General features: G+C 41.4%; 7 protein-coding genes and 4 pseudogenes across 9 annotated transcripts in view; all 11 read right to left on the reverse strand.

Moving 5' to 3' along the window:
- The window catches only part of LOC110512845 (heat shock 70 kDa protein), a 3,165-nt gene extending 1,061 nt beyond the window's left edge, over positions 1-2,104 (reverse strand). The window contains exons 1-2 of the mRNA XM_036940944.1: positions 1,908-2,104; positions 1-1,058 (exon numbers count right to left, since the gene is read on the reverse strand). The exon at positions 1-1,058 is cut by the window's left edge and continues 1,061 nt beyond it. Of these exons, the coding sequence (XP_036796839.1) occupies positions 1-1,035 (1,035 nt within the window). The 5' untranslated portion in view covers positions 1,036-1,058; positions 1,908-2,104. The remainder of the gene's footprint in view (positions 1,059-1,907) is intronic.
- A 3,766-nt stretch (positions 2,105-5,870) lies between these two features.
- LOC118938280 (heat shock 70 kDa protein) lies at positions 5,871-8,983 on the reverse strand. The gene is made up of 2 exons (XM_036940947.1): positions 8,790-8,983; positions 5,871-7,990 (listed from the first exon to the last, which is right to left on the reverse strand). Exon 2 carries the CDS (start codon positions 7,965-7,967, stop codon positions 6,033-6,035), a length of 1,935 nt encoding a protein of 644 aa, XP_036796842.1. The 5' UTR covers positions 7,968-7,990; positions 8,790-8,983; the 3' UTR covers positions 5,871-6,032.
- Positions 8,984-12,753: 3,770 nt separating this feature from the next.
- On the reverse strand, positions 12,754-15,765 carry LOC118938281 (heat shock 70 kDa protein). The gene is made up of 2 exons (XM_036940948.1): positions 15,663-15,765; positions 12,754-14,873 (listed from the first exon to the last, which is right to left on the reverse strand). The coding sequence occupies exon 2, from the start codon at positions 14,848-14,850 to the stop codon at positions 12,916-12,918; it is 1,935 nt and encodes a 644-aa protein (XP_036796843.1). The 5' UTR covers positions 14,851-14,873; positions 15,663-15,765; the 3' UTR covers positions 12,754-12,915.
- A 3,861-nt stretch (positions 15,766-19,626) lies between these two features.
- LOC118938277 lies at positions 19,627-22,955 on the reverse strand (annotated as a pseudogene). Its single transcript, XR_005035532.1, has 2 exons — positions 22,705-22,955; positions 19,627-21,745 (listed from the first exon to the last, which is right to left on the reverse strand). The product of XR_005035532.1 is annotated as a heat shock 70 kDa protein-like (transcript).
- Positions 22,956-26,520: 3,565 nt separating this feature from the next.
- LOC118938282 (heat shock 70 kDa protein-like) lies at positions 26,521-29,824 on the reverse strand. The gene is made up of 2 exons (XM_036940949.1): positions 29,623-29,824; positions 26,521-28,639 (listed from the first exon to the last, which is right to left on the reverse strand). Exon 2 carries the CDS (start codon positions 28,614-28,616, stop codon positions 26,682-26,684), a length of 1,935 nt encoding a protein of 644 aa, XP_036796844.1. The 5' UTR covers positions 28,617-28,639; positions 29,623-29,824; the 3' UTR covers positions 26,521-26,681.
- A 3,755-nt stretch (positions 29,825-33,579) lies between these two features.
- On the reverse strand, positions 33,580-43,696 carry LOC118938279 (heat shock 70 kDa protein). Of its 2 annotated transcripts, none has more exons than XM_036940945.1 (2): positions 36,497-36,701; positions 33,580-35,699 (listed from the first exon to the last, which is right to left on the reverse strand). In XM_036940945.1, the coding sequence occupies exon 2, from the start codon at positions 35,674-35,676 to the stop codon at positions 33,742-33,744; it is 1,935 nt and encodes a 644-aa protein (XP_036796840.1). In that variant the 5' UTR covers positions 35,677-35,699; positions 36,497-36,701; the 3' UTR covers positions 33,580-33,741. The 2 variants fall into 2 exon arrangements, with proteins under 2 accessions (XP_036796840.1, XP_036796841.1); XM_036940946.1 differs by lacking the exon at positions 36,497-36,701 and adding an exon at positions 43,604-43,696 and having other exon boundaries at positions 33,581-35,699.
- hsp70b (heat shock protein 70b) lies at positions 40,460-43,675 on the reverse strand. The gene is given in 2 exon segments (NM_001124745.1): positions 40,460-42,580; positions 43,604-43,675. A coding segment is annotated over 1 exon segment (1,935 nt). The 5' UTR covers positions 42,558-42,580; positions 43,604-43,675; the 3' UTR covers positions 40,460-40,622.
- Positions 43,697-47,555: 3,859 nt separating the features above from the next.
- On the reverse strand, positions 47,556-50,884 carry LOC110486257 (annotated as a pseudogene).
- A 3,565-nt stretch (positions 50,885-54,449) lies between these two features.
- On the reverse strand, positions 54,450-57,650 carry LOC118938283 (heat shock 70 kDa protein-like). Its single transcript, XM_036940950.1, has 2 exons — positions 57,552-57,650; positions 54,450-56,568 (listed from the first exon to the last, which is right to left on the reverse strand). The coding sequence occupies exon 2, from the start codon at positions 56,543-56,545 to the stop codon at positions 54,611-54,613; it is 1,935 nt and encodes a 644-aa protein (XP_036796845.1). The 5' UTR covers positions 56,546-56,568; positions 57,552-57,650; the 3' UTR covers positions 54,450-54,610.
- A 3,848-nt stretch (positions 57,651-61,498) lies between these two features.
- On the reverse strand, positions 61,499-64,809 carry LOC118938284 (annotated as a pseudogene).
- A 2,331-nt stretch (positions 64,810-67,140) lies between these two features.
- LOC118938278 lies at positions 67,141-70,251 on the reverse strand (annotated as a pseudogene).
- Positions 70,252-71,470: the final 1,219 nt, after the last annotated feature.

Consider the following 71,470-nt stretch of genomic DNA (forward strand, 5'->3'; position numbering starts at 1 on the left):
GATCCGGGTGGAGCCTCCGACCAGGACGACGTCGTGAATTTGGGCCTTGTCCATCTTGGCATCCCCGAGGGCTTTCTCCACAGGCTCCAGGGTTCCCCTGAAGAGGTCGGAACACATTTCCTCAAAACGAGCCCTGGTGATGGAGGTGTAGAAGTCGATGCCCTCAAAAAGAGAGTCAATCTCAATGCTGGCCTGGGAGCTGGAGGACAGTGTTCTCTTGGCCCTCTCGCAGGCTGTCCTCAGCCTCCTCAGAGCCCGCTTGTTCTGGCTGATGTCCTTCTTGTGTTTCCTCTTGAACTCCTCCACAAAGTGACTGACCAGGCGGTTGTCAAAGTCCTCCCCGCCCAGGTGAGTGTCTCCAGCTGTGGCCTTCACCTCAAAGATCCCATCCTCGATGGTCAGGATGGACACGTCAAAGGTGCCCCCACCCAGGTCAAAAATCAGGACGTTGCGTTCCCTGGACATGCCTTTGTCCATGCCGTAGGCGATGGCTGCCGCCGTGGGCTCGTTGATGATCCTCAGCACATTCAGCCCAGCGATCACTCCAGCGTCCTTAGTGGCCTGTCTCTGTGAATCGTTGAAGTAGGCAGGGACTGTGATGACTGCATTGGACACCTTCTGGCCCAGGTAAGCCTCAGCGATCTCCCTCATCTTCACCAGGACCATGGAAGAGATCTCCTCTGGGTTGAAGCATTTGTTCTCACCTTTGTAATCGACCTGAACTTTAGGCTTTCCTCCGTCGCTGACCACCTTGAAGGGCCAGTGCTTCATGTCGGCTTGCACGACCTGATCGTTGAACTTTCGGCCAATCAGGCGTTTGGCGTCGAAAACGGTGTTGTTGGGGTTCATGGCCACCTGGTTCTTTGCTGCGTCTCCGATAAGTCTCTCAGTGTCTGTGAAGGCCACATAGCTGGGTGTGGTCCTGTTGCCCTGGTCGTTGGCGATGATCTCCACTTTACCATGCTGGAACACCCCCACACAGGAGTAGGTGGTGCCCAGGTCAATGCCGATAGACGGGCCTTTAGCTGATGACATCTTGATGGTTTGGAGTTAGTTGCCTTCAAATGAATGAAATAATATTTTAGAAATTGATATTCTTCTACGAAAACCTAGGTGCAAGTAATGACAATCTCCACCAACAGAGATGTTAGCCTAAATATACTTGAATAACAACCAGACCTGGGTTCAAATACATGCGTATTTAAGTATTTCTAATTCTTATTTTCTGTGTATTTGAGGATTTTCAAATACATGGTAATACTTTCCAAATGTATTTCCAAACACATTCCAATATTCAACTACTTATATTTCAAAATGTACTGGTATTTTAAAGTCCTTGAAAAACAATAATTAGCATTTGAACCCAGGTCTGAAAACAACACTGTTGTCAATGTTTGTGTTTCTTATTGGTGTTATATACATACATACATATATATATATATATATATATATATATATATATATATATATATATATATATATATATATATATATATATATATATATATATAAATATATATATTAGTGTTAGACACAATCATTTCTGCTAATCTATTACAGAGAAACTCTTTTCACAACAGGCCTCAATTTTTTCTATGAACACTCCTGAACAATATTGTGTTATCTTCACAGAATTAGAGCAGATTTTCTTAAAATGAACAAATAACTAATTATAATAAAATAATAATATGCTACAAAAAAAAAGAATGTAGGCATAGTCTGTCCAATGAATATTATATCATTATAATATTATTTCTTTATTAGTTAACCAAATATTCTGGCATAATGTTATAGCTAAATCAGCTATGTCCACACAACCAACATAGCATCATTGTTTATTCTATCAAGTTTATAACTGTCACAGCCATTATGAAAATAGGGTCCTGAATGAATTCCCCTTTACTTACAGTTTATGAATGTAGAGGTCTGTTGAACGTGTCTCTTCTCTTTTCTTGCTTTCTTTTCCCTTTAGTATTCTCGTTGAGTCGATGTTTGAATCTGAATGTACTTCACCAGAATATATACCACCCCCATTGCCTAAAAAATAGCACTCATGATTTCTAGCCATTTCTCGAACTCTCCGAATACATTGCTCAAGAGAGCGCAGCTTCCTGTGCAATGACGTAGGCTGCGAGGCATATGCACATGTCAGTTCTCTTATTACAGAGCGTTCGAGAGGCAAGGAGACCTGTCCAGAACGCACACACACAGCACACTAATAGTGAAACCATTATTCGTATTGATTAAAATGATCAAAAACCGTTAATGATTCAAATTTCAACACAAATGAAACAGCATCCGGGTTCAACCTTACTTAGTCGACATTTCAGTCTATCGGCCACACTGCAGTTCCTCAACAGTTCACGATATGTCAGTCTATACATTTTTTTCTCTCACTAATGAATAATAGACATGTATTGTAAGATAATTGAGTGCCTACTGCACAAGTGGTATGTGCAACTCACCACAAGTTAATGTGCCTCCAGGGAAGATCATTTTTGTTGTATTTAAGCCAGACTATTTAAGATATCCAGTATTAATTGTTAAATGAAAGACAAATGATGAACACACTGGCTAATCCACCTCTATTCTATTCTAGTCAATGTTATTCTGTTCTAAACCATTCTAGTCTACCCTATTCCGTACTGATGGCCTATCAGTTCACATTTGCTTACCAAAAACAAGATATCTCCATGATATCCCCATCATGAGGATATCTTGTTAATGCTAAGCAAATGTGAACTCCTTGTGACATTCTCCTGTGAATTTTAATTACAAAAAACACAAATGGTAGCTAAAGTATTTGCTAATATGCATTGCATTCAGAAAGTATTCAGACCCCTTGACTTTTTCCACAATTTGTTACGTTACAGCCTTATTCTAAAAATGTATGAAATTATTTTTTTCATCACCAGTCAACAGTCAATACCTCATAATGACAAAGAAAACACTTTTTTTTAAAAAATTGTCTCATATTTATTAAAAATAAAAACAGAAATACCTTATTTCGCCAGCAGCTTACCACCCTGCATACCACTGCTGGCTTGCTTCTGAAGCTAAGCAGGGTTGGTCCTGGTCAGTCCCTAGATGGGAGACCAGATGCTGCTGGAAGTGGTGTTGGAGGGCCAGTAGGAGGCACTCTTTCCTCTGGTCTAATTTTTTAAAATCTTAATGCCCCAGGGCAGTGATTGGGGACATTGCCATGTGTAGGGTGCCATCTTTCAGATGGGACGTTAAACGGGTGTCCTGACTCTCTGAGGTCATTAAAGATCCCATGGCACTTATTGTAAGAGTAGGGGTGTTAACCCCGGTGTCCTGGTTAAATTCCCAATTTGACCTTCAAACCATCACGGTCACCTAATAATCCGCAGTTGACAATTGGCTCATTAATCTCCCTCCTCTCCTGGTCTGATTGAGCATTAATGGCAACAATGGCTGACAGTAAAATACTATGATTTCACGCACTTTAAGTTGCCTTACCATATCAGAATGCAACTACTAGATGAGGACACCCTTCACACTATATACACAGCAGTGCCGTTCAAGATTATGGAGGATTTTGTTTTATTACCATGGCCTTATTTCGATTATAGCATATTGGATGACTGTCATTCATATTCCCATTCACCCAGCTCAATGTCACATCAATAGGTTTAGGCTACTACATGACACTCAAATTTTCCTATACCAATCAAGAGATTGCTACAACCTATAGCCTAGAAATGAAAGTTTATACCGTAGGTGCACAGGTCGAGAGACAAATTGGAGTGATCAAGGTGACAGGCAGAGACACATTCAATCCCATCTTGCACACTCTTGCCTGCATCTAGCTGATCTGGGGTGTAATCTTTAGTCCAAATAGTTGCAAAACGTTTCGAAAGTTTCTATTGGACAAATAAATTCAGGTAGGTCCCGCCCCATTTCGTTCTGTTTAAGAAACAATCGGCAGAATGAATACACCCCTGATCACCCACACACAGTTAAATTTCATAGCAGCCACATAGAGCATTATCACTTTACTTGTTGTAAAATTCATTCTCGCATCTACAGGCTTTCCTCCTCTCACCTTTTCCCTTCACTTGTGGACTTCAGTACACAACACAACAGCTATCTGTGACTAGGCACAAAAACCTATCCTTGCCAAACCGTCACACCATAACCACTAACCGCTACACAACCTACATCGTCACCATATCAAGGTTATATTAAAACAAACCAAAATAGAACAAACACATTAGTAAACCCACAATCCAATCCCAAGTGTACAATCACGCATTACAGTTTACAGCAAGTAGTTTAGCAGTTAAACCGGCGGGCCCCGGTGCCCATACATTTATAAAACCAAAAGCTTACATTGACTTGGAAGAGTTTCAGTGTTGGATAGCCTTAGCCAGCTAGCTAACATAAATAGCAGTTATCTCTGTTTGAGTCAGGTTCTTTGGGTAGAATAAATTAGCTGCAATAGCTAAGTGAAAGGTAGACTAAGAAGAAGAAAACATCTAATGAAATATAGCTATCTCTCTCTCTCTATGCTGCTTCAACTATTGCCTTTCTCTCTTTGAGTCAACTACTCACTGCAGTGCTAGCTAGCTGTAGCTTATGCTTTCAGTACTAAATTAATGATCAGATCCTTTGGATGGAAAACTTGTTAGTTCATACTGCAAGAGATCTGATAGGTTGGAGGATGTCCTCCAGCTGTAGTCATAATTATTGTGTAATTCTATGGAATGTGGTGAGAACCACGAGGCTCCTAGGTTTTGAATTATTGAAGTCAATGTACCCAAAGAATTCGCCAGACATAGGCTATTTCTTTTACAAAACAACGTGCAACTGCAACTCAAACTGGCCATTGTTTTATTCTAAAGAATATGGCCCTTTATAATGTCCACTTATGTTCATATGCTGTATATAGCATCTTAACGTTTTAAAACAAAATAGATAAATCATTTGTCCAGCCTTTGCTGCTACGCTTGCAGAAGTCCATAATATGCTGCGACCCTAATCAAAAAGTATTTATCACCAAATAACAACAACTTAGCGATAGGTTGTTGTAACATTTGAACTTAAAACATGTTTTTCATTGAATTAAATAATAATTGTATGAGTGAGCACCTTATAGTTTCATTGTATTGACATTCCCAGCCTTATTTACAGTCGTCCGTTTTTGTTCAAAATATGAAGTCATTGAAACTGAAACACTGCATCCTGAATGGGTGGCGGCAGCAAACAATGTACTAGGCCAGCCATAATTTACAACCTGATAGAAATATGTTTTGGACTACCAAGAAATGTATTGGTGAATTATATTAATCATGCATTGAGCTGCATCCATCTATTCTGCCAACAATACCGTACTGTACAACATGGAATTTTGAGTCAAATAGAACCTATTTTAAAAAAACCTCTTACAAAGTTGGTTTTGAAGCATAAACTGTGAATTTGATATGTTTTACTGATATTATGATTGTCCATTTGCAGATATGAAACAAAGTAGTTCAAATGCTGTCAGTTCCACTTTAAATACTTCAAAATCAGTCAAATATACAGTATTTGGTTCTTTGAGCTTGACACCAATAAGCACAAAGTAAGGAAAAATGTGACCTGTAATTGTTTTTTTTATATGTGCCAGAAGTGTATTTGTGCTGCTTTTTCCAAGAAGGACCATAGTGATTGTATCAGATGTTATCGCAGAATAAAGAGTTGATAAGCTAAACATTGTGGCCATTAAGGTGTCTTCACTTGTTCTCTCTGGTGGTTTAGCCGTCTATCAAAGTTTTGTTTACAATATTTCATGGTATTGTGTAAAAAATGTGAATAATCAATGTGTTATGATGAGAAGGAATTCAAGAAAACAGCCAACAGACCTAGAAACATATTTAAATACATTTTATTTGCAATGTCCAGCAATGCAATATGGTATGAAGCAACAGATGTACAGTGTGTTTTTACAAGTACAAAGTATTTCCTGGATAGTAAATTGTATGCAGTGATACTAATGCATTTTGAAAAGTCCTTTATAAAAATCCCTCACATTAGTCAATCTCTTCAATGGTTGGGCCTTGGGAGCTGTCACCAGAGCTGGTCCGTGCCTGGTCTCCACAGCAACCTGTGGGCATCCCTCCCTGCTGGTACAGCTTGGTAATGATAGGCTGGCATACTTTCTCCAGCTCCTTTAGCTGATGCTCATACTCCTCTTTGTCGCCCAGCTGGTTGTTCTCCAACCAGGAAATGGTCTGGTCGCACCTGTCCACCACTTTCTTTTTGTCCTCCTGGCTGATCTTGCCTTTCATGTTGTCGTCCTCCACGCTGCTCTTCATATTGAAGGCGTACGACTCCAGGGAGTTCTTGGCAGCTATCTTCTCCCTCTGTGCGTCATCCTCAGCTTTGTATTTGTCAGCGTCCTGCACCATCCTCTCAATATCCTCTTTGCTGAGCCGGCCCTTGTCGTTGGTGATGGTGATCTTGTTCTCTTTGCCCGTGCTCTTGTCCACCGCTGATACGTTCAGAATGCCATTGGCGTCGATGTCAAAGGTCACCTCGATCTGAGGGACTCCTCGTGGGGCAGGGGGGATCCCAGAGAGCTCAAACTTCCCCAGGAGGTTGTTGTCCTTGGTCATGGCTCTCTCTCCCTCGTAGACCTGGATCATGACCCCGGGCTGGTTGTCGGAGTAAGTGGTGAAGGTCTGGGTCTGTTTGGATGGGATGGTGGTGTTGCGTTTGATCAGGGCGGTCATGACCCCTCCGGCGGTTTCGATGCCCAGGGACAGGGGAGCCACATCCAGCAGCAGCAGGTCCTGGACGTTCTCAGACTTGTCGCCAGACAAGATGGCCGCCTGGATGGCAGCGCCGTAGGCCACCGCCTCGTCTGGGTTGATGCTCTTGTTTAGCTCTCGGCCGTTGAAAAAGTCCTGCAGGAGCTTCTGGACCTTGGGGATCCGGGTGGAGCCTCCGACCAGGACGACGTCGTGAATTTGGGCCTTGTCCATCTTGGCATCCCCGAGGGCTTTCTCCACAGGCTCCAGGGTTCCCCTGAAGAGGTCGGAACACATTTCCTCAAAACGAGCCCTGGTGATGGAGGTGTAGAAGTCGATGCCCTCAAAAAGAGAGTCAATCTCAATGCTGGCCTGGGAGCTGGAGGACAGTGTTCTCTTGGCCCTCTCGCAGGCTGTCCTCAGCCTCCTCAGAGCCCGCTTGTTCTGGCTGATGTCCTTCTTGTGTTTCCTCTTGAACTCCTCCACAAAGTGACTGACCAGGCGGTTGTCAAAGTCCTCCCCGCCCAGGTGAGTGTCTCCAGCTGTGGCCTTCACCTCAAAGATCCCATCCTCGATGGTCAGGATGGACACGTCAAAAGTGCCCCCACCCAGGTCAAAAATCAGGACGTTGCGTTCCCTGGACATGCCTTTGTCCATGCCGTAGGCGATGGCTGCCGCCGTGGGCTCGTTGATGATCCTCAGCACATTCAGCCCAGCGATCACTCCAGCGTCCTTAGTGGCCTGTCTCTGTGAATCGTTGAAGTAGGCAGGGACTGTGATGACTGCATTGGACACCTTCTGGCCCAGGTAAGCCTCAGCGATCTCCCTCATCTTCACCAGGACCATGGAGGAGATCTCCTCTGGGTTGAAGCATTTGTTCTCACCTTTGTAATCGACCTGAACTTTAGGCTTTCCTCCGTCGCTGACCACCTTGAAGGGCCAGTGCTTCATGTCGGCTTGCACGACCTGATCGTTGAACTTTCGGCCAATCAGGCGTTTGGCGTCGAAAACGGTGTTGTTGGGGTTCATGGCCACCTGGTTCTTTGCTGCGTCTCCGATAAGTCTCTCAGTGTCTGTGAAGGCCACATAGCTGGGTGTGGTCCTGTTGCCCTGGTCGTTGGCGATGATCTCCACTTTACCATGCTGGAACACCCCCACACAGGAGTAGGTGGTGCCCAGGTCAATGCCGATAGACGGGCCTTTAGCTGATGACATCTTGATGGTTTGGAGTTAGTTGCCTTCAAATGAATGAAATAATATTTTAGAAATTGATATTCTTCTACGAAAACCTAGGTGCAAGTAATGTCAATCTCCACCAACAGAGATGTTAGCCTAAATATACTTGAATAACAACCAGACCTGGGTTCAAATACATGCGTATTTAAGTATTTCTAATTCTTATTTTCTGTGTATTTGAGGATTTTCAAATACATGGTAATACTTTCCAAATGTATTTCCAAACACATTCCAATATTCAACTACTTATATTTCAAAATGTACTGGTATTTTAAAGTCCTTGAAAAACAATAATTAGCATTTGAACCCAGGTCTGAAAACAACACTGTTGTCAATGTTTGTGTTTCTTATTGGTGTTATATACATACATACATATATATATATATATATATATATATATATATAAATATATATATTAGTGTTAGACACAATCATTTCTGCTAATCTATTACAGAGAAACTCTTTTCACAACAGGCCTCAATTTTTTCTATGAACACTCCTGAACAATATTGTGTTATCTTCACAGAATTAGAGCAGATTTTCTTAAAATGAACAAATAACTAATTATAATAAAATAATAATATGCTACAAAAAAAAAGAATGTAGGCATAGTCTGTCCAATGAATATTATATCATTATAATATTATTTCTTTATTAGTTAACCAAATATTCTGGCATAATGTTATAGCTAAATCAGCTATGTCCACACAACCAACATAGCATCATTGTTTATTCTATCAAGTTTATAACTGTCACAGCCATTATGAAAATAGGGTCCTGAATGAATTCCCCTTTACTTACAGTTTATGAATGTAGAGGTCTGTTGAACGTGTCTCTTCTCTTTTCTTGCTTTCTTTTCCCTTTAGTATTCTCGTTGAGTCGATGTTTGAATCTGAATGTACTTCACCAGAATATATACCGCCCCCATTGCCTAAAAAATAGCACTCATGATTTCTAGCCATTTCTCGAACTCTCCGAATACATTGCTCAAGAGAGCGCAGCTTCCTGTGCAATGACGTAGGCTGCGAGGCATATGCACATGTCAGTTCTCTTATTACAGAGCGTTCGAGAGGCAAGGAGACCTGTCCAGAACGCACACACACAGCACACTAATAGTGAAACCATTATTCGTATTGATTAAAATGATCAAAAAACGTTAATGATTCAAATTTCAACACAAATGAAACAGCATCCGGGTTCAACCTTACTTAGTCGACATTTCAGTCTATCGGCCACACTGCAGTTCCTCAACAGTTCACGATATGTCAGTCTATACATTTTTTTCTCTCACTAATGAATAATAGACATGTATTGTAAGATAATTGAGTGCCTACTGCACAAGTGGTATGTGCAACTCACCACAAGTTAATGTGCCTCCAGGGAAGATCCTTTTTGTTGTATTTAAGCCAGACTATTTAAGATATCCAGTATTAATTGTTAAATAAAAGACAAATGATGAACACACTGGCTAATCCACCTCTATTCTATTCTAGTCAATGTTATTCTGTTCTAAACCATTCTAGTCTACCCTATTCCGTACTGATGGCCTATCAGTTCACATTTGCTTACCAAAAACAAGATATCTCCATGATATCCCCATCATGAGGATATCTTGTTAATGCTAAGCAAATGTGAACTCCTTGTGACATTCTCCTGTGAATTTTAATTACAAAAAACACAAATGGTAGCTAAAGTATTTGCTAATATGCATTGCATTCAGAAAGTATTCAGACCCCTTGACTTTTTCCACAATTTGTTACGTTACAGCCTTATTCTAAAAATGTATGAAATTATTTTTTTCATCACCAGTCAACAGTCAATACCTCATAATGACAAAGAAAACACTTTTTTTTTTAAAATTGTCTCATATTTATTAAAAATAAAAACAGAAATACCTTATTTCGCCAGCAGCTTACCACCCTGCATACCACTGCTGGCTTGCTTCTGAAGCTAAGCAGGGTTGGTCCTGGTCAGTCCCTAGATGGGAGACCAGATGCTGCTGGAAGTGGTGTTGGAGGGCCAGTAGGAGGCACTCTTTCCTCTGGTCTAATTTTTTAAAATCTTAATGCCCCAGGGCAGTGATTGGGGACATTGCCATGTGTAGGGTGCCATCTTTCAGATGGGACGTTAAACGGGTGTCCTGACTCTCTGAGGTCATTAAAGATCCCATGGCACTTATTGTAAGAGTAGGGGTGTTAACCCCGGTGTCCTGGTTAAATTCCCAATTTGACCTTCAAACCATCACGGTCACCTAATAATCCGCAGTTGACAATTGGCTCATTAATCTCCCTCCTCTCCTGGTCTGATTGAGCATTAATGGCAACAATGGCTGACAGTAAAATACTATGATTTCACGCACTTTAAGTTGCCTTACCATATCAGAATGCAACTACTAGATGAGGACACCCTTCACACTATATACACAGCAGTGCCGTTCAAGATTATGGAGGATTTCGTTTTATTACCATGGCCTTATTTCGATTATAGCATATTGGATGACTGTCATTCATATTCCCATTCACCCAGCTCAATGTCACATCAATAGGTTTAGGCTACTACATGACACTCAAATTTTCCCTATACCAATCAAGAGATTGCTACAACCTATAGCCTAGAAATGAAAGTTTATACCGTAGGTGCACAGGTCGAGAGACAAATTGGAGTGATCAAGGTGACAGGCAGAGACACATTCAATCCCATCTTGCACACTCTTGCCTGCATCTAGCTGATCTGGGGTGTAATCTTTAGTCCAAATAGTTGCAAAACGTTTCGAAAGTTTCTATTGGACAAATAAATTCAGGTAGGTCCCGCCCCATTTCGTTCTGTTTAAGAAACAATCGGCAGAATGAATACACCCCTGATCACCCACACACAGTTAAATTTCATAGCAGCCACATAGAGCATTATCACTTTACTTGTTGTAAAATTCATTCTCGCATCTACAGGCTTTCCTCCTCTCACCTTTTCCCTTCACTTGTGGACTTCAGTACACAACACAACAGCTATCTGTGACTAGGCACAAAAACCTATCCTTGCCAAACCGTCACACCATAACCACTAACCGCTACACAACCTACATCGTCACCATATCAAGGTTATATTAAAACAAACCAAAATAGAACAAACACATTAGTAAACCCACAATCCAATCCCAAGTGTACAATCACGCATTACAGTTTACAGCAAGTAGTTTAGCAGTTAAACCGGCGGGCCCCGGTGCCCATACATTTATAAAACCAAAAGCTTACATTGACTTGGAAGAGTTTCAGTGTTGGATAGCCTTAGCCAGCTAGCTAACATAAATAGCAGTTATCTCTGTTTGAGTCAGGTTCTTTGGGTAGAATAAATTAGCTGCAATAGCTAAGTGAAAGGTAGACTAAGAAGAAGAAAACATCTAATGAAATATAGCTATCTCTCTCTCTCTATGCTGCTTCAACTATTGCCTTTCTCTCTTTGAGTCAACTACTCACTGCAGTGCTAGCTAGCTGTAGCTTATGCTTTCAGTACTAAATTAATGATCAGATCCTTTGGATGGAAAACTTGTTAGTTCATACTGCAAGAGATCTGATAGGTTGGAGGATGTCCTCCAGCTGTAGTCATAATTATTGTGTAATTCTATGGAATGTGGTGAGAACCACGAGGCTCCTAGGTTTTGAATTATTGAAGTCAATGTACCCAAAGAATTCGCCAGACATAGGCTATTTCTTTTACAAAACAACGTGCAACTGCAACTCAAACTGGCCATTGTTTTATTCTAAAGAATATGGCCCTTTATAATGTCCACTTATGTTCATATGCTGTATATAGCATCTTAACGTTTTAAAACAAAATAGATAAATCATTTGTCCAGCCTTTGCTGCTACGCTTGCAGAAGTCCATAATATGCTGCGACCCTAATCAAAAAGTATTTATCACCAAATAACAACAACTTAGCGATAGGTTGTTGTAACATTTGAACTTAAAACATGTTTTTCATTGAATTAAATAATAATTGTATGAGTGAGCACCTTATAGTTTCATTGTATTGACATTCCCAGCCTTATTTACAGTCGTCCGTTTTTGTTCAAAATATGAAGTCATTGAAACTGAAACACTGCATCCTGAATGGGTGGCGGCAGCAAACAATGTACTAGGCCAGCCATAATTTACAACCTGATAGAAATATGTTTTGGACTACCAAGAAATGTATTGGTGAATTATATTAATCATGCATTGAGCTGCATCCATCTATTCTGCCAACAATACCGTACTGTACAACATGGAATTTTGAGTCAAATAGAACCTATTTTTAAAAAACCTCTTACAAAGTTGGTTTTGAAGCATAAACTGTGAATTTGATATGTTTTACTGATATTATGATTGTCCGTTTGCAGATATGAAACAAAGTAGTTCAAATGCTGTCAGTTCCACTTTAAATACTTCAAAATCAGTCAAATATACAGTATTTGGTTCTTTGAGCTTGACACCAATAAGCACAAAGTAAGGAAAAATGTGACCTGTAATTGTTTTTTTTATATGTGCCAGAAGTGTATTTGTGCTGCTTTTTCCAAGAAGGACCATAGTGATTGTATCAGATGTTATCGCAGAATAAAGAGTTGATAAGCTAAACATTGTGGCCATTAAGGTGTCTTCACTTGTTCTCTCTGGTGGTTTAGCCGTCTATCAAAGTTTTGTTTACAATATTTCATGGTATTGTGTAAAAAATGTGAATAATCAATGTGTTATGATGAGAAGGAATTCAAGAAAACAGCCAACAGACCTAGAAACATATTTAAATACATTTTATTTGCAATGTCCAGCAATGCAATATGGTATGAAGCAACAGATGTACAGTGTGTTTTTACAAGTACAAAGTATTTCCTGGATAGTAAATTGTATGCAGTGATACTAATGCATTTTGAAAAGTCCTTTATAAAAATCCCTCACATTAGTCAATCTCTTCAATGGTTGGGCCTTGGGAGCTGTCACCAGAGCTGGTCCGTGCCTGGTCTCCACAGCAACCTGTGGGCATCCCTCCCTGCTGGTACAGCTTGGTAATGATAGGCTGGCATACTTTCTCCAGCTCCTTTAGCTGATGCTCATACTCCTCTTTGTCGCCCAGCTGGTTGTTCTCCAACCAGGAAATGGTCTGGTCGCACCTGTCCACCACTTTCTTTTTGTCCTCCTGGCTGATCTTGCCTTTCATGTTGTCGTCCTCCACGCTGCTCTTCATATTGAAGGCGTACGACTCCAGGGAGTTCTTGGCAGCTATCTTCTCCCTCTGTGCGTCATCCTCAGCTTTGTATTTGTCAGCGTCCTGCACCATCCTCTCAATATCCTCTTTGCTGAGCCGGCCCTTGTCGTTGGTGATGGTGATCTTGTTCTCTTTGCCCGTGCTCTTGTCCACCGCTGATACGTTCAGAATGCCATTGGCGTCGATGTCAAAGGTCACCTCGATCTGAGGGACTCCTCGTGGGGCAGGGGGGATCCCAGAGAGCTCAAACTTCCCCAGGAGGTTGTTGTCCTTGGTCATGGCTCTCTCTCCCTCGTAGACCTGGATCATGACCCCGGGCTGGTTGTCGGAGTAAGTGGTGAAGGTCTGGGTCTGTTTGGATGGGATGGTGGTGTTGCGTTTGATCAGGGCGGTCATGACCCCTCCGGCGGTTTCGATGCCCAGGGACAGGGGAGCCACATCCAGCAGCAGCAGGTCCTGGACGTTCTCAGACTTGTCGCCAGACAAGATGGCCGCCTGGATGGCAGCGCCGTAGGCCACCGCCTCGTCTGGGTTGATGCTCTTGTTTAGCTCTCGGCCGTTGAAAAAGTCCTGCAGGAGCTTCTGGACCTTGGGGATCCGGGTGGAGCCTCCGACCAGGACGACGTCGTGAATTTGGGCCTTGTCCATCTTGGCATCCCCGAGGGCTTTCTCCACAGGCTCCAGGGTTCCCCTGAAGAGGTCGGAACACATTTCCTCAAAACGAGCCCTGGTGATGGAGGTGTAGAAGTCGATGCCCTCAAAAAGAGAGTCAATCTCAATGCTGGCCTGGGAGCTGGAGGACAGTGTTCTCTTGGCCCTCTCGCAGGCTGTCCTCAGCCTCCTCAGAGCCCGCTTGTTCTGGCTGATGTCCTTCTTGTGTTTCCTCTTGAACTCCTCCACAAAGTGACTGACCAGGCGGTTGTCAAAGTCCTCCCCGCCCAGGTGAGTGTCTCCAGCTGTGGCCTTCACCTCAAAGATCCCATCCTCGATGGTCAGGATGGACACGTCAAAAGTGCCCCCACCCAGGTCAAAAATCAGGACGTTGCGTTCCCTGGACATGCCTTTGTCCATGCCGTAGGCGATGGCTGCCGCCGTGGGCTCGTTGATGATCCTCAGCACATTCAGCCCAGCGATCACTCCAGCGTCCTTAGTGGCCTGTCTCTGTGAATCGTTGAAGTAGGCAGGGACTGTGATGACTGCATTGGACACCTTCTGGCCCAGGTAAGCCTCAGCGATCTCCCTCATCTTCACCAGGACCATGGAGGAGATCTCCTCTGGGTTGAAGCATTTGTTCTCACCTTTGTAATCGACCTGAACTTTAGGCTTTCCTCCGTCGCTGACCACCTTGAAGGGCCAGTGCTTCATGTCGGCTTGCACGACCTGATCGTTGAACTTTCGGCCAATCAGGCGTTTGGCGTCGAAAACGGTGTTGTTGGGGTTCATGGCCACCTGGTTCTTTGCTGCGTCTCCGATAAGTCTCTCAGTGTCTGTGAAGGCCACATAGCTGGGTGTAGTCCTGTTGCCCTGGTCGTTGGCGATGATCTCCACTTTACCATGCTGGAACACCCCCACACAGGAGTAGGTGGTGCCCAGGTCAATGCCGATAGACGGGCCTTTAGCTGATGACATCTTGATGGTTTGGAGTTAGTTGCCTTCAAATGAATGAAATAATATTTTAGAAATTGATATTCTTCTACGAAAACCTAGGTGCAAGTAATGTCAATCTCCACCAACAGAGATGTTAGCCTAAATATACTTGAATAACAACCAGACCTGGGTTCAAATACATGCGTATTTAAGTATTTCTAATTCTTATTTTCTGTGTATTTGAGGATTTTCAAATACATGGTAATACTTTCCAAATGTATTTCCAAACACATTCCAATATTCAACTACTTATATTTCAAAATGTACTGGTATTTTAAAGTCCTTGAAAAACAATAATTAGCATTTGAACCCAGGTCTGAAAACAACACTGTTGTCAATGTTTGTGTTTCTTATTGGTGTTATATACATACATACATATATATATATATATATATATAAATATATATATTAGTGTTAGACACAATCATTTCTGCTAATCTATTACAGAGAAACTCTTTTCACAACAGGCCTCAATTTTTTCTATGAACACTCCTGAACAATATTGTGTTATCTTCACAGAATTAGAGCAGATTTTCTTAAAATGAACAAATAACTAATTATAATAAAATAATAATATGCTACAAAAAAAAAGAATGTAGGCATAGTCTGTCCAATGAATATTATATCATTATAATATTATTTCTTTATTAGTTAACCAAATATTCTGGCATAATGTTATAGCTAAATCAGCTATGTCCACACAACCAACATAGCATCATTGTTTATTCTATCAAGTTTATAACTGTCACAGCCATTATGAAAATAGGGTCCTGAATGAATTCCCCTTTACTTACAGTTTATGAATGTAGAGGTCTGTTGAACGTGTCTCTTCTCTTTTCTTGCTTTCTTTTCCCTTTAGTATTCTCGTTGAGTCGATGTTTGAATCTGAATGTACTTCACCAGAATATATACCGCCCCCATTGCCTAAAAAATAGCACTCATGATTTCTAGCCATTTCTCGAACTCTCCGAATACATTGCTCAAGAGAGCGCAGCTTCCTGTGCAATGACGCATGCTGCGAGGCATATGCACATGTCAGTTCTCTTATTACAGAGCGTTCGAGATGGCAAGGAGACCTGTCCAGAACGCACACACACAGCACACTAATAGTGAAACCATTATTCGTATTGATTAAAATGATCAAAAACCGTTAATGATTCAAATTTCAACACAAACTGAAACAGCATCCGGTTCAACCTTACTCAGTCGACATTTCAGTCTATCGGCCACACTGCAGTTCCTCAACAGTTCACGATATGTCAGTCTATACATTTTTTTTCTCACTAATGAATAATAGACATGTATTGTAAGATAATTGAGTGCCTACTGCACAAGTGGTATGTGCAACTCACCACAAGTTAATGTGCCTCCAGGGAAGATCATTTTTGTTGTATTTAAGCCAGACTATTTAAGATATCCAGTATTAATTGTTAAATGAAAGACAAATGATGAACACACTGGCTAATCCACCTCTATTCTATTCTAGTCAATGTTATTCTGTTCTAAACCATTCTAGTCTACCCTATTCCGTACTGATGGCCTATCAGTTCACATTTGCTTACCAAAAACAAGATATCTCCATGATATCCCCATCATGAGGATATCTTGTTAATGCTAAGCAAATGTGAACTCCTTGTGACATTCTCCTGTGAATTTTAATTACAAAAAACACAAATGGTAGCTAAAGTATTTGCTAATATGCATTGCATTCAGAAAGTATTCAGACCCCTTGACTTTTTCCACAATTTGTTACGTTACAGCCTTATTCTAAAAATGTATGAAATTATTTTTTTCATCATCAGTCAACAGTCAATACCTCATAATGACAAAGCAAACTTTTTTTTTTTTTAATTGTCTCATATTTATTAAAAATAAAAACAGAAATACCTTATTTCGCCAGCAGCTTACCACCCTGCATACCACTGCTGGCTTGCTTCTGAAGCTAAGCAGGGTTGGTCCTGGTCAGTCACTAGATGGGAGACCAGATGCTGCTGGAAGTGGTGTTGGAGGGCCAGTAGGAGGCACTCTTTCCCCTGGTCTAATTTTTTAAAATCTTAATGCCCCAGGGCAGTGATTGGGGACATTGCCCTGTGTAGGGTGCCGTCTTTCGGATGGGACGTTAAACGGGTGTCCTGACTCTCTGAGGTCATTAAAGATCCCGATGGCACTTATTGTAAGAGTAGGGGTGTTAACCCCGGTGTCCTGGTTAAATTCCCAATTTGACCTTCAAACCATCACGGTCACCTAATAATCCGCAGTTGACAATTGGCTCATTAATCTCCCTCCTCTCCTGGTCTGATTGAGCATTAATGGCAACAATGGCTGACAGTAAAATACTATGATTTCACGCACTTTAAGTTGCCTTACCATATCAGAATGCAACTACTAGATGAGGACACCCTTCACACTATATACACAGCAGTGCCGTTCAAGATTATGGAGGATTTCGTTTTATTACCATGGCCTTATTTCGATTATAGCATATTGGATGACTGTCATTCATATTCCCATTCACCCAGCTCAATGTCACATCAATAGGTTTAGGCTACTACATGACACTCAAATTTCCCTATACCAATCAAGAGATTGCTACAACCTATAGCCTAGAAATGAAAGTTTATACCGTAGGTGCACAGGTCGAGAGACAAATTGGAGTGATCAAGGTGACAGGCAGAGACACATTCAATCCCATCTTGCACACTCTTGCCTGCATCTAGCTGATCTGGGGTGTAATCTTTAGTCCAAATAGTTGCAAAACGTTTCGAAAGTTTCTATTGGACAAATAAATTCAGGTAGGTCCCGCCCCATTTCGTTCTGTTTAAGAAACAATCGGCAGAATGAATACACCCCTGATCACCCACACACAGTTCAATTTCATAGCAGCCACATAGAGCATTATCACTTTACTTGTTGTAAAATTCATTCTCACATCTACAGGCTTTCCTCCTGTCACCTTTTCCCTTCACTTGTGGACTTCAGTACACAACACAACAGCTATCTGTGACTAGGCACAAAAACCTCTCCTTGCCAAACCGTCACACCATAACCACTAACCGCTACACAACCTACATCGTCACCACATCAAGGTTATAGTAAAACAAACCAAAATAGAACAAACACATTAGTAAACCCACAATCCAATCCCAAGTGTACAATCACGCATTACAGTGTACAGCAAGTAGTTTAGCAGTTAAACCGGCGGGCCCCGGTGCCCATACATTTATAAAACCAAAAGCTTACATTGACTTGGAAGAGTTGCAGTGTTGGATAGCCTTAGCCAGCTAGCTAACATAAATAGCATTCTCTCTGTTTGAGTCAGGTTCTTTGGGTAGAATAAATTAGCTACAATAGCTAAGTGAAAGGTAGACTAAGAAGAAGAAAACATGTAATGAAATATAGCTATCTCTCTCTCTCTATGCTGCTTCAACTATTGCCTTTCTCTCTTTGAGTCAACTGTTCACTGCAGTGCTAGCTAGCTGTAGCTTATGCTTTCAGTACTAAATTAATGATCAGATCCTTTGGATGGAAAACTTGTTAGTTCATACTGCAAGAGCTCTGATAGGTTGGAGGATGTCCTCCAGCTGTAGTCATAATTATTGTGTAAGTCTATGGAATGTGGTGAGAACCACGAGGCTCCTAGGTTTTGAATTATTGAAGTCAATGTACCCAAAGAATTCGCCAGACATAGGCTATTTCTTTTACAAAACAACGTGCAACTGCGACTCAAACTGGCCATTGTTTTATTCTAAAGAATATGGCCCTTTATAATGTCCACTTATGTTCATATGCTGTATATAGCATCTTAACGTTTTAAAACAAAATAGATAAATCATTTGTCCAGCCTTTGCTGCTACGCTTGCAGATGTCCATAATATGCTGCGACCCTAATCAAAAAGTATTTATCACCAAATAACAACAACTTAGCGATAGGTTGTTGTAACATTTGAACTTAAAACATGTTTTTCATTGAATTAAATAATAATTGTATGGGTGAACACCTTATAGTTTCATTGTATTGACATTCCCAGCCTTATTTACAGTCGTCCGTTTTTGTTCAAAATATGAAGTCATTGAAACTGAAACACTGCATCCTGAATGGGTGGCGGCAGCAAACAATGTACTAGGCCAGCCATAATTTACAACCTGATAGAAATATGTTTTGGACTACCAAGAAATGTATTGGTGAATTATATTAATCATGCATTGAGCTGCATCCATCTATTCTGCCAACAATACCGTACTGTACAACATGGAATTTTGAGTCAAATAGAACCTATTTTTAAAAAACCTCTTACAAAGTTGGTTTTGAAGCATAAACTGTGAATTTGATATGTTTTACTGATATTATGATTGTCCGTTTGCAGATATGAAACAAAGTAGTTCAAATGCTGTCAGTTCCACTTTAAATACTTCAAAATCAGTCAAATATACAGTATTTGGTTCTTTGAGCTTGACACCAATAAGCACAAAGTAAGGAAAAATGTGACCTGTAATTGTTTTTTTTATATGTGCCAGAAGTGTATTTCTGCCTGCTTTTTCCAAGAAGGACCATAGTGATTGTATCAGATGTTATCGCAGAATAAAGAGTTGATAAGCTAAACATTGTGGCCATTAAGGTGTCTTCACTTGTTCTCTCTGGTGGTTTAGCCGTCTATCAAAGTTTTGTTTACAATATTTCATGGTATTGTGTAAAAAATGTGAATAATCAATGTGTTATGATGAGAAGGAATTCAAGAAAACAGCCAACAGACCTAGAAACATATTTAAATACATTTTATTTGCAATGTCCAGCAATGCAATATGGTATGAATCAACAGATGTACAGTGTGTTTTTACAAGTACAAAGTATTTCCTGAATAGTAAATTGTATGCAGTGATACTAATGCATTTTGAAAAGTCCTTTATAAAAATCCCTCACTTTAGTCAATCTCTTCAATGGTTGGGCCTTGGGAGCTGTCACCAGAGCTGGTCCGTGCCTGATCTCCACAGCAACCTGTGGGCATCCCTCCCTGCTGGTACAGCTTGGTAATGATAGGCTGGCATACTTTCTCCAGCTCCTTTAGCTGATGCTCATACTCCTCTTTGTCGCCCAGCTGGTTGTTCTCCAACCAGGAAATGGTCTGGTCGCACCTGTCCACCACTTTCTTTTTGTCCTCCTGGCTGATCTTGCCTTTCATGTTGTCGTCCTCCACGCTGCTCTTCATATTGAAGGCGTACGACTCCAGGGAGTTCTTGGCAGCTATCTTCTCCCTCTGTGCGTCATCCTCAGCTTTGTATTTGTCAGCGTCCTGCACCATCCTCTCAATATCCTCTTTGCTGAGCCGGCCCTTGTCGTTGGTGATGGTGATCTTGTTCTCTTTGCCCGTGCTCTTGTCCACCGCTGATACGTTCAGAATGCCGTTGGCGTCGATGTCAAAGGTCACCTCGATCTGAGGGACTCCTCGTGGGGCAGGGGGGATCCCAGAGAGCTCAAACTTCCCCAGGAGGTTGTTGTCCTTGGTCATGGCTCTCTCTCCCTCGTAGACCTGGATCATGACCCCGGGCTGGTTGTCGGAGTAAGTGGTGAAGGTCTGGGTCTGTTTGGATGGGATGGTGGTGTTGAGTTTGATCAGGGCGGTCATGACCCCTCCGGCGGTTTCGATGCCCAGGGACAGGGGAGCCACATCCAGCAGCAGCAGGTCCTGGACGTTCTCAGACTTGTCGCCAGACAAGATGGCCGCCTGGATGGCAGCGCCGTAGGCCACCGCCTCGTCTGGGTTGATGCTCTTGTTTAGCTCTCGGCCGTTGAAAAAGTCCTGCAGGAGCTTCTGGACCTTGGGGATCCGGGTGGAGCCTCCGACCAGGACGACGTCGTGAATTTGGGCCTTGTCCATCTTGGCATCCCCGAGGGCTTTCTCCACAGGCTCCAGGGTTCCCCTGAAGAGGTCGGAACACATTTCCTCAAAACGAGCCCTGGTGATGGAGGTGTAGAAGTCGATGCCCTCAAAAAGAGAGTCAATCTCAATGCTGGCCTGGGAGCTGGAGGACAGTGTTCTCTTGGCCCTCTCGCAGGCTGTCCTCAGCCTCCTCAGAGCCCGCTTGTTCTGGCTGATGTCCTTCTTGTGTTTCCTCTTGAACTCCTCCACAAAGTGACTGACCAGGCGGTTGTCAAAGTCCTCCCCGCCCAGGTGAGTGTCTCCAGCTGTGGCCTTCACCTCAAAGATCCCATCCTCGATGGTCAGGATGGACACGTCAAAGGTTTCCCCACCCAGGTCAAAAATCAGGACGTTGCGTTCCCTGGACATGCCTTTGTCCATGCCGTAGGCGATGGCTGCCGCCGTGGGCTCGTTGATGATCCTCAGCACATTCAGCCCAGCGATCACTCCAGCGTCCTTAGTGGCCTATCTCTGTGAATCGTTGAAGTAGGCAGGGACTGTGATGACTGCATTGGACACCTTCTGGCCCAGGTAAGCCTCAGCGATCTCCCTCATCTTCACCAGGACCATGGAGGAGATCTCCTCTGGGTTGAAGCATTTGTTCTCACCTTTGTAATCGACCTGAACTTTAGGCTTTCCTCCGTCGCTGACCACCTTGAAGGGCCAGTGCTTCATGTCGGCTTGCACGACCTGATCGTTGAACTTTCGGCCAATCAGGCGTTTGGCGTCGAAAACGGTGTTGTTGGGGTTCATGGCCACCTGGTTCTTTGCTGCGTCTCCGATAAGTCTCTCAGTGTCTGTGAAGGCCACATAGCTGGGTGTGGTCCTGTTGCCCTGGTCGTTGGCGATGATCTCCACTTTACCATGCTGGAACACCCCCACACAGGAGTAGGTGGTGCCCAGGTCAATGCCGATAGACGGGCCTTTAGCTGATGACATCTTGATGGTTTGTAGTTAGTTGCCTACAAATGAATTAAATAATATTTTAGAAATTGATATTATTCTACGAAAACCTAGGTGCAAGTAATGACAATCTCCACCAACAGAGATGTTAGCCTAAATATACTTGAATAACAACCAGACCTGGGTTCAAATACATGCGTATTTAAGTATTTCTAATTCTTATTTTCTGTGTATTTGAGGATTTTTTAAACAATGTGGCCACTTCTATTTAAAGTATTTTCAAATCATTTTATTTAAATACTATTTTAAACTATTTTCAAATACTTATCTCCAAATACATTTCAAATACACCTAGGAACAAACAATCATGGGTTCAAATGCATGGAATATTTACATATTTTAATTTTAAAATACACTTGTCTGTGTATTTGAGTATTTTCAAATACATGGTAATACTTTCCAAATGTATTTCCAAACACATTCCAATATTCAACTACTTATATTTCAAAATGTACTGGTATTTTAAAGTCCTTGAAAAACAGTAATAAGCATTTGAACCCAGGTCTGAAAACAACACTGTTGTCAATGTTTGTGTTATATACATATATATATATAAATATATATATTAGTGTTAGACACAATCATTTCTGCTAATCTATTACAGAGAAACTCTTTTCACAACAGGCCTCAATTTTTTCTATGAACACTCCTGAATAATATTGTGTTATCTTCACAGAATTAGAGCAGATTTTCTTCAAATGAACAAATAACTAATTATAATAAAATAATAATATGCTACAAAAAGAATGTAGGCATAGTCTGTCCAATGAATGTTATTATAATATTATATCATTATAATATTATTTCTTTATTAGTTAACCAAATATTCTGGCATAATGTTATAGCTAAATCAGCTATGTCCACACAACCAACATAGCATCATTGTTTATTCTATCAAGTTTATAACTGTCACAGCCGTTATGAAAATAGGGTCCTGAATTAATTCCCATTTACTTACAGTTTATGAATGTAGAGGTCTGTTGAACGTATCTCTTCTCTTTTCTTGCTTTCTTTTCCCTTTAGTATTCTCGTTGAGTCGATGTTTGAATCTGAATGTACTGGTACTGAATGTACCAGAATATATACCATCCCCATTGCCTAGAAAATAGCACTCATGATTTCTAGCCATTTCTCGAACTCTCCGACTACATTGCTCAAGAGAGCGCAGCATTCCTGTGCAATGACGCATGCTGCGAGGCGTATGCAAATAAACGTTCTCGTTATTCCAGAGCGTTCGAGAGGCGCGGAGACCTGTCCAGAACGCAGACACACAGCACACTAATAGTGAAACCATTATTTGTATTGATTAAAATGATCAAAAACCGTTAATGATTCAAATTTCAACACAAATGAAACAGCATCCGGTTCAACCGTATTCAGTCGACATTTCAGTCTATCGGCCACACTGCAGTTCATCAACAGTTCACGAGATGTCAGTCTATACATTTTTTCTCTCATTAATGAATAATAGACATGTATTGTAAGATAATTGAGTGCCTACTGCACAAGTGGTATGTGCAACTCACCACAGGTTAATGTACCTCCAGGGAAGATCCTTTTTGTTGTATTTAAGCCAGACTATTTAAGATATCCAGTATTAATTGTTAAATGAAAGACAAATGATGAACACACTGGCTAATCCTTCTCTATTCTATTTTAGTCAATGTTATTCTGTTCTAAACCATTCTAGAGTACCCTATTCCGTACTGATGGCCTATCAGTTCACATTTGCTTACCAAAAACAAGGTATCTCCATGATATCCCCATCATGAGGATATCTTGTTAATGCTAAGCAAATGTGAACTCCTTGTGACATTCTCCTGTGAATTTTAATTACAAAAAACACAAATGGTAGCTAAAGTATTTGCTAATATGCATTGCATTGGTAAAGTATTCAGACCCCTTGACTTTTTCCACAATTTGTTACGTTACAGCCTTATTCTAAAAATGTATGAAATTATTTTTTTCATCATCAGTCAACAGTCAATACCTCATAATGACAAAGCAAAAACTTTTTTTTTAATTGTCTCATATTTATTAAAAATAAAAACAGAAATACCTTATTTCGCCAGCAGCTTACCACCCTGCATACCACTGCTGGCTTTCTTCTGAAGCTAAGCAGGGTTGGTCCTGGTCAGTCCCTAGATGGGAGACCAGATGCTGCTGGAACTGGTGTTGGAGGGCCAGTAGGACCCACTCTTTCCCCTGGTCTAATTTTTTTAAATCTTAATGCCCCAGGGCAGTGATTGGGGACATTGCCCTGTGTAGGGTGCCGTCTTTCGGATGGGACGTTAAACGGGTGTCCTGACTCTCTGAGGTCATTAAAGATCCCATGGCACTTATTGTAAGAGTAGGGGTGTTAACCCCGGTGTCCTGGCTAAATTCCCAATTTGACCTTCAAACCATCACGGTCGCCTAATAATCCACAGTTGACAATTGGCTCATTCATCCCCCTCCTCCCCCCTGTAACTATTCCCCAGGTCGTTGCTGCAAATGAGAATGTGTTCTCAGTCAACTTACCTGGTAAAATAACAGATAAATAAAAAATAAATACAAAATGTACATAAGTATTCAGCCCTGGATACTTATGAGTGTAGATGTGCTCAAAGATGGCCTCTGGTGGTCTGATTGAGCATTAATGGTAACAATGGCTTACAGTAAAATACTATGATTTCACGCACTTTAAGTTGCCTTACCATATCAGAATGCAACTACAAGATGAGGACACCCTTCAAACTATATACACAGCAGTGCCGTTCAAGATTATGGAGGATTTCGTTTTATTACCATGGCCTTATTTCGATTATTTCGGTCCCGCCCCATTTCGTTCTGTTTAAGAAACAATCGGCAGAATGAATACACCCCTGATCACCCACACACAGTTCAATTTCATTAGCAGCCACGTAGAGCATTATCACTTTACTTGTTGTAAAATTCATTCTCGCATCTACAGGCTTTCCTCCTCACACCTTTTCCCTTCACTTGTGGACTTCAGTACACAACACAACAGCTATCTGTGACTAGGCACAAAAACCTCTCCTTGCCAAACCGTCACACCATAACCACTAACCGCTACACAACCTACATCGTCACCACATCAAGGTTATAGTAAAACAAACCAAAATAGAACAAACACATTAGTAAACCCACAATCCATTCCCAAGTGTACAATCACGCATTACAGTGTACAGCAAGTAGTTTAGCAGTTAAACCGGCGGGCCCCGGTGCCCATACATTTATAAAACCAAAAGCTTACATTGACTTGGAAGAGTTTCAGTGTTGGATAGCCTTAGCCAGCTAGCTAACATAAATAGCATTCCTCTCTGTTTGAGTCAGGTTCTTTGGGTAGAATAAATTAGCTGCAATAGCTAAGTGAAAGGTAGACTAAGAATAAGGAAAAATCTAATGAAATATAGCTAGCCCTTTCTCTCTATGCTGCTTCAACTATTGCCTTTCTCTCTTTGAGTCAACTACTCACTGCAGTGCTAGCTAGCTGTAGCTTATGCTTTCAGTACTAAATTAATGATCAGATCCTTTGGATGGAAAACTTATTAGTTCATACTGCAAGAGCTCTGATAGGTTGGAGGATGTCCTCCAGCTGTAGTCATAATTATTGTGTAAGTCTATGGAATGTGGTGAGAACCACGAGGCTCCTTGGTTTTGAATGATTGAAGTCAATGTACCCAAAGAAATCGCCAGACATAGGCTATTTCTTTTACAAAACAACGTGCAACTGCGACTCAAACTGGCCATTGTTTTATTCTAAAGAATATGGCCCTTTATAATGTCCACTTATGTTCATATGCTGTATATAGCATCTTAACGTTTTAAAACAAAATAGATAAATCATTTGTCCAGCCTTTGCTGCTACGCTTGCAGATGTCCATAATATGCTGCGACCCTAATCAAAAAGTATTTATCACCAAATAACAACAACTTAGCGATAGGTTGTTGTAACATTTGAACTTAAAACATGTTTTTCATTGAATTAAATAATAATTGTATTTGTGAGCACCTTATAGTTTCATTGTATTGACATTCCCAGCCTTATTTACAGTCGTCCGTTTTTGTTCAAAATATGAAGTCATTGAAACTGAAACACTGCATCCCGAATGGGTGGCGGCAGCAAACAATGTACTAGGCCAGCCATAATTTACAACCTGATAGAAATATGTTTTGGACTACCAAGAAATGTATTGGTGAATTATATTAATCATGCATTGAGCTGCATCCATCTATTCTGCCAACAATACCGTACTGTACAACATGGAATTTTGAGTCAAATAGAACCTATTTTTAAAAAACCTCTTACAAAGTTGGTTTTGAAGCATAAACTGTGAATTTGATATGTTTTACTGATATTATGATTGTCCGTTTGCAGATATGAAACAAAGTAGTTCAAATGCTGTCAGTTCCACTTTAAATACTTCAAAATCAGTCAAATATACAGTATTTGGTTCTTTGAGCTTGACACCAATAAGCACAAAGTAAGGAAAAATGTGACCTGTAATTGTTTTTTTTATATGTGCCAGAAGTGTATTTCTGACGCTTTTTCCAAGAAGGACCATAGTGATTGTATCAGATGTTATCGCAGAATAAAGAGTTGATAAGCTAAACATTGTGGCCATTAAGGTGTCTTCACTTGTTCTCTCTGGTGGTTTAGCCGTCTATCAAAGTTTTGTTTACAATATTTCATGGTATTGTGTAAAAAATGTGAATAATCAATGTGTTATGATGAGAAGGAATTCAAGAAAACAGCCAACAGACCTAGAAACATATTTAAATACATTTTATTTGCAATGTCCAGCAATGCAATATGGTATGAATCAACAGATGTACAGTGTGTTTTTACAAGTACAAAGTATTTCCTGAATAGTAAATTGTATGCAGTGATACTAATGCATTTTGAAAAGTCCTTTATAAAAATCCCTCACTTTAGTCAATCTCTTCAATGGTTGGGCCTTGGGAGCTGTCACCAGAGCTGGTCCGTGCCTGATCTCCACAGCAACCTGTGGGCATCCCTCCCTGCTGGTACAGCTTGGTAATGATAGGCTGGCATACTTTCTCCAGCTCCTTTAGCTGATGCTCATACTCCTCTTTGTCGCCCAGCTGGTTGTTCTCCAACCAGGAAATGGTCTGGTCGCACCTGTCCACCACTTTCTTTTTGTCCTCCTGGCTGATCTTGCCTTTCATGTTGTCGTCCTCCACGCTGCTCTTCATATTGAAGGCGTACGACTCCAGGGAGTTCTTGGCAGCTATCTTCTCCCTCTGTGCGTCATCCTCAGCTTTGTATTTGTCAGCGTCCTGCACCATCCTCTCAATATCCTCTTTGCTGAGCCGGCCCTTGTCGTTGGTGATGGTGATCTTGTTCTCTTTGCCCGTGCTCTTGTCCACCGCTGATACGTTCAGAATGCCGTTGGCGTCGATGTCAAAGGTCACCTCGATCTGAGGGACTCCTCGTGGGGCAGGGGGGATCCCAGAGAGCTCAAACTTCCCCAGGAGGTTGTTGTCCTTGGTCATGGCTCTCTCTCCCTCGTAGACCTGGATCATGACCCCGGGCTGGTTGTCGGAGTAAGTGGTGAAGGTCTGGGTCTGTTTGGATGGGATGGTGGTGTTGAGTTTGATCAGGGCGGTCATGACCCCTCCGGCGGTTTCGATGCCCAGGTACAGGGGAGCCACATCCAGCAGCAGCAGGTCCTGGACGTTCTCAGACTTGTCGCCAGACAAGATGGCCGCCTGGATGGCAGCGCCGTAGGCCACCGCCTCGTCTGGGTTGATGCTCTTGTTTAGCTCTCGGCCGTTGAAAAAGTCCTGCAGGAGCTTCTGGACCTTGGGGATCCGGGTGGAGCCTCCGACCAGGACGACGTCGTGAATTTGGGCCTTGTCCATCTTGGCATCCCCGAGGGCTTTCTCCACAGGCTCCAGGGTTCCCCTGAAGAGGTCGGAACACATTTCCTCAAAACGAGCCCTGGTGATGGAGGTGTAGAAGTCGATGCCCTCAAAAAGAGAGTCAATCTCAATGCTGGCCTGGGAGCTGGAGGACAGTGTTCTCTTGGCCCTCTCGCAGGCTGTCCTCAGCCTCCTCAGAGCCCGCTTGTTCTGGCTGATGTCCTTCTTGTGTTTCCTCTTGAACTCCTCCACAAAGTGAGTGACCAGGCGGTTGTCAAAGTCCTCCCCGCCCAGGTGAGTGTCTCCAGCTGTGGCCTTCACCTCAAAGATCCCATCCTCAATGGTCAGGATGGACACGTCAAAGGTGCCCCCACCCAGGTCAAAAATAAGGACGTTGCGTTCCCTGGACATGCCTTTGTCCATGCCGTAGGCGATGGCTGCCGCCGTGGGCTCATTGATGATCCTCAGCACATTCAGCCCAGCGATCACTCCAGCGTCCTTAGTGGCCTGTCTCTGTGAATCGTTGAAGTAGGCAGGGACTGTGATGACTGCATTGGACACCTTCTGGCCCAGGTAAGCCTCAGCGATCTCCCTCATCTTCACCAGGACCATGGAGGAGATCTCCTCTGGGTTGAAGCATTTGTTCTCACCTTTGTAATCGACCTGAACTTTAGGCTTTCCTCCGTCGCTGACCACCTTGAAGGGCCAGTGCTTCATGTCGGCTTGCACGACCTGATCGTTGAACTTTCGGCCAATCAGGCGTTTGGCGTCGAAAACGGTGTTGTTGGGGTTCATGGCCACCTGGTTCTTTGCTGCGTCTCCGATAAGTCTCTCAGTGTCTGTGAAGGCCACATAAATGGGTGTGGTCCTGTTGCCCTGGTCGTTGGCGATGATCTCCACTTTGCCATGCTGGAACACCCCCACACAGGAGTAGGTGGTGCCCAGGTCAATGCCGATAGACGGGCCTTTAGCTGATGACATCTTGATGGTTTGGAGTTAGTTGCCTTCAAATGAATGAAATAATATTTTAGAAATTGATATTATTCTACAAAAACTTAGGTGCAAGTAATGTCAATCTCCACCAACAGAGATGTTAGCCTAAATATACTTGAATAACAACCAGACCTGGGTTCAAATACCTGCATATTTAAGTATTTCTAATTCTTATTTTCTGTGTATTTGAGGATTTTCAAATAATGTGGCCACTTCTATTTAAAGTATTTTCAAATCATTTTATTTAAATACTATTTTAAACTAATTTCAAATACTTGTCTCCAAATACATTTCAAATGCACCTAGGAACAAACAATCCTGGGTTCAAATGCATGGAATATTTTCATATTTTAATTTTGAAATACACTTGTCTGTGTATTTGAGTATTTTCAAATACATGGTAATACTTTCCAAATGTACTTCCAAACACATTCCAATATTCAACTACTTATATTTCAAAATGTACTGGTATTTTAAAGTCCTTGAAAAACAATAATTAGCATTTGAACCCAGGTCTGAAAACAACACTGTTGTCAATGTTTGTGTTATATATTAGTGTTATATACATATATACATATATATATAAATATATATATATTAGTGTTAGACACAATCATTTCTGCTAATCTATTACAGAGAAACTCTTTTCACAACAGGCCTCAATTTTTTCTATGAACACTCCTGAATAATATTGTGTTATCTTCACAGAATTAGAGCAGATTTTCTTCAAATGAACAAATAACTAATTATAATAAAATAATAATATGCTACAAAAAAAAAGAATGTAGGCATAGTCTGTCCAATGAATATTATTCTAATATTATATCATTATAATATTATTTCTTTATTAGTTAACCAACTATTCTGGCATAATGTTATAGCTAAATCAGCTATGTCCACACAACCAACATAGCATCATTGTTTATTCTATCAAGTTTATAACTGTCACAGCCATTATGAAAATAGGGTCCTGAATTAATTCCCATTTACTTACAGTTTATGAATGTAGAGAATGAACGTGTCTCTTCTCTTATCTTGCTTTCTTTTCCCTTTAGTATTCTCGTTGAGTCGATGTTTGAATCTGAATGTACTTCACCAGAGTATATACCTCCCCATTGCCTAAAAAATAGCACTCATGATTTCTAGCCATTTCTCGAACTCTCCGACTACATTGCTCAAGAGAGCGCAGCATTCCTGTGCAATGACGTAGGCTGCGAGGTGTATGCAAATGTACGTTCTCTTATTCCAGAGCGTTCGAGAGGCGCGGAGACCTGTCCAGAACGCACACACACAGCACACTAATAGTGAAACCATTATCTGTATTGATTAAAATGATAAAAAACCGTTAATGATTCAAATTTCAACACAAATGAAACAGCATCCGGTTCAACCTTATTCAGTCAACATTTCAGTCTATCGGCCACACTGCAGTTCATCAACAGTTCACGAGATGTCAGTCTATACATTTTTTCTCTCATTAATGAATAATAGACATGTATTGTAAGATAATTGAGTGCCTACTGCACAAGTGGTATGTGCAACTCACCACAAGTTAATGTGCCTCCAGGGAAGATCATTTTTGTTGTATTTAAGCCAGACTATTTAAGATATCCAGTATTAATTGTTAAATGAAAGACAAATGATGAACACACTGGCTAATCCACCTCTATTCTATTCTAGTCAATGTTATTCTGTTCTAAACCATTCTAGTCTACCCTATTCCGTACTGATGGCCTATCAGTTCACATTTGCTTACCAAAAACAAGATATCTCCATGATATCCCCATCATGAGGATATCTTGTTAATGCTAAGCAAATGTGAACTCCTTGTGACATTCTCCTGTGAATTTTAATTACAAAAAACACAAATGGTAGCTAAAGTATTTGCTAATATGCATTGCATTCAGAAAGTATTCAGACCCCTTGACTTTTTCCACAATTTGTTACGTTACAGCCTTATTCTAAAAATGTATGAAATTATTTTTTTCATCACCAGTCAACAGTCAATACCTCATAATGACAAAGAAAACACTTTTTTTTAAAAATTGTCTCATATTTATTAAAAATAAAAACAGAAATACCTTATTTCGCCAGCAGCTTACCACCCTGCATACCACTGCTGGCTTGCTTCTGAAGCTAAGCAGGGTTGGTCCTGGTCAGTCCCTAGATGGGAGACCAGATGCTGCTGGAAGTGGTGTTGGAGGGCCAGTAGGAGGCACTCTTTCCTCTGGTCTAATTTTTTAAAATCTTAATGCCCCAGGGCAGTGATTGGGGACATTGCCATGTGTAGGGTGCCATCTTTCAGATGGGACGTTAAACGGGTGTCCTGACTCTCTGAGGTCATTAAAGATCCCATGGCACTTATTGTAAGAGTAGGGGTGTTAACCCCGGTGTCCTGGTTAAATTCCCAATTTGACCTTCAAACCATCACGGTCACCTAATAATCCGCAGTTGACAATTGGCTCATTAATCTCCCTCCTCTCCTGGTCTGATTGAGCATTAATGGCAACAATGGCTGACAGTAAAATACTATGATTTCACGCACTTTAAGTTGCCTTACCATATCAGAATGCAACTACTAGATGAGGACACCCTTCACACTATATACACAGCAGTGCCGTTCAAGATTATGGAGGATTTTGTTTTATTACCATGGCCTTATTTCGATTATAGCATATTGGATGACTGTCATTCATATTCCCATTCACCCAGCTCAATGTCACATCAATAGGTTTAGGCTACTACATGACACTCAAATTTTCCCTATACCAATCAAGAGATTGCTACAACCTATAGCCTAGAAATGAAAGTTTATACCGTAGGTGCACAGGTCGAGAGACAAATTGGAGTGATCAAGGTGACAGGCAGAGACACATTCAATCCCATCTTGCACACTCTTGCCTGCATCTAGCTGATCTGGGGTGTAATCTTTAGTCCAAATAGTTGCAAAACGTTTCGAAAGTTTCTATTGGACAAATAAATTCAGGTAGGTCCCGCCCCATTTCGTTCTGTTTAAGAAACAATCGGCAGAATGAATACACCCCTGATCACCCACACACAGTTAAATTTCATAGCAGCCACATAGAGCATTATCACTTTACTTGTTGTAAAATTCATTCTCGCATCTACAGGCTTTCCTCCTCTCACCTTTTCCCTTCACTTGTGGACTTCAGTACACAACACAACAGCTATCTGTGACTAGGCACAAAAACCTATCCTTGCCAAACCGTCACACCATAACCACTAACCGCTACACAACCTACATCGTCACCATATCAAGGTTATATTAAAACAAACCAAAATAGAACAAACACATTAGTAAACCCACAATCCAATCCCAAGTGTACAATCACGCATTACAGTTTACAGCAAGTAGTTTAGCAGTTAAACCGGCGGGCCCCGGTGCCCATACATTTATAAAACCAAAAGCTTACATTGACTTGGAAGAGTTTCAGTGTTGGATAGCCTTAGCCAGCTAGCTAACATAAATAGCAGTTATCTCTGTTTGAGTCAGGTTCTTTGGGTAGAATAAATTAGCTGCAATAGCTAAGTGAAAGGTAGACTAAGAAGAAGAAAACATCTAATGAAATATAGCTATCTCTCTCTCTCTATGCTGCTTCAACTATTGCCTTTCTCTCTTTGAGTCAACTACTCACTGCAGTGCTAGCTAGCTGTAGCTTATGCTTTCAGTACTAAATTAATGATCAGATCCTTTGGATGGAAAACTTGTTAGTTCATACTGCAAGAGATCTGATAGGTTGGAGGATGTCCTCCAGCTGTAGTCATAATTATTGTGTAATTCTATGGAATGTGGTGAGAACCACGAGGCTCCTAGGTTTTGAATTATTGAAGTCAATGTACCCAAAGAATTCGCCAGACATAGGCTATTTCTTTTACAAAACAACGTGCAACTGCAACTCAAACTGGCCATTGTTTTATTCTAAAGAATATGGCCCTTTATAATGTCCACTTATGTTCATATGCTGTATATAGCATCTTAACGTTTTAAAACAAAATAGATAAATCATTTGTCCAGCCTTTGCTGCTACGCTTGCAGAAGTCCATAATATGCTGCGACCCTAATCAAAAAGTATTTATCACCAAATAACAACAACTTAGCGATAGGTTGTTGTAACATTTGAACTTAAAACATGTTTTTCATTGAATTAAATAATAATTGTATGAGTGAGCACCTTATAGTTTCATTGTATTGACATTCCCAGCCTTATTTACAGTCGTCCGTTTTTGTTCAAAATATGAAGTCATTGAAACTGAAACACTGCATCCTGAATGGGTGGCGGCAGCAAACAATGTACTAGGCCAGCCATAATTTACAACCTGATAGAAATATGTTTTGGACTACCAAGAAATGTATTGGTGAATTATATTAATCATGCATTGAGCTGCATCCATCTATTCTGCCAACAATACCGTACTGTACAACATGGAATTTTGAGTCAAATAGAACCTATTTTAAAAAAACCTCTTACAAAGTTGGTTTTGAAGCATAAACTGTGAATTTGATATGTTTTACTGATATTATGATTGTCCGTTTGCAGATATGAAACAAAGTAGTTCAAATGCTGTCAGTTCCACTTTAAATACTTCAAAATCAGTCAAATATACAGTATTTGGTTCTTTGAGCTTGACACCAATAAGCACAAAGTAAGGAAAAATGTGACCTGTAATTGTTTTTTTTATATGTGCCAGAAGTGTATTTGTGCTGCTTTTTCCAAGAAGGACCATAGTGATTGTATCAGATGTTATCGCAGAATAAAGAGTTGATAAGCTAAACATTGTGGCCATTAAGGTGTCTTCACTTGTTCTCTCTGGTGGTTTAGCCGTCTATCAAAGTTTTGTTTACAATATTTCATGGTATTGTGTAAAAAATGTGAATAATCAATGTGTTATGATGAGAAGGAATTCAAGAAAACAGCCAACAGACCTAGAAACATATTTAAATACATTTTATTTGCAATGTCCAGCAATGCAATATGGTATGAAGCAACAGATGTACAGTGTGTTTTTACAAGTACAAAGTATTTCCTGGATAGTAAATTGTATGCAGTGATACTAATGCATTTTGAAAAGTCCTTTATAAAAATCCCTCACATTAGTCAATCTCTTCAATGGTTGGGCCTTGGGAGCTGTCACCAGAGCTGGTCCGTGCCTGGTCTCCACAGCAACCTGTGGGCATCCCTCCCTGCTGGTACAGCTTGGTAATGATAGGCTGGCATACTTTCTCCAGCTCCTTTAGCTGATGCTCATACTCCTCTTTGTCGCCCAGCTGGTTGTTCTCCAACCAGGAAATGGTCTGGTCGCACCTGTCCACCACTTTCTTTTTGTCCTCCTGGCTGATCTTGCCTTTCATGTTGTCGTCCTCCACGCTGCTCTTCATATTGAAGGCGTACGACTCCAGGGAGTTCTTGGCAGCTATCTTCTCCCTCTGTGCGTCATCCTCAGCTTTGTATTTGTCAGCGTCCTGCACCATCCTCTCAATATCCTCTTTGCTGAGCCGGCCCTTGTCGTTGGTGATGGTGATCTTGTTCTCTTTGCCCGTGCTCTTGTCCACCGCTGATACGTTCAGAATGCCATTGGCGTCGATGTCAAAGGTCACCTCGATCTGAGGGACTCCTCGTGGGGCAGGGGGGATCCCAGAGAGCTCAAACTTCCCCAGGAGGTTGTTGTCCTTGGTCATGGCTCTCTCTCCCTCGTAGACCTGGATCATGACCCCGGGCTGGTTGTCGGAGTAAGTGGTGAAGGTCTGGGTCTGTTTGGATGGGATGGTGGTGTTGCGTTTGATCAGGGCGGTCATGACCCCTCCGGCGGTTTCGATGCCCAGGGACAGGGGAGCCACATCCAGCAGCAGCAGGTCCTGGACGTTCTCAGACTTGTCGCCAGACAAGATGGCCGCCTGGATGGCAGCGCCGTAGGCCACCGCCTCGTCTGGGTTGATGCTCTTGTTTAGCTCTCGGCCGTTGAAAAAGTCCTGCAGGAGCTTCTGGACCTTGGGGATCCGGGTGGAGCCTCCGACCAGGACGACGTCGTGAATTTGGGCCTTGTCCATCTTGGCATCCCCGAGGGCTTTCTCCACAGGCTCCAGGGTTCCCCTGAAGAGGTCGGAACACATTTCCTCAAAACGAGCCCTGGTGATGGAGGTGTAGAAGTCGATGCCCTCAAAAAGAGAGTCAATCTCAATGCTGGCCTGGGAGCTGGAGGACAGTGTTCTCTTGGCCCTCTCGCAGGCTGTCCTCAGCCTCCTCAGAGCCCGCTTGTTCTGGCTGATGTCCTTCTTGTGTTTCCTCTTGAACTCCTCCACAAAGTGACTGACCAGGCGGTTGTCAAAGTCCTCCCCGCCCAGGTGAGTGTCTCCAGCTGTGGCCTTCACCTCAAAGATCCCATCCTCGATGGTCAGGATGGACACGTCAAAAGTGCCCCCACCCAGGTCAAAAATCAGGACGTTGCGTTCCCTGGACATGCCTTTGTCCATGCCGTAGGCGATGGCTGCCGCCGTGGGCTCGTTGATGATCCTCAGCACATTCAGCCCAGCGATCACTCCAGCGTCCTTAGTGGCCTGTCTCTGTGAATCGTTGAAGTAGGCAGGGACTGTGATGACTGCATTGGACACCTTCTGGCCCAGGTAAGCCTCAGCGATCTCCCTCATCTTCACCAGGACCATGGAGGAGATCTCCTCTGGGTTGAAGCATTTGTTCTCACCTTTGTAATCGACCTGAACTTTAGGCTTTCCTCCGTCGCTGACCACCTTGAAGGGCCAGTGCTTCATGTCGGCTTGCACGACCTGATCGTTGAACTTTCGGCCAATCAGGCGTTTGGCGTCGAAAACGGTGTTGTTGGGGTTCATGGCCACCTGGTTCTTTGCTGCGTCTCCGATAAGTCTCTCAGTGTCTGTGAAGGCCACATAGCTGGGTGTGGTCCTGTTGCCCTGGTCGTTGGCGATGATCTCCACTTTACCATGCTGGAACACCCCCACACAGGAGTAGGTGGTGCCCAGGTCAATGCCGATAGACGGGCCTTTAGCTGATGACATCTTGATGGTTTGGAGTTAGTTGCCTTCAAATGAATGAAATAATATTTTAGAAATTGATATTCTTCTACGAAAACCTAGGTGCAAGTAATGTCAATCTCCACCAACAGAGATGTTAGCCTAAATATACTTGAATAACAACCAGACCTGGGTTCAAATACATGCGTATTTAAGTATTTCTAATTCTTATTTTCTGTGTATTTGAGGATTTTCAAATACATGGTAATACTTTCCAAATGTATTTCCAAACACATTCCAATATTCAACTACTTATATTTCAAAATGTACTGGTATTTTAAAGTCCTTGAAAAACAATAATTAGCATTTGAACCCAGGTCTGAAAACAACACTGTTGTCAATGTTTGTGTTTCTTATTGGTGTTATATACATACATACATATATATATATATATATATATATATATATATAATATATATATTAGTGTTAGACACAATCATTTCTGCTAATCTATTACAGAGAAACTCTTTTCACAACAGGCCTCAATTTTTTCTATGAACACTCCTGAACAATATTGTGTTATCTTCACAGAATTAGAGCAGATTTTCTTAAAATGAACAAATAACTAATTATAATAAAATAATAATATGCTACAAAAAAAAGAATGTAGGCATAGTCTGTCCAATGAATATTATATCATTATAATATTATTTCTTTATTAGTTAACCAAATATTCTGGCATAATGTTATAGCTAAATCAGCTATGTCCACACAACCAACATAGCATCATTGTTTATTCTATCAAGTTTATAACTGTCACAGCCATTATGAAAATAGGGTCCTGAATGAATTCCCCTTTACTTACAGTTTATGAATGTAGAGGTCTGTTGAACGTGTCTCTTCTCTTTTCTTGCTTTCTTTTCCCTTTAGTATTCTCGTTGAGTCGATGTTTGAATCTGAATGTACTTCACCAGAATATATACCGCCCCCATTGCCTAAAAAATAGCACTCATGATTTCTAGCCATTTCTCGAACTCTCCGAATACATTGCTCAAGAGAGCGCAGCTTCCTGTGCAATGACGTAGGCTGCGAGGCATATGCACATGTCAGTTCTCTTATTACAGAGCGTTCGAGAGGCAAGGAGACCTGTCCAGAACGCACACACACAGCACACTAATAGTGAAACCATTATTCGTATTGATTAAAATGATCAAAAACCGTTAATGATTCAAATTTCAACACAAATGAAACAGCATCCGGGTTCAACCTTACTTAGTCGACATTTCAGTCTATCGGCCACACTGCAGTTCCTCAACAGTTCACGATATGTCAGTCTATACATTTTTTTCTCTCACTAATGAATAATAGACATGTATTGTAAGATAATTGAGTGCCTACTGCACAAGTGGTATGTGCAACTCACCACAAGTTAATGTGCCTCCAGGGAAGATCCTTTTTGTTGTATTTAAGCCAGACTATTTAAGATATCCAGTATTAATTGTTAAATGAAAGACAAATGATGAACACACTGGCTAATCCACCTCTATTCTATTCTAGTCAATGTTATTCTGTTCTAAACCATTCTAGTCTACCCTATTCCGTACTGATGGCCTATCAGTTCACATTTGCTTACCAAAAACAAGATATCTCCATGATATCCCCATCATGAGGATATCTTGTTAATGCTAAGCAAATGTGAACTCCTTGTGACATTCTCCTGTGAATTTTAATTACAAAAAACACAAATGGTAGCTAAAGTATTTGCTAATATGCATTGCATTCAGAAAGTATTCAGACCCCTTGACTTTTTCCACAATTTGTTACGTTACAGCCTTATTCTAAAAATGTATGAAATTATTTTTTTCATCATCAGTCAACAGTCAATACCTCATAATGACAAAGAAAACACTTTTTTTTTTAAAATTGTCTCATATTTATTAAAAATAAAAACAGAAATACCTTATTTCGCCAGCAGCTTACCACCCTGCATACCACTGCTGGCTTGCTTCTGAAGCTAAGCAGGGTTGGTCCTGGTCAGTCCCTAGATGGGAGACCAGATGCTGCTGGAAGTGGTGTTGGAGGGCCAGTAGGAGGCACTCTTTCCTCTGGTCTAATTTTTTAAAATCTTAATGCCCCAGGGCAGTGATTGGGGACATTGCCATGTGTAGGGTGCCATCTTTCAGATGGGACGTTAAACGGGTGTCCTGACTCTCTGAGGTCATTAAAGATCCCATGGCACTTATTGTAAGAGTAGGGGTGTTAACCCCGGTGTCCTGGTTAAATTCCCAATTTGACCTTCAAACCATCACGGTCACCTAATAATCCGCAGTTGACAATTGGCTCATTAATCTCCCTCCTCTCCTGGTCTGATTGAGCATTAATGGCAACAATGGCTGACAGTAAAATACTATGATTTCACGCACTTTAAGTTGCCTTACCATATCAGAATGCAACTACTAGATGAGGACACCCTTCACACTATATACACAGCAGTGCCGTTCAAGATTATGGAGGATTTCGTTTTATTACCATGGCCTTATTTCGATTATAGCATATTGGATGACTGTCATTCATATTCCCATTCACCCAGCTCAATGTCACATCAATAGGTTTAGGCTACTACATGACACTCAAATTTTCCCTATACCAATCAAGAGATTGCTACAACCTATAGCCTAGAAATGAAAGTTTATACCGTAGGTGCACAGGTCGAGAGACAAATTGGAGTGATCAAGGTGACAGGCAGAGACACATTCAATCCCATCTTGCACACTCTTGCCTGCATCTAGCTGATCTGGGGTGTAATCTTTAGTCCAAATAGTTGCAAAACGTTTCGAAAGTTTCTATTGGACAAATAAATTCAGGTAGGTCCCGCCCCATTTCGTTCTGTTTAAGAAACAATCGGCAGAATGAATACACCCCTGATCACCCACACACAGTTAAATTTCATAGCAGCCACATAGAGCATTATCACTTTACTTGTTGTAAAATTCATTCTCGCATCTACAGGCTTTCCTCCTCTCACCTTTTCCCTTCACTTGTGGACTTCAGTACACAACACAACAGCTATCTGTGACTAGGCACAAAAACCTATCCTTGCCAAACCGTCACACCATAACCACTAACCGCTACACAACCTACATCGTCACCATATCAAGGTTATATTAAAACAAACCAAAATAGAACAAACACATTAGTAAACCCACAATCCAATCCCAAGTGTACAATCACGCATTACAGTTTACAGCAAGTAGTTTAGCAGTTAAACCGGCGGGCCCCGGTGCCCATACATTTATAAAACCAAAAGCTTACATTGACTTGGAAGAGTTTCAGTGTTGGATAGCCTTAGCCAGCTAGCTAACATAAATAGCAGTTATCTCTGTTTGAGTCAGGTTCTTTGGGTAGAATAAATTAGCTGCAATAGCTAAGTGAAAGGTAGACTAAGAAGAAGAAAACATGTAATGAAATATAGCTATCTCTCTCTCTCTATGCTGCTTCAACTATTGCCTTTCTCTCTTTGAGTCAACTACTCACTGCAGTGCTAGCTAGCTGTAGCTTATGCTTTCAGTACTAAATTAATGATCAGATCCTTTGGATGGAAAACTTGTTAGTTCATACTGCAAGAGATCTGATAGGTTGGAGGATGTCCTCCAGCTGTAGTCATAATTATTGTGTAATTCTATGGAATGTGGTGAGAACCACGAGGCTCCTAGGTTTTGAATTATTGAAGTCAATGTACCCAAAGAATTCGCCAGACATAGGCTATTTCTTTTACAAAACAACGTGCAACTGCAACTCAAACTGGCCATTGTTTTATTCTAAAGAATATGGCCCTTTATAATGTCCACTTATGTTCATATGCTGTATATAGCATCTTAACGTTTTAAAACAAAATAGATAAATCATTTGTCCAGCCTTTGCTGCTACGCTTGCAGATGTCCATAATATGCTGCGACCCTAATCAAAAAGTATTTATCACCAAATAACAACAACTTAGCGATAGGTTGTTGTAACATTTGAACTTAAAACATGTTTTTCATTGAATTAAATAATAATTGTATGAGTGAGCACCTTATAGTTTCATTGTATTGACATTCCCAGCCTTATTTACAGTCGTCCGTTTTTGTTCAAAATATGAAGTCATTGAAACTGAAACACTGCATCCCGAATGGGTGGCGGCAGCAAACAATGTACTAGGCCAGCCATAATTTACAACCTGATAGAAATATGTTTTGGACTACCAAGAAATGTATTGGTGAATTATATTAATCATGCATTGAGCTGCATCCATCTATTCTGCCAACAATACCGTACTGTACAACATGGAATTTTGAGTCAAATAGAACCTATTTTTAAAAAACCTCTTACAAAGTTGGTTTTGAAGCATAAACTGTGAATTTGATATGTTTTACTGATATTATGATTGTCCGTTTGCAGATATGAAACAAAGTAGTTCAAATGCTGTCAGTTCCACTTTAAATACTTCAAAATCAGTCAAATATACAGTATTTGGTTCTTTGAGCTTGACACCAATAAGCACAAAGTAAGGAAAAATGTGACCTGTAATTGTTTTTTTTATATGTGCCAGAAGTGTATTTGTGCTGCTTTTTCCAAGAAGGACCATAGTGATTGTATCAGATGTTATCGCAGAATAAAGAGTTGATAAGCTAAACATTGTGGCCATTAAGGTGTCTTCACTTGTTCTCTCTGGTGGTTTAGCCGTCTATCAAAGTTTTGTTTACAATATTTCATGGTATTGTGTAAAAAATGTGAATAATCAATGTGTTATGATGAGAAGGAATTCAAGAAAACAGCCAACAGACCTAGAAACATATTTAAATACATTTTATTTGCAATGTCCAGCAATGCAATATGGTATGAATCAACAGATGTACAGTGTGTTTTTACAAGTACAAAGTATTTCCTGAATAGTAAATTGTATGCAGTGATACTAATGCATTTTGAAAAGTCCTTTATAAAAATCCCTCACTTTAGTCAATCTCTTCAATGGTTGGGCCTTGGGAGCTGTCACCAGAGCTGGTCCGTGCCTGATCTCCACAGCAACCTGTGGGCATCCCTCCCTGCTGGTACAGCTTGGTAATGATAGGCTGGCATACTTTCTCCAGCTCCTTTAGCTGATGCTCATACTCCTCTTTGTCGCCCAGCTGGTTGTTCTCCAACCAGGAAATGGTCTGGTCGCACCTGTCCACCACTTTCTTTTTGTCCTCCTGGCTGATCTTGCCTTTCATGTTGTCGTCCTCCACGCTGCTCTTCATATTGAAGGCGTACGACTCCAGGGAGTTCTTGGCAGCTATCTTCTCCCTCTGTGCGTCATCCTCAGCTTTGTATCTGTCAGCGTCCTGCACCATCCTCTCAATATCCTCTTTGCTGAGCCGGCCCTTGTCGTTGGTGATGGTGATCTTGTTCTCTTTGCCCGTGCTCTTGTCCACCGCTGATACGTTCAGAATGCCGTTGGCGTCGATGTCAAAGGTCACCTCGATCTGAGGGACTCCTCGTGGTGCAGGGGGGATCCCAGAGAGCTCAAACTTCCCCAGGAGGTTGTTGTCCTTGGTCATGGCTCTCTCTCCCTCGTAGACCTGGATCATGACCCCGGGCTGGTTGTCGGAGTAAGTGGTGAAGGTCTGGGTCTGTTTGGATGGGATGGTGGTGTTGCGTTTGATCAGGGCGGTCATGACCCCTCCGGCGGTTTCGATGCCCAGGGACAGGGGAGCCACATCCAGCAGCAGCAGGTCCTGGACGTTCTCAGACTTGTCGCCAGACAAGATGGCCGCCTGGATGGCAGCGCCGTAGGCCACCGCCTCGTCTGGGTTGATGCTCTTGTTTAGCTCTCGGCCGTTGAAAAAGTCCTGCAGGAGCTTCTGGACCTTGGGGATCCGGGTGGAGCCTCCGACCAGGACGACGTCGTGAATTTGGGCCTTGTCCATCTTGGCATCCCCGAGGGATTTCTCCACAGGCTCCAGGGTTCCCCTGAAGAGGTCGGAACACATTTCCTCAAAACGAGCCCTGGTGATGGAGGTGTAGAAGTCGATGCCCTCAAAAAGAGAGTCAATCTCAATGCTGGCCTGGGAGCTGGAGGACAGTGTTCTCTTGGCCCTCTCGCAGGCTGTCCTCAGCCTCCTCAGAGCCCGCTTGTTCTGGCTGATGTCCTTCTTGTGTTTCCTCTTGAACTCCTCCACAAAGTGACTGACCAGGCGGTTGTCAAAGTCCTCCCCGCCCAGGTGAGTGTCTCCAGCTGTGGCCTTCACCTCAAAGATCCCATCCTCGATGGTCAGGATGGACACGTCAAAGGTGCCCCCACCCAGGTCAAAAATCAGGACGTTGCGTTCCCTGGACATGCCTTTGTCCATGCCGTAGGCGATGGCTGCCGCCGTGGGCTCGTTGATGATCCTCAGCACATTCAGCCCAGCGATCACTCCAGCGTCCTTAGTGGCCTGTCTCTGTGAATCGTTGAAGTAGGCAGGGACTGTGATGACTGCATTGGACACCTTCTGGCCCAGGTAAGCCTCAGCGATCTCCCTCATCTTCACCAGGACCATGGAAGAGATCTCCTCTGGGTTGAAGCATTTGTTCTCACCTTTGTAATCGACCTGAACTTTAGGCTTTCCTCCGTCGCTGACCACCTTGAAGGGCCAGTGCTTCATGTCGGCTTGCACGACCTGATCATTGAACTTTCGGCCAATCAGGCGTTTGGCGTCGAAAACGGTGTTGTTGGGGTTCATGGCCACCTGGTTCTTTGCTGCGTCTCCGATAAGTCTCTCAGTGTCTGTGAAGGCCACATAGCTGGGTGTGGTCCTGTTGCCCTGGTCGTTGGCGATGATCTCCACTTTGCCATGCTGGAACACCCCCACACAGGAGTAGGTGGTGCCCAGGTCAATGCCGATAGACGGGCCTTTAACTGATGACATCTTGATGGTTTGGAGTTAGTTGCCTTCAAATGAATGAAATAATATTTTAGAAATTGATATTCTTCTACGAAAACCTAGGTGCAAGTAATGTCAATCTCCACCAACAGAGATGTTAGCCTAAATATACTTGAATAACAACCAGACCTGGGTTCAAATACCTGCATATTTAAGTATTTCTAATTCTTATTTTCTGTGTATTTGAGGATTTTCAAATAATGTGGCCACTTCTATTTAAAGTATTTTCAAATCATTTTATTTAAATACTATTTTAAACTAATTTCAAATACTTGTCTCCAAATACATTTCAAATACACCTAGGAACAAACAATCATGGGTTCAAATGCATGGAATATTTTAATTTTAAAATACACTTGTCTGTGTATTTGAGTATTTTCAAATACATTGTAATACTTTCCAAATGTATTTCCAAACACATTCCAATATTCAACTACTTATATTTCAAAATGTACTGGTATTTTAAAGTCCTTGAAAAACAATAATAAGCATTTGAACCCAGGTCTGAAAACAACACTGTTGTCAATGTTTGTGTTATATATTACTGTTATATACATATATACACACATATATATATATATATATATATATATATATATATATATATATATATATATATATATATATATATATAAATATTAGTGTTAGACACAATCATTTCTGCTAATCTATTACAGAGAAACTCTTTTCACAACAGGCCTCAATTTTTTCTATGAACACTCCTGAATAATATTGTGTTATCTTCACAGAATTAGAGCAGATTTTCTTAAAATGAACAAATAACTAATTATAATAAAATAATAATATGCTACAAAAAGAATGTAGGCATAGTCTGTCCAATGAATGTTATTATAATATTATATCATTATAATATTATTTCTTTATTAGTTAACCAAATATGCTGGCATAATGTTATAGCTAAATCAGCTATGTCCACACAACCAACATAGCAACATTGTTTATCCTATCAAGTTTATAACTGTCACAGCCATTATGAAAATAGGGTCCTGAATGAATTCCCATTTACTTACAGTTTATGAATGTAGAGAATGAACGTATCTCTTCTCTTTTCTTGCTTTCTTTTCCCTTTAGTATTCTCGTTGAGTCGATGTTTGAATCTGAATGTACTTCACCAGAATATATACCGCCCCCATTGCCTAAAAAATAGCACTCATGATTTCTAGCCATTTCTCGAACTCTCCGAATACATTACTCAAGAGAGCGCAGCTTCATGTGCAATGACGTAGGCTGCGAGGCGTCTGCACATGTCAGTTCTCTTATTACAGAGCGTTCGAGAGGCAAGGAGACCTGTCCAGAACGCACACACACAGCACACTAATAGTGAAACCATTATTTGTATTGATTAAAATGATCAAAAACCGTTAATGATTCAAATTTCAACACAAATGAAACAGCATCCGGTTCAACCTTACTCGACATTTCAGTCTATCGGCCACACTGCAGTTCCTCAACAGTTCACGATATGTCAGTCTATACATTTTTTTTCTCACTAATGAATAATAGACATGTATTGTAAGATAATTGAGTGCCTACTGCACAAGTGGTATGTGCAACTCACCACAAGTTAATGTGCCTCCAGGGAAGATCCTTTTTGTTGTATTTAAGCCAGACTATTTAAGATATCCAGTATTAATTGTTAAATGAAAGACAAATGATGAACACACTGGCTAATCCACCTCTATTCTATTCTAGTCAATGTTATTCTGTTCTAAACCATTCTAGTCTACCCTATTCCGTACTGATGGCCTATCAGTTCACATTTGCTTACCAAAAACAAGATATCTCCATGATATCCCCATCATGAGGATATCTTGTTAATGCTAAGCAAATGTGAACTCGTTGTGACATTCTCCTGTGAATTTTAATTACAAAAAACACAAATGGTAGCTAAAGTATTTGCTAATATGCATTGCATTCAGAAAGTATTCAGACCCCTTGACTTTTTCCACAATTTGTTACGTTACAGCCTTATTCTAAAAATGTATGAAATTATTTTTTTCATCATCAGTCAACAGTCAATACCTCATAATGACAAAGCAAACTTTTTTTTTTTAATTGTCTCATATTTATTAAAAATAAAAACAGAAATACCTTATTTCGCCAGCAGCTTACCACCCTGCATACCACTGCTGGCTTGCTTCTGAAGCTAAGCAGGGTTGGTCCTGGTCAGTCTCTAGATGGGAGACCAGATGCTGCTGGAAGTGGTGTTGGAGGGCCAGTAGGACCCACTCTTTCCCCTGGTCTAATTTTTTAAAATCTTAATGCCCCAGGGCAGTGATTGGGGACATTGCCCTGTGTAGGGTGCCGTCTTTCGGATGGGACGTTAAACGGGTGTCCTGACTCTCTGAGGTCATTAAAGATCCCGTTGCACTTATTGTAAGAGTAGGGGTGTTAACCCCGGTGTCCTGGTTAAATTCCCAATTTGACCTTCAAACCATCACGGTCACCTAATAATCCGCAGTTGACAATTGGCTCATTAATCTCCCTCCTCTCCTGGTCTGATTGAGCATTAATGGCAACAATGGCTGACAGTAAAATACTATGATTTCACGCACTTTAAGTTGCCTTACCATATCAGAATGCAACTACTAGATGAGGACACCCTTCACACTATATACACAGCAGTGCCGTTCAAGATTATGGAGGATTTCGTTTTATTACCATGGCCTTATTTCGATTATAGCATATTGGATGACTGTCATTCATATTCCCATTCACCCAGCTCAATGTCACATCAATAGGTTTAGGCTACTACATGACACTCAAATTTTCCCTATACCAATCAAGAGATTGCTACAACCTATAGCCTAGAAATGAAAGTTTATACCGTAGGTGCACAGGTCGAGAGACAAATTGGAGTGATCAAGGTGACAGGCAGAGACACATTCAATCCCATCTTGCACACTCTTGCCTGCATCTAGCTGATCTGGGGTGTAATCTTTAGTCCAAATAGTTGCAAAACGTTTCGAAAGTTTCTATTGGACAAATAAATTCAGGTAGGTCCCGCCCCATTTCGTTCTGTTTAAGAAACAATCGGCAGAATGAATACACCCCTGATCACCCACACACAGTTCAATTTCATAGCAGCCACATAGAGCATCATCACTTTACTTGTTGTAAAATTCATTCTCACATCTACAGGCTTTCCTCCTGTCACCTTTTCCCTTCACTTGTGGACTTCAGTACACAACACAACAGCTATCTGTGACTAGGCACAAAAACCTCTCCTTGCCAAACCGTCACACCATAACCACTAACCGCTACACAACCTACATCGTCACCACATCAAGGTTATAGTAAAACAAACCAAAATAGAACAAACACATTAGTAAACCCACAATCCAATCCCAAGTGTACAATCACGCATTACAGTGTACAGCAAGTAGTTTAGCAGTTAAACCGGCGGGCCCCGGTGCCCATACATTTATAAAACCAAAAGCTTACATTGACTTGGAAGAGTTGCAGTGTTGGATAGCCTTAGCCAGCTAGCTAACATAAATAGCATTCCTCTCTGTTTGAGTCAGGTTCTTTGGGTAGAATAAATTAGCTACAATAGCTAAGTGAAAGGTAGACTAAGAAGAAGAAAACATGTAATGAAATATAGCTATCTCTCTCTCTCTATGCTGCTTCAACTATTGCCTTTCTCTCTTTGAGTCAACTGTTCACTGCAGTGCTAGCTAGCTGTAGCTTATGCTTTCAGTACTAAATTAACGATCAGATCCTTTGGATGGAAAACTTGTTAGTTCATACTGCAAGAGCTCTGATAGGTTGGAGGATGTCCTCCAGCTGTAGTCATAATTATTGTGTAGGTCTATGGAATGTGGTGAGAACCACGAGGCTCCTAGGTTTTGAATTATTGAAGTCAATGTACCCAAAGAATTCGCCAGACATAGGCTATTTCTTTTACAAAACAACGTGCAACTGCGACTCAAACTGGCCATTGTTTTATTCTAAAGAATATGGCCCTTTATAATGTCCACTTATGTTCATATGCTGTATATAGCATCTTAACGTTTTAAAACAAAATAGATAAATCATTTGTCCAGCCTTTGCTGCTACGCTTGCAGATGTCCATAATATGCTGCGACCCTAATCAAAAAGTATTTATCACCAAATAACAACAACTTAGCGATAGGTTGTTGTAACATTTGAACTTAAAACATGTTTTTCATTGAATTAAATAATAATTGTATGGGTGAACACCTTATAGTTTCATTGCATTGACATTCCCAGCCTTATTTACAGTCGTCCGTTTTTGTTCAAAATATGAAGTCATTGAAACTGAAACACTGCATCCTGAATGGGTGGCGGCAGCAAACAATGTACTAGGCCAGCCATAATTTACAACCTGATAGAAATATGTTTTGGACTACCAAGAAATGTATTGGTGAATTATATTAATCATACATTGAGCTGCATCCATCTATTCTGCCAACAATACCGTACTGTACAACATGGAATTTTGAGTCAAATAGAACCTATTTTAAAAAAACCTCTTACAAAGTTGGTTTTGAAGCATAAACTGTGAATTTGATATGTTTTACTGATATTATGATTGTCCGTTTGCAGATATGAAACAAAGTAGTTCAAATGCTGTCAGTTCCACTTTAAATACTTCAAAATCAGTCAAATATACAGTATTTGGTTCTTTGAGCTTGACACCAATAAGCACAAAGTAAGGAAAAATGTGACCTGTAATTGTTTTTTTTATATGTGCCAGAAGTGTATTTCTGCCTCTTTTTCCAAGAAGGACCATAGTGATTGTATCAGATGTTATCGCAGAATAAAGAGTTGATAAGCTAAACATTGTGGCCATTAAGGTGTCTTCACTTGTTCTCTCTGGTGGTTTAGCCGTCTATCAAAGTTTTGTTTACAATATTTCATGGTATTGTGTAAAAAATGTGAATAATCAATGTGTTATGATGAGAAGGAATTCAAGAAAACAGCCAACAGACCTAGAAACATATTTAAATACATTTTATTTGCAATGTCCAGCAATGCAATATGGTATGAATCAACAGATGTACAGTGTGTTTTTACAAGTACAAAGTATTTCCTGAATAGTAAATTGTATGCAGTGATACTAATGCATTTTGAAAAGTCCTTTATAAAAATCCCTCACTTTAGTCAATCTCTTCAATGGTTGGGCCTTGGGAGCTGTCACCAGAGCTGGTCCGTGCCTGATCTCCACAGCAACCTGTGGGCATCCCTCCCTGCTGGTACAGCTTGGTAATGATAGGCTGGCATACTTTCTCCAGCTCCTTTAGCTGATGCTCATACTCCTCTTTGTCGCCCAGCTGGTTGTTCTCCAACCAGGAAATGGTCTGGTCGCACCTGTCCACCACTTTCTTTTTGTCCTCCTGGCTGATCTTGCCTTTCATGTTGTCGTCCTCCACGCTGCTCTTCATATTGAAGGCGTACGACTCCAGGGAGTTCTTGGCAGCTATCTTCTCCCTCTGTGCGTCATCCTCAGCTTTGTATTTGTCAGCGTCCTGCACCATCCTCTCAATATCCTCTTTGCTGAGCCGGCCCTTGTCGTTGGTGATGGTGATCTTGTTCTCTTTGCCCGTGCTCTTGTCCACCGCTGATACGTTCAGAATGCCGTTGGCGTCGATGTCAAAGGTCACCTCGATCTGAGGGACTCCTCGTGGGGCAGGGGGGATCCCAGAGAGCTCAAACTTCCCCAGGAGGTTGTTGTCCTTGGTCATGGCTCTCTCTCCCTCGTAGACCTGGATCATGACCCCGGGCTGGTTGTCGGAGTAAGTGGTGAAGGTCTGGGTCTGTTTGGATGGGATGGTGGTGTTGAGTTTGATCAGGGCGGTCATGACCCCTCCGGCGGTTTCGATGCCCAGGGACAGGGGAGCCACATCCAGCAGCAGCAGGTCCTGGACGTTCTCAGACTTGTCGCCAGACAAGATGGCCGCCTGGATGGCAGCGCCGTAGGCCACCGCCTCGTCTGGGTTGATGCTCTTGTTTAGCTCTCGGCCGTTGAAAAAGTCCTGCAGGAGCTTCTGGACCTTGGGGATCCGGGTGGAGCCTCCGACCAGGACGACGTCGTGAATTTGGGCCTTGTCCATCTTGGCATCCCCGAGGGCTTTCTCCACAGGCTCCAGGGTTCCCCTGAAGAGGTCGGAACACATTTCCTCAAAACGAGCCCTGGTGATGGAGGTGTAGAAGTCGATGCCCTCAAAAAGAGAGTCAATCTCAATGCTGGCCTGGGAGCTGGAGGACAGTGTTCTCTTGGCCCTCTCGCAGGCTGTCCTCAGCCTCCTCAGAGCCCGCTTGTTCTGGCTGATGTCCTTCTTGTGTTTCCTCTTGAACTCCTCCACAAAGTGACTGACCAGGCGGTTGTCAAAGTCCTCCCCGCCCAGGTGAGTGTCTCCAGCTGTGGCCTTCACCTCAAAGATCCCATCCTCGATGGTCAGGATGGACACGTCAAAGGTTTCCCCACCCAGGTCAAAAATCAGGACGTTGCGTTCCCTGGACATGCCTTTGTCCATGCCGTAGGCGATGGCTGCCGCCGTGGGCTCGTTGATGATCCTCAGCACATTCAGCCCAGCGATCACTCCAGCGTCCTTAGTGGCCTATCTCTGTGAATCGTTGAAGTAGGCAGGGACTGTGATGACTGCATTGGACACCTTCTGGCCCAGGTAAGCCTCAGCGATCTCCCTCATCTTCACCAGGACCATGGAGGAGATCTCCTCTGGGTTGAAGCATTTGTTCTCACCTTTGTAATCGACCTGAACTTTAGGCTTTCCTCCGTCGCTGACCACCTTGAAGGGCCAGTGCTTCATGTCGGCTTGCACGACCTGATCGTTGAACTTTCGGCCAATCAGGCGTTTGGCATCGAAAACGGTGTTGTTGGGGTTCATGGCCACCTGGTTCTTTGCTGCGTCTCCGATAAGTCTCTCAGTGTCTGTGAAGGCCACATAGCTGGGTGTGGTCCTGTTGCCCTGGTCGTTGGCGATGATCTCCACTTTACCATGCTGGAACACCCCCACACAGGAGTAGGTGGTGCCCAGGTCAATGCCGATAGACGGGCCTTTAGCTGATGACATCTTGATGGTTTGTAGTTAGTTGCCTACAAATGAATTAAATAATATTTTAGAAATTGATATTATTCTACGAAAACCTAGGTGCAAGTAATGACAATCTCCACCAACAGAGATGTTAGCCTAAATATACTTGAATAACAACCAGACCTGGGTTCAAATACATGCGTATTTAAGTATTTCTAATTCTTATTTTCTGTGTATTTGAGGATTTTTTAAACAATGTGGCCACTTCTATTTAAAGTATTTTCAAATCATTTTATTTAAATACTATTTTAAACTATTTTCAAATACTTATCTCCAAATACATTTCAAATACACCTAGGAACAAACAATCATGGGTTCAAATGCATGGAATATTTACATATTTTAATTTTAAAATACACTTGTCTGTGTATTTGAGTATTTTCAAATACATGGTAATACTTTCCAAATGTATTTCCAAACACATTCCAATATTCAACTACTTATATTTCAAAATGTACTGGTATTTTAAAGTCCTTGAAAAACAGTAATAAGCATTTGAACCCAGGTCTGAAAACAACACTGTTGTCAATGTTTGTGTTATATACATATATATATATAAATATATATATTAGTGTTAGACACAATCATTTCTGCTAATCTATTACAGAGAAACTCTTTTCACAACAGGCCTCAATTTTTTCTATGAACACTCCTGAATAATATTGTGTTATCTTCACAGAATTAGAGCAGATTTTCTTAAAATGAACAAATAACTAATTATAATAAAATAATAATATGCTACAAAAAGAATGTAGGCATAGTCTGTCCAATGAATGTTATTATAATATTATATCATTATAATATTATTTCTTTATTAGTTAACCAAATATTCTGGCATAATGTTATAGCTAAATCAGCTATGTCCACACAACCAACATAGCATCATTGTTTATTCTATCAAGTTTATAACTGTCACAGCCGTTATGAAAATAGGGTCCTGAATTAATTCCCATTTACTTACAGTTTATGAATGTAGAGGTCTGTTGAACGTATCTCTTCTCTTTTCTTGCTTTCTTTTCCCTTTAGTATTCTCGTTGAGTCGATGTTTGAATCTGAATGTACTGGTACTGAATGTACCAGAATATATACCATCCCCATTGCCTAGAAAATAGCACTCATGATTTCTAGCCATTTCTCGAACTCTCCGACTACATTGCTCAAGAGAGCGCAGCATTCCTGTGCAATGACGCATGCTGCGAGGCGTATGCAAATAAACGTTCTCGTTATTCCAGAGCGTTCGAGAGGCGCGGAGACCTGTCCAGAACGCAGACACACAGCACACTAATAGTGAAACCATTATTTGTATTGATTAAAATGATCAAAAACCGTTAATGATTCAAATTTCAACACAAATGAAACAGCATCCGGTTCAACCGTATTCAGTCGACATTTCAGTCTATCGGCCACACTGCAGTTCATCAACAGTTCACGAGATGTCAGTCTATACATTTTTTCTCTCATTAATGAATAATAGACATGTATTGTAAGATAATTGAGTGCCTACTGCACAAGTGGTATGTGCAACTCACCACAGGTTAATGTACCTCCAGGGAAGATCCTTTTTGTTGTATTTAAGCCAGACTATTTAAGATATCCAGTATTAATTGTTAAATGAAAGACAAATGATGAACACACTGGCTAATCCTTCTCTATTCTATTTTAGTCAATGTTATTCTGTTCTAAACCATTCTAGAGTACCCTATTCCGTACTGATGGCCTATCAGTTCACATTTGCTTACCAAAAACAAGGTATCTCCATGATATCCCCATCATGAGGATATCTTGTTAATGCTAAGCAAATGTGAACTCCTTGTGACATTCTCCTGTGAATTTTAATTACAAAAAACACAAATGGTAGCTAAAGTATTTGCTAATATGCATTGCATTGGTAAAGTATTCAGACCCCTTGACTTTTTCCACAATTTGTTACGTTACAGCCTTATTCTAAAAATGTATGAAATTATTTTTTTCATCATCAGTCAACAGTCAATACCTCATAATGACAAAGCAAAAACTTTTTTTTTAATTGTCTCATATTTATTAAAAATAAAAACAGAAATACCTTATTTCGCCAGCAGCTTACCACCCTGCATACCACTGCTGGCTTTCTTCTGAAGCTAAGCAGGGTTGGTCCTGGTCAGTCCCTAGATGGGAGACCAGATGCTGCTGGAACTGGTGTTGGAGGGCCAGTAGGACCCACTCTTTCCCCTGGTCTAATTTTTTTAAATCTTAATGCCCCAGGGCAGTGATTGGGGACATTGCCCTGTGTAGGGTGCCGTCTTTCGGATGGGACGTTAAACGGGTGTCCTGACTCTCTGAGGTCATTAAAGATCCCATGGCACTTATTGTAAGAGTAGGGGTGTTAACCCCGGTGTCCTGGCTAAATTCCCAATTTGACCTTCAAACCATCACGGTCGCCTAATAATCCACAGTTGACAATTGGCTCATTCATCCCCCTCCTCCCCCCTGTAACTATTCCCCAGGTCGTTGCTGCAAATGAGAATGTGTTCTCAGTCAACTTACCTGGTAAAATAACAGATAAATAAAAAATAAATACAAAATGTACATAAGTATTCAGCCCTGGATACTTATGAGTGTAGATGTGCTCAAAGATGGCCTCTGGTGGTCTGATTGAGCATTAATGGTAACAATGGCTTACAGTAAAATACTATGATTTCACGCACTTTAAGTTGCCTTACCATATCAGAATGCAACTACAAGATGAGGACACCCTTCAAACTATATACACAGCAGTGCCGTTCAAGATTATGGAGGATTTCGTTTTATTACCATGGCCTTATTTCGATTATTTCGGTCCCGCCCCATTTCGTTCTGTTTAAGAAACAATCGGCAGAATGAATACACCCCTGATCACCCACACACAGTTCAATTTCATTAGCAGCCACGTAGAGCATTATCACTTTACTTGTTGTAAAATTCATTCTCGCATCTACAGGCTTTCCTCCTCACACCTTTTCCCTTCACTTGTGGACTTCAGTACACAACACAACAGCTATCTGTGACTAGGCACAAAAACCTCTCCTTGCCAAACCGTCACACCATAACCACTAACCGCTACACAACCTACATCGTCACCACATCAAGGTTATAGTAAAACAAACCAAAATAGAACAAACACATTAGTAAACCCACAATCCATTCCCAAGTGTACAATCACGCATTACAGTGTACAGCAAGTAGTTTAGCAGTTAAACCGGCGGGCCCCGGTGCCCATACATTTATAAAACCAAAAGCTTACATTGACTTGGAAGAGTTTCAGTGTTGGATAGCCTTAGCCAGCTAGCTAACATAAATAGCATTCCTCTCTGTTTGAGTCAGGTTCTTTGGGTAGAATAAATTAGCTGCAATAGCTAAGTGAAAGGTAGACTAAGAATAAGGAAAAATCTAATGAAATATAGCTAGCCCTTTCTCTCTATGCTGCTTCAACTATTGCCTTTCTCTCTTTGAGTCAACTACTCACTGCAGTGCTAGCTAGCTGTAGCTTATGCTTTCAGTACTAAATTAATTATCAGATCCTTTGGATGGAAAACTTATTAGTTCATACTGCAAGAGCTCTGATAGGTTGGAGGATGTCCTCCAGCTGTAGTCATAATTATTGTGTAAGTCTATGGAATGTGGTGAGAACCACGAGGCTCCTTGGTTTTGAATGATTGAAGTCAATGTACCCAAAGAAATCGCCAGACATAGGCTATTTCTTTTACAAAACAACGTGCAACTGCGACTCAAACTGGCCATTGTTTTATTCTAAAGAATATGGCCCTTTATAATGTCCACTTATGTTCATATGCTGTATATAGCATCTTAACGTTTTAAAACAAAATAGATAAATCATTTGTCCAGCCTTTGCTGCTACGCTTGCAGATGTCCATAATATGCTGCGACCCTAATCAAAAAGTATTTATCACCAAATAACAACAACTTAGCGATAGGTTGTTGTAACATTTGAACTTAAAACATGTTTTTCATTGAATTAAATAATAATTGTATTTGTGAGCACCTTATAGTTTCATTGTATTGACATTCCCAGCCTTATTTACAGTCGTCCGTTTTTGTTCAAAATATGAAGTCATTGAAACTGAAACACTGCATCCCGAATGGGTGGCGGCAGCAAACAATGTACTAGGCCAGCCATAATTTACAACCTGATAGAAATATGTTTTGGACTACCAAGAAATGTATTGGTGAATTATATTAATCATGCATTGAGCTGCATCCATCTATTCTGCCAACAATACCGTACTGTACAACATGGAATTTTGAGTCAAATAGAACCTATTTTTAAAAAACCTCTTACAAAGTTGGTTTTGAAGCATAAACTGTGAATTTGATATGTTTTACTGATATTATGATTGTCCGTTTGCAGATATGAAACAAAGTAGTTCAAATGCTGTCAGTTCCACTTTAAATACTTCAAAATCAGTCAAATATACAGTATTTGGTTCTTTGAGCTTGACACCAATAAGCACAAAGTAAGGAAAAATGTGACCTGTAATTGTTTTTTTTATATGTGCCAGAAGTGTATTTCTGACGCTTTTTCCAAGAAGGACCATAGTGATTGTATCAGATGTTATCGCAGAATAAAGAGTTGATAAGCTAAACATTGTGGCCATTAAGGTGTCTTCACTTGTTCTCTCTGGTGGTTTAGCCGTCTATCAAAGTTTTGTTTACAATATTTCATGGTATTGTGTAAAAAATGTGAATAATCAATGTGTTATGATGAGAAGGAATTCAAGAAAACAGCCAACAGACCTAGAAACATATTTAAATACATTTTATTTGCAATGTCCAGCAATGCAATATGGTATGAATCAACAGATGTACAGTGTGTTTTTACAAGTACAAAGTATTTCCTGAATAGTAAATTGTATGCAGTGATACTAATGCATTTTGAAAAGTCCTTTATAAAAATCCCTCACTTTAGTCAATCTCTTCAATGGTTGGGCCTTGGGAGCTGTCACCAGAGCTGGTCCGTGCCTGATCTCCACAGCAACCTGTGGGCATCCCTCCCTGCTGGTACAGCTTGGTAATGATAGGCTGGCATACTTTCTCCAGCTCCTTTAGCTGATGCTCATACTCCTCTTTGTCGCCCAGCTGGTTGTTCTCCAACCAGGAAATGGTCTGGTCGCACCTGTCCACCACTTTCTTTTTGTCCTCCTGGCTGATCTTGCCTTTCATGTTGTCGTCCTCCACGCTGCTCTTCATATTGAAGGCGTACGACTCCAGGGAGTTCTTGGCAGCTATCTTCTCCCTCTGTGCGTCATCCTCAGCTTTGTATTTGTCAGCGTCCTGCACCATCCTCTCAATATCCTCTTTGCTGAGCCGGCCCTTGTCGTTGGTGATGGTGATCTTGTTCTCTTTGCCCGTGCTCTTGTCCACCGCTGATACGTTCAGAATGCCGTTGGCGTCGATGTCAAAGGTCACCTCGATCTGAGGGACTCCTCGTGGGGCAGGGGGGATCCCAGAGAGCTCAAACTTCCCCAGGAGGTTGTTGTCCTTGGTCATGGCTCTCTCTCCCTCGTAGACCTGGATCATGACCCCGGGCTGGTTGTCGGAGTAAGTGGTGAAGGTCTGGGTCTGTTTGGATGGGATGGTGGTGTTGAGTTTGATCAGGGCGGTCATGACCCCTCCGGCGGTTTCGATGCCCAGGTACAGGGGAGCCACATCCAGCAGCAGCAGGTCCTGGACGTTCTCAGACTTGTCGCCAGACAAGATGGCCGCCTGGATGGCAGCGCCGTAGGCCACCGCCTCGTCTGGGTTGATGCTCTTGTTTAGCTCTCGGCCGTTGAAAAAGTCCTGCAGGAGCTTCTGGACCTTGGGGATCCGGGTGGAGCCTCCGACCAGGACGACGTCGTGAATTTGGGCCTTGTCCATCTTGGCATCCCCGAGGGCTTTCTCCACAGGCTCCAGGGTTCCCCTGAAGAGGTCGGAACACATTTCCTCAAAACGAGCCCTGGTGATGGAGGTGTAGAAGTCGATGCCCTCAAAAAGAGAGTCAATCTCAATGCTGGCCTGGGAGCTGGAGGACAGTGTTCTCTTGGCCCTCTCGCAGGCTGTCCTCAGCCTCCTCAGAGCCCGCTTGTTCTGGCTGATGTCCTTCTTGTGTTTCCTCTTGAACTCCTCCACAAAGTGAGTGACCAGGCGGTTGTCAAAGTCCTCCCCGCCCAGGTGAGTGTCTCCAGCTGTGGCCTTCACCTCAAAGATCCCATCCTCAATGGTCAGGATGGACACGTCAAAGGTGCCCCCACCCAGGTCAAAAATAAGGACGTTGCGTTCCCTGGACATGCCTTTGTCCATGCCGTAGGCGATGGCTGCCGCCGTGGGCTCATTGATGATCCTCAGCACATTCAGCCCAGCGATCACTCCAGCGTCCTTAGTGGCCTGTCTCTGTGAATCGTTGAAGTAGGCAGGGACTGTGATGACTGCATTGGACACCTTCTGGCCCAGGTAAGCCTCAGCGATCTCCCTCATCTTCACCAGGACCATGGAGGAGATCTCCTCTGGGTTGAAGCATTTGTTCTCACCTTTGTAATCGACCTGAACTTTAGGCTTTCCTCCGTCGCTGACCACCTTGAAGGGCCAGTGCTTCATGTCGGCTTGCACGACCTGATCGTTGAACTTTCGGCCAATCAGGCGTTTGGCGTCGAAAACGGTGTTGTTGGGGTTCATGGCCACCTGGTTCTTTGCTGCGTCTCCGATAAGTCTCTCAGTGTCTGTGAAGGCCACATAAATGGGTGTGGTCCTGTTGCCCTGGTCGTTGGCGATGATCTCCACTTTGCCATGCTGGAACACCCCCACACAGGAGTAGGTGGTGCCCAGGTCAATGCCGATAGACGGGCCTTTAGCTGATGACATCTTGATGGTTTGGAGTTAGTTGCCTTCAAATGAATGAAATAATATTTTAGAAATTGATATTATTCTACAAAAACTTAGGTGCAAGTAATGTCAATCTCCACCAACAGAGATGTTAGCCTAAATATACTTGAATAACAACCAGACCTGGGTTCAAATACCTGCATATTTAAGTATTTCTAATTCTTATTTTCTGTGTATTTGAGGATTTTCAAATAATGTGGCCACTTCTATTTAAAGTATTTTCAAATCATTTTATTTAAATACTATTTTAAACTAATTTCAAATACTTGTCTCCAAATACATTTCAAATGCACCTAGGAACAAACAATCCTGGGCACAAATGCATGGAATATTTTCATATTTTAATTTTGAAATACACTTGTCTGTGTATTTGAGTATTTTCAAATACATGGTAATACTTTCCAAATGTACTTCCAAACACATTCCAATATTCAACTACTTATATTTCAAAATGTACTGGTATTTTAAAGTCCTTGAAAAACAATAATTAGCATTTGAACCCAGGTCTGAAAACAACACTGTTGTCAATGTTTGTGTTATATATTAGTGTTATATACATATATACATATATATATAAATATATATATATTAGTGTTAGACACAATCATTTCTGCTAATCTATTACAGAGAAACTCTTTTCACAACAGGCCTCAATTTTTTCTATGAACACTCCTGAATAATATTGTGTTATCTTCACAGAATTAGAGCAGATTTTCTTAAAATGAACAAATAACTAATTATAATAAAATAATAATATGCTACAAAAAAAAAGAATGTAGGCATAGTCTGTCCAATGAATATTATTCTAATATTATATCATTATAATATTATTTCTTTATTAGTTAACCAACTATTCTGGCATAATGTTATAGCTAAATCAGCTATGTCCACACAACCAACATAGCATCATTGTTTATTCTATCAAGTTTATAACTGTCACAGCCATTATGAAAATAGGGTCCTGAATTAATTCCCATTTACTTACAGTTTATGAATGTAGAGAATGAACGTGTCTCTTCTCTTATCTTGCTTTCTTTTCCCTTTAGTATTCTCGTTGAGTCGATGTTTGAATCTGAATGTACTTCACCAGAGTATATACCTCCCCATTGCCTAAAAAATAGCACTCATGATTTCTAGCCATTTCTCGAACTCTCCGACTACATTGCTCAAGAGAGCGCAGCATTCCTGTGCAATGACGTAGGCTGCGAGGTGTATGCAAATGTACGTTCTCTTATTCCAGAGCGTTCGAGAGGCGCGGAGACCTGTCCAGAACGCACACACACAGCACACTAATAGTGAAACCATTATCTGTATTGATTAAAATGATAAAAAACCGTTAATGATTCAAATTTCAACACAAATGAAACAGCATCCGGTTCAACCTTATTCAGTCAACATTTCAGTCTATCGGCCACACTGCAGTTCATCAACAGTTCACGAGATGTCAGTCTATACATTTTTTCTCTCATTAATGAATAATAGACATGTATTGTAAGATAATTGAGTGCCTACTGCACAAGTGGTATGTGCAACTCACCACAGGTTAATGTACCTCCAGGGAAGATCGTTTTTGTTGTATTTAAGCCAGACTATTTAAGATATCCAGTATTAATTGTTAAATGAAAGACAAATGATGAACACACTGGCTAATCCTTCTCTATTCTATTCTAGTCAATGTTATTCTGTTCTAAACCATTCTAGTCTACCCTATTCCGTACTGATGGCCTATCAGTTCACATTTGCTTACCAAAAACAAGATATCTCCATGATATCCCCATCATGAGGATATCTTGTTAATGCTGAGCAAATGTGAACTCCTTGTGACATTCTCCTGTGAATTTTAATTACAAAAAACACAAATGGTAGCTAAAGTATTTGCTAATATGCATTGCATTCAGAAAGTATTCAGACCCCTTGACTTTTTCCACAATTTGTTACGTTACAGCCTTATTCTAAAAATGTATGAAATATTTTTTTTCATCATCAGTCAACACACAATACCTCATGATGACAAAGCAAAAACATTTTTTTTTAAATTGTCTCATATTTTTAAAAAATAAAAACAGAAATACCTTATTTCGCCAGCAGCATACCACGCTTCATACCACTGCTGGCTTGCTTCTGAAGCTAAGCAAGGTTGGTCCTGGTCAGTCCCTAGATGGGAGACCAGATGCTGGAAGGGGTGTTGGAGGGCCAGTAGGAGGCACTCTTTCCTCTGGTCTAAAAATAAATATCTCAATGCCCCAGGGTAGTGATTGGGGACATTGCCCTGTGTAGGGTGCCGTCTTTCGGATGGGACGTTAAACGGGTGTCCTGACTCTCTGAGGTCATTAAAGATCCCATGGCACTTATTGTAAGAGTAGGGGTGTTAACCCCGTTGTCCTGGCTAAATTCCAAATTTGACCTTCAAACCATCACGGTCACCTAATAATCTGCAGTTGACAATTGGCTCATTAATCTCCCTCCTCTCCTGGTCTGATTGAGCAACAATGGCTGACAGTAAAATACTATGATTTCACGCACTTTAAGTTGCCTTACCATATCAGAATGCAACTACTAGATGAGGACACCCTTCACACTATATACACAGCAGTGCCGTTCAAGATTATGGAGGAATTCGTTTTATTACCATGGCCTTATTTCGATTATAGCATATTGGATGACTGTCATTCATATTCCCATTCACCCAGCTCAATGTCACATCAATAGGTTTAGGCTACTACATGATACTCAAATTTTCCCCATACCAATCAAGAGATTGCTACAACCTATAGCCTAGAAATGAAAGTTTATACCGTAGGTGCACAGGTCGAGAGACAAATTGGAGGGATCAAGGTGACAGGCATAGAGACACATTCAATCCCATCTTGCACACTCTTGCCTGCATCTAGCTGATCTGGGGTGTAATCTTTAGTCCAAATAGTTGCAAAACGTTTCGAAAGTTTCTATTGGACAAATAAATTCAGGTAGGTCCCGCCCCATTTCGTTCTGTTTAAGAAACAATCGGCAGAATGAATACACCCCTGATCACCCACACACAGTTAAATTTCATAGCAGCCACATAGAGAATTATCACTTTACTTGTTGTAAAATTCATTCTATCATCTACAGGCTTTCCTCCTGTCACCTTTTCCCTTCACTTGTGGACTTCAGTACACAACACAACAGCTATCTGTGACTAGGCACAAAAACCTCTCCTTGCCAAACCGTCACACCATAACCACTAACCGCTACACAACCTACATCATCACCACATCAAGGTTATAGTAAAACAAACCAAAATAGAACAAACACATTAGTAAACCCACAATCCATTCCCAAGTGTACAATCACGCATTACAGTGTACAGCAAGTAGTTTAGCAGTTAAACCGGCGGGCGCCGGTGCCCATACAATTATAAAACCAAAAGCTTACATTGACTTGGAAGAGTTGCAGTGTTGGATAGCCTTAGCCAGCTAGCTAACATAAATAGCATTTCTCTCTGTTTGAGTCAGGTTCTTTGGGTAGAATAAATTAGCTACAATAGCTAAGTGAAAGGTAGACTAAGAAGAAGAAAACATCTAATGAAATATAGCTATCTCTCTCTCTCTATGCTGCTTCAACTATTGCCTTTCTCTCTTTGAGTCAACTGTTCACTGCAGTGCTAGCTAGCTGTAGCTTATGCTTTCAGTACTAAATTCATTATCAGATCCTTTGGATGGAAAACTTATTAGTTCATACTGCAAGAGCTCTGATAGGTTGGAGGATGTCCTCCAGCTGTAGTCATAATTATTGTGTAAGTCTATGGAATGTGGTGAGAACCACGAGGCTCCTTGGTTTTGAATGATTGAAGTCAATGTACCCAAAGAAATCGCCAGACATAGGCTATTTCTTTTACAAAACAACGTGCAACTGCGACTCAAACTGGCCATTGTTTTATTCTAAAGAATATGGCCCTTTATAATGTCCACTTATGTTCATATGCTGTATATAGCATCTTAACGTTTTAAAACAAAATAGATAAATCATTTGTCCAGCCTTTGCTGCTACGCTTGCAGATGTCCATAATATGCTGCGACCCTAATCAAAAAGTATTTATCACCAAATAACAACAACTTAGCGATAGGTTGTTGTAACATTTGAACTTAAAACATGTTTTTCATTGAATTAAATAATAATTGTATGGGTGAACACCTTATAGTTTCATTGTATTGACATTCCCAGCCTTATTTACAGTCGTCCGTTTTTGTTCAAAATATGAAGTCATTGAAACTGAAACACTGCATCCTGAATGGGTGGCGGCAGCAAACAATGTACTAGGCCAGCCATAATTTACAACCTGATAGAAATATGTTTTGGACTACCAAGAAATGTATTGGTGAATTATATTAATCATGCATTGAGCTGCATCCATCTATTCTGCCAACAATACCGTACTGTACAACATGGAATTTTGAGTCAAATAGAACCTATTTTTAAAAAACCTCTTACAAAGTTGGTTTTGAAACATAAACTGTGAATTTGATATGTTTTACTGATATTATGATTGTCCGTTTGCAGATATGAAACAAAGTAGTTCAAATGCTGTCAGTTCCACTTTAAATACTTCAAAATCAGTCAAATATACAGTATTTGGTTCTTTGAGCTTGACACCAATAAGCACAAAGTAAGGAAAAATGTGACCTGTAATTGTTTTTTTTATATGTGCCAGAAGTGTATTTCTGCCGCTTTTTCCAAGAAGGACCATAGTGATTGTATCAGATGTTATCGCAGAATAAAGAGTTGATAAGCTAAACATTGTGGCCATTAAGGTGTCTTCACTTGTTCTCTCTGGTGGTTTAGCCGTCTATCAAAGTTTTGTTTACAATATTTCATGGTATTGTGTAAAAAATGTGAATAATCAATGTGTTATGATGAGAAGGAATTCAAGAAAACAGCCAACAGACCTAGAAACATATTTAAATACATTTTATTTGCAATGTCCAGCAATGCAATATGGTATGAAGCAACAGATGTACAGTGTGTTTTTACAAGTACAAAGTATTTCCTGAATAGTAAATTGTATGCAGTGATACTAATGCATTTTGAAAAGTCCTTTATAAAAATCCCTCACTTTAGTCAATCTCTTCAATGGTTGGGCCTTGGGAGCTGTCACCAGAGCTGGTCCGTGCCTGATCTCCACAGCAACCTGTGGGCATCCCTCCCTGCTGGTACAGCTTAGTAATGATAGGCTGGCATACTTTCTCCAGCTCCTTTAGCTGATGCTCATACTCCTCTTTGTCGCCCAGCTGGTTGTTCTCCAACCAGGAAATGGTCTGGTCGCACCTGTCCACCACTTTCTTTTTGTCCTCCTGGCTGATCTTGCCTTTCATGTTGTCGTCCTCCACGCTGCTCTTCATATTGAAGGCGTACGACTCCAGGGAGTTCTTGGCAGCTATCTTCTCCCTCTGTGCGTCATCCTCAGCTTTGTATTTGTCAGCGTCCTGCACCATCCTCTCAATATCCTCTTTGCTGAGCCGGCCCTTGTCATTGGTGATGGTGATCTTGTTCTCTTTGCCCGTGCTCTTGTCCACCGCTGATACGTTCAGAATGCCGTTGGCGTCGATGTCAAAGGTCACCTCGATCTGAGGGACTCCTCGTGGGGCAGGGGGGATCCCAGAGAGCTCAAACTTCCCCAGGAGGTTGTTGTCCTTGGTCATGGCTCTCTCTCCCTCGTAGACCTGGATCATGACCCCGGGCTGAGTAAGTGGTGAAGGTCTGGGTCTGTTTGGATGGGATGGTGGTGTTGCGTTTGATCAGGGCGGTCATGACCCCTCCGGCGGTTTCGATGCCCAGGGACAGGGGAGCCACATCCAGCAGCAGCAGGTCCTGGACGTTCTCAGACTTGTCGCCAGACAAGATGGCCGCCTGGATGGCAGCGCCGTAGGCCACCGCCTCGTCTGGGTTGATGCTCTTGTTTAGCTCTCGGACGTTGAAAAAGTCCTGCAGGAGCTTCTGGACCTTGGGGATCCGGGTGGAGCCTCCGACCAGGACGACGTCGTGAATTTGGGCCTTGTCCATCTTGGCATCCCCGAGGGCTTTCTCCACAGGCTCCAGGGTTCCCCTGAAGAGGTCGGAACACATTTCCTCAAAACGAGCCCTGGTGATGGAGGTGTAGAAGTCGATGCCCTCAAAAAGAGAGTCAATCTCAATGCTGGCCTGGGAGCTGGAGGACAGTGTTCTCTTGGCCCTCTCGCAGGCTGTCCTCAGCCTCCTCAGAGCCCGCTTGTTCTGGCTGATGTCCTTCTTGTGTTTCCTCTTGAACTCCTCCACAAAGTGACTGACCAGGCGGTTGTCAAAGTCCTCCCCGCCCAGGTGAGTGTCTCCAGCTGTGGCCTTCACCTCAAAGATCCCATCCTCGATGGTCAGGATGGACACGTCAAAGGTGCCCCCACCCAGGTCAAAAATCAGGACGTTGCGTTCCCTGGACATGCCTTTGTCCATGCCGTAGGCGATGGCTGCCGCCGTGGGCTCGTTGATGATCCTCAGCACATTCAGCCCAGCGATCACTCCAGCGTCCTTAGTGGCCTATCTCTGTGAATCGTTGAAGTAGGCAGGGACTGTGATGACTGCATTGGACACCTTCTGGCCCAGGTAAGCCTCAGCGATCTCCCTCATCTTCACCAGGACCATGGAGGAGATCTCCTCTGGGTTGAAGCATTTGTTCTCACCTTTGTAATCGACCTGAACTTTAGGCTTTCCTCCGTCGCTGACCACCTTGAAGGGCCAGTGCTTCATGTCGGCTTGCACGACCTGATCGTTGAACTTTCGGCCAATCAGGCGTTTGGCATCGAAAACGGTGTTGTTGGGGTTCATGGCCACCTGGTTCTTTGCTGCGTCTCCAATAAGTCTCTCAGTGTCTGTGAAGGCCACATAGCTGGGTGTGGTCCTGTTGCCCTGGTCGTTGGCGATGATCTCCACTTTACCATGCTGGAACACCCCCACACAGGAGTAGGTGGTGCCCAGGTCAATGCCGATAGACGGGCCTTTAGCTGATGACATCTTGATGGTTTGTAGTTAGTTGCCTACAAATGAATTAAATAATATTTTAGAAATTGATATTATTCTACGAAAACCTAGGTGCAAGTAATGACAATCTCCACCAACAGAGATGTTAGCCTAAATATACTTGAATAACAACCAGACCTGGGTTCAAATACATGCGTATTTAAGTATTTCTAATTCTTATTTTCTGTGTATTTGAGGATTTTTTAAACAATGTGGCCACTTCTATTTAAAGTATTTTCAAATCATTTTATTTAAATACTATTTTAAACTATTTTCAAATACTTATCTCCAAATACATTTCAAATACACCTAGGAACAAACAATCATGGGTTCAAATGCATGGAATATTTACATATTTTAATTTTAAAATACACTTGTCTGTGTATTTGAGTATTTTCAAATACATGGTAATACTTTCCAAATGTATTTCCAAACACATTCCAATATTCAACTACTTATATTTCAAAATGTACTGGTATTTTAAAGTCCTTGAAAAACAGTAATAAGCATTTGAACCCAGGTCTGAAAACAACACTGTTGTCAATGTTTGTGTTATATACATATATATATATAAATATATATATTAGTGTTAGACACAATCATTTCTGCTAATCTATTACAGAGAAACTCTTTTCACAACAGGCCTCAATTTTTTCTATGAACACTCCTGAATAATATTGTGTTATCTTCACAGAATTAGAGCAGATTTTCTTAAAATGAACAAATAACTAATTATAATAAAATAATAATATGCTACAAAAAGAATGTAGGCATAGTCTGTCCAATGAATGTTATTATAATATTATATCATTATAATATTATTTCTTTATTAGTTAACCAAATATTCTGGCATAATGTTATAGCTAAATCAGCTATGTCCACACAACCAACATAGCATCATTGTTTATTCTATCAAGTTTATAACTGTCACAGCCATTATGAAAATAGGGTCCTGAATTAATTCCCATTTACTTACAGTTTATGAATGTAGAGGTCTGTTGAACGTATCTCTTCTCTTTTCTTGCTTTCTTTTCCCTTTAGTATTCTCGTTGAGTCGATGTTTGAATCTGAATGTACTGGTACTGAATGTACCAGAATATATACCATCCCCATTGCCTAGAAAATAGCACTCATGATTTCTAGCCATTTCTCGAACTCTCCGACTACATTGCTCAAGAGAGCGCAGCTTCCTGTGCAATGACGCATGCTGCGAGGCGTATGCAAATAAACGTTCTCGTTATTCCAGAGCGTTCGAGAGGCGCGGAGACCTGTCCAGAACGCAGACACACAGCACACTAATAGTGAAACCATTATTTGTATTGATTAAAATGATCAAAAACCGTTAATGATTCAAATTTCAACACAAATGAAACAGCATCCGGTTCAACCGTATTCAGTCGACATTTCAGTCTATCGGCCACACTGCAGTTCCTCAACAGTTCACGATATGTCAGTCTATACATTTTTTCTCTCATTAATGAATAATAGACATGTATTGTAAGATAATTGAGTGCCTACTGCACAAGTGGTATGTGCAACTCACCACAAGTTAATGTGCCTCCAGGGAAGATCCTTTTTGTTGTATTTAAGCCAGACTATTTAAGATATCCAGTATTAATTGTTAAAATTGAATACACCCCTGATCACCCACACACAGTTCAATTTCATTAGCAGCCACGTAGAGCATTATCACTTTACTTGTTGTAAAATTCATTCTCGCATCTACAGGCTTTCCTCCTCACACCTTTTCCCTTCACTTGTGGACTTCAGTACACAACACAACAGCTATCTGTGACTAGGCACAAAAACCACTACTTGCCAAACCGTCACACCATAACCACTAACCGCTACACAACCTACATCGTCACCACATCAAGGTTATAGTAAAACAAACCAAATAGAACAAACACATTAGTAAACCCACAATCCATTCCCAAGTGTACAATCACGCATTACAGTGTACAGCAAGTAGTTTAGCAGTTAAACCGGCGGGCCCCGGTGCCCATACATTTATAAAACCAAAAGCTTACATTGACTTGGAAGAGTTTCAGTGTTGGATAGCCTTAGCCAGCTAGCTAACATAAATAGCATTCCTCTCTGTTAGAGTCAGGTTCTTTGGGTAGAATAAATTAGCTGCAATAGCTAAGTGAAAGGTAGACTAAGAATAAGGAAAAATCTAATGAAATATAGCTAGCCCTTTCTCTCTATGCTGCTTCAACTATTGCCTTTCTCTCTTTGAGTCAACTACTCACTGCAGTGCTAGCTAGCTGTAGCTTATGCTTTCAGTACTAAATTAATTATCAGATCCTTTGGATGGAAAACTTATTAGTTCATACTGCAAGAGCTCTGATAGGTTGGAGGATGTCCTCCAGCTGTAGTCATAATTATTGTGTAAGTCTATGGAATGTGGTGAGAACCACGAGGCTCCTTGGTTTTGAATGATTGAAGTCAATGTACCCAAAGAAATCGGCAGACATAGGCTATTTCTTTTACAAAACAACGTGCAACTGCGACTCAAACTGGCCATTGTTTTATTCTAAAGAACATGGCCCTTTATAATGTCCACTTATGTTCATATGCTGTATATAGCATCTTAACGTTTTAAAACAAAATAGATAAATCATTTGTCCAGCCTTTGCTGCTACGCTTGCAGATGTCCATAATATGCTGCGACCCTAATCAAAAAGTATTTATCACCAAATAACAACAACTTAGCGATAGGTTGTTGTAACATTTGAACTTAAAACATGTTTTTCATTGAATTAAATAATAATTGTATTTGTGAGCACCTTATAGTTTCATTGTATTGACATTCCCAGCCTTATTTACAGTCGTCCGTTTTTGTTCAAAATATGAAGTCATTGAAACTGAAACACTGCATCCCGAATGGGTGGCGGCAGCAAACAATGTACTAGGCCAGCCATAATTTACAACCTGATAGAAATATGTTTTGGACTACCAAGAAATGTATTGGTGAATTATATTAATCATGCATTGAGCTGCATCCATCTATTCTGCCAACAATACCGTACTGTACAACATGGAATTTTGAGTCAAATAGAACCTATTTTTAAAAAACCTCTTACAAAGTTGGTTTTGAAGCATAAACTGTGAATTTGATATGTTTTACTGATATTATGATTGTCCGTTTGCAGATATGAAACAAAGTAGTTCAAATGCTGTCAGTTCCACTTTAAATACTTCAAAATCAGTCAAATATACAGTATTTGGTTCTTTGAGCTTGACACCAATAAGCACAAAGTAAGGAAAAATGTGACCTGTAATTGTTTTTTTTATATGTGCCAGAAGTGTATTTCTGCCGCTTTTTCCAAGAAGGACCATAGTGATTGTATCAGATGTTATCGCAGAATAAAGAGTTGATAAGCTAAACATTGTGGCCATTAAGGTGTCTTCACTTGTTCTCTCTGGTGGTTTAGCCGTCTATCAAAGTTTTGTTTACAATATTTCATGGTATTGTGTAAAAAATGTGAATAATCAATGTGTTATGATGAGAAGGAATTCAAGAAAACAGCCAACAGACCTAGAAACATATTTAAATACATTTTATTTGCAATGTCCAGCAATGCAATATGGTATGAATCAACAGATGTACAGTGTGTTTTTACAAGTACAAAGTATTTCCTGAATAGTAAATTGTATGCAGTGATACTAATGCATTTTGAAAAGTCCTTTATAAAAATCCCTCACTTTAGTCAATCTCTTCAATGGTTGGGCCTTGGGAGCTGTCACCAGAGCTGGTCCGTGCCTGATCTCCACAGCAACCTGTGGGCATCCCTCCCTGCTGGTACAGCTTGGTAATGATAGGCTGGCATACTTTCTCCAGCTCCTTTAGCTGATGCTCATACTCCTCTTTGTCGCCCAGCTGGTTGTTCTCCAACCAGGAAATGGTCTGGTCGCACCTGTCCACCACTTTCTTTTTGTCCTCCTGGCTGATCTTGCCTTTCATGTTGTCGTCCTCCACGCTGCTCTTCATATTGAAGGCGTACGACTCCAGGGAGTTCTTGGCAGCTATCTTCTCCCTCTGTGCGTCATCCTCAGCTTTGTATCTGTCAGCGTCCTGCACCATCCTCTCAATATCCTCTTTGCTGAGCCGGCCCTTGTCGTTGGTGATGGTGATCTTGTTCTCTTTGCCCGTGCTCTTGTCCACCGCTGATACGTTCAGAATGCCGTTGGCGTCGATGTCAAAGGTCACCTCCATCTGAGGGACTCCTCGTGGGGCAGGGGGGATCCCAGAGAGCTCAAACTTCCCCAGGAGGTTGTTGTCCTTGGTCATGGCTCTCTCTCCCTCGTAGACCTGGATCATGACCCCGGGCTGGTTGTCGGAGTAAGTGGTGAAGGTCTGGGTCTGTTTGGATGGGATGGTGGTGTTGGGTTTGATCAGGGCGGTCATGACCCCTCCGGCGGTTTCGATGCCCAGGGACAGGGGAGCCACATCCAGCAGCAGCAGGTCCTGGACGTTCTCAGACTTGTCGCCAGACAAGATGGCCGCCTGGATGGCAGCGCCGTAGGCCACCGCCTCGTCTGGGTTGATGCTCTTGTTTAGCTCTCGGCCGTTGAAAAAGTCCTGCAGGAGCTTCTGGACCTTGGGGATCCGGGTGGAGCCACCGACCAGGACGACGTCGTGAATTTGGGCCTTGTCCATCTTGGCATCCCCGAGGGCTTTCTCCACAGGCTCCAGGGTTCCCCTGAAGAGGTCGGAACACATTTCCTCAAAACGAGCCCTGGTGATGGAGGTGTAGAAGTCGATGCCCTCAAAAAGAGAGTCAATCTCAATGCTGGCCTGGGAGCTGGAGGACAGTGTTCTCTTGGCCCTCTCGCAGGCAGTCCTCAGCCTCCTCAGAGCCCGCTTGTTCTGGCTGATGTCCTTCTTGTGTTTCCTCTTGAACTCCTCCACAAAGTGACTGACCAGGCGGTTGTCAAAGTCCTCCCCGCCCAGGTGAGTGTCTCCAGCTGTGGCCTTCACCTCAAAGATCCCATCCTCGATGGTCAGGATGGACACGTCAAAGGTGCCCCCACCCAGGTCAAAAATCAGGACGTTGCATTCCCTGGACATGCCTTTGTCCATGCCGTAGGCGATGGCTGCCGCCGTGGGCTCGTTGATGATCCTCAGCACATTCAGCCCAGCGATCACTCCAGCGTCCTCAGTGGCCTGTCTCTGTGAATCGTTGAAGTAGGCAGGGACTGTGATGACTGCATTGGACACCTTCTGGCCCAGGTAAGCCTCAGCGATCTCCCTCATCTTCACCAGGACCATGGAGGAGATCTCCTCTGGGTTGAAGCATTTGTTCTCACCTTTGTAATCGACCTGAACTTTAGGCTTTCCTCCGTCGCTGACCACCTTGAAGGGTCAGTGCTTCATGTCGGCTTGCACGACCTGATCGTTGAACTTTCGGCCAATCAGGCGTTTGGCATCGAAAACGGTGTTGTTGGGGTTCATGGCCACCTGGTTCTTTGCTGCGTCTCCGATAAGTCTCTCAGTGTCTGTGAAGGCCACATAGCTGGGTGTAGTCCTGTTGCCCTGGTCGTTGGCGATGATCTCCACTTTACCATGCTGGAACACCCCCACACAGGAGTAGGTGGTGCCCAGGTCAATGCCGATAGACGGGCCTTTAGCTGATGACATCTTGATGGTTTGGAGTTAGTTGCCTACAAATGAATTAAATAATATTTTAGAAATTGATATTATTCTACGAAAACCTAGGTGCAAGTAATGACAATCTCCACCAACAGAGATGTTAGCCTAAATATACTTGAATAACAACCAGACCTGGGTTCAAATACATGCGTATTTAAGTATTTCTAATTCTTATTTTCTGTGTATTTGAGGATTTTCAAATACATGGTAATACTTTCCAAATGTATTTCCAAACACATTCCAATATTCAACTACTTATATTTCAAAATGTACTGGTATTTTAAAGTCCTTGAAAAACAATAATTAGCATTTGAACCCAGGTCTGAAAACAACACTGTTGTCAATGTTTGTGTTTTATATTGGTGTTATATACATATATACATATATATATATATATATATATATAAATGTATATATTAGTGTTAGACACAATCATTTCTGCTAATCTATTACAGAGAAACTCTTTTCACAACAGGCCTCAATTTTTTCTATGAACACTCCTGAATAATATTGTGTTATCTTCACAGAATTAGAGCAGATTTTCTTCAAATGAACAAATAACTAATTATAATAAAATAATAATATGCTACAAAAAAAAAGAATGTAGGCATAGTCTGTCCAATGAATATTATTCTAATATTATATCATTATAATATTATTTCTTTATTAGTTAACCAAATATGCTGGCATAATGTTATAGCTAAATCAGCTATGTCCACACAACCAACATAGCAACATTGTTTATTCTATCAAGTTTATAACTGTCACAGCCATTATGAAAATAGGGTCCTGAATGAATTCCCATTTACTTACAGTTTATGAATGTAGAGAATGAACGTATCTCTTCTCTTTTCTTGCTTTCTTTTCCCTTTAGTATTCTCGTTGAGTCGATGTTTGAATCTGAATGTACTTCACCAGAATATATACCGCCCCCATTGCCTAAAAAATAGCACTCATGATTTCTAGCCATTTCTCGAACTCTCCGAATACATTACTCAAGAGAGCGCAGCTTCATGTGCAATGACGTAGGCTGCGAGGCGTCTGCACATGTCAGTTCTCTTATTACAGAGCGTTCGAGAGGCAAGGAGACCTGTCCAGAACGCACACACACAGCACACTAATAGTGAAACCATTATTTGTATTGATTAAAATGATCAAAAACCGTTAATGATTCAAATTTCAACACAAATGAAACAGCATCCGGTTCAACCTTACTCGACATTTCAGTCTATCGGCCACACTGCAGTTCCTCAACAGTTCACGATATGTCAGTCTATACATTTTTTTTCTCACTAATGAATAATAGACATGTATTGTAAGATAATTGAGTGCCTACTGCACAAGTGGTATGTGCAACTCACCACAAGTTAATGTGCCTCCAGGGAAGATCCTTTTTGTTGTATTTAAGCCAGACTATTTAAGATATCCAGTATTAATTGTTAAATTAAAGACAAATGATGAACACACTGGCTAATCCACCTCTATTCTATTCTAGTCAATGTTATTCTGTTCTAAACCATTCTAGTCTACCCTATTCCGTACTGATGGCCTATCAGTTCACATTTGCTTACCAAAAACAAGATATCTCCATGATATCCCCATCATGAGGATATCTTGTTAATGCTAAGCAAATGTGAACTCGTTGTGACATTCTCCTGTGAATTTTAATTACAAAAAACACAAATGGTAGCTAAAGTATTTGCTAATATGCATTGCATTCAGAAAGTATTCAGACCCCTTGACTTTTTCCACAATTTGTTACGTTACAGCCTTATTCTAAAAATGTATGAAATTATTTTTTTCATCATCAGTCAACAGTCAATACCTCATAATGACAAAGCAAACTTTTTTTTTTTTTTTAATTGTCTCATATTTATTAAAAATAAAAACAGAAATACCTTATTTCGCCAGCAGCTTACCACCCTGCATACCACTGCTGGCTTGCTTCTGAAGCTAAGCAGGGTTGGTCCTGGTCAGTCTCTAGATGGGAGACGCTGCTGGAAGTGGTGTTGGAGGGCAAGTAGAAGGCACTCTTTCCACTGGTCTAATTTTTTAAAATCTTAATGCCCCAGGCCAGTGATTGGGGAAATTGCGCTGTGTAGGGTGCCGTCTTTCGGATGGGACGTTAAACGGGTGTCCTGACTCTCTGAGGTCACTAAAGATCCCATGGCACTTATCGTAAGAGTAGGGGTGTTAACCCCGGTGTCCTGGCTAAATTCCCA

The sequence above is a fragment of the Oncorhynchus mykiss genome, chromosome 13 (genome assembly GCF_013265735.2).
Source record: "Oncorhynchus mykiss isolate Arlee chromosome 13, USDA_OmykA_1.1, whole genome shotgun sequence".
Classification (NCBI taxonomy): Eukaryota; Metazoa; Chordata; class Actinopteri; order Salmoniformes; family Salmonidae; genus Oncorhynchus; species Oncorhynchus mykiss.

Excerpts from the sequence above, each read along its gene's own strand:
- LOC118938280 (XM_036940947.1), bottom strand. The coding sequence starts at position 7,967 with ATGTCATCAGCTAAAGGCCCGTCTATCGGCATTGACCTGGGCACCACC.
- LOC118938281 (XM_036940948.1), bottom strand. The coding sequence starts at position 14,850 with ATGTCATCAGCTAAAGGCCCGTCTATCGGCATTGACCTGGGCACCACC.
- LOC118938282 (XM_036940949.1), bottom strand. The coding sequence starts at position 28,616 with ATGTCATCAGCTAAAGGCCCGTCTATCGGCATTGACCTGGGCACCACC.
- LOC118938279 (XM_036940945.1), bottom strand. The coding sequence starts at position 35,676 with ATGTCATCAGCTAAAGGCCCGTCTATCGGCATTGACCTGGGCACCACC.
- LOC118938283 (XM_036940950.1), bottom strand. The coding sequence starts at position 56,545 with ATGTCATCAGCTAAAGGCCCGTCTATCGGCATTGACCTGGGCACCACC.